Genomic DNA, 72,089 nt, shown 5'->3' with positions numbered 1-72,089 from the left:
TCAATTGGATTAGTGGTTTCTATTTTATATCTGTGCTATTATTTCTGTTTCCTTACTTTGGGTTAAAAGTTTGATAGAGGTTCTAGGGTTAGGAGGCCAATTTCTTAGGTGTAATGAAGCATGTACTCCTATTGACTCTGTATATATTTATGTATATATGTGTGTGTGTGTGTGTGTGTGTGTGTGTGTACCATTTGCTCTTTCCTGTCAAGTAGTAGGGGAGCAGTGATCTCTGACTAATAGATTCTAACCTATGATCTGGTATTTGGGGAATTCCATGGTGATTTGGGGATGAATCCTGCCACTTCTCTCTTTGTTCTCTAGATTTCCCTTCCTTTTGTCTACTTCCCAAATTGTTTCTCTGAGGACAATGAGTTTATCTACAGAAAACTAGCCTTGGGACTGTCAACCAAGTCAAATGTTGACAGATTTCCAATTTGTCTCTGAGATCCCACTCCATAGAATTTCATCTAATTAGAGCAAGAACATGAATTCAAGACCATCTGATCCTACCTTTCTCTACTACTCCCATCTTCAAGGTAAGATAAATTAGCCCATAAGGGTTAAAACACTTACCCAAGGTCAAAATACATAATAAGGCAGAAGTAGGATTAGAGCCTAGAATCTCTGACTAAACATTTCCTTTCCACTCTCTGATTTCACCCCACTTCTCAACTCCCAAATGAAATAGATTCCTCCAATTTGTTTACTCACATTCGTTTGGTTTTTTTGGACATTGTGGTCCCTGACAGCAATAGGAAGAAAATGGCAGTGACCAGGTGTCACATCATTCCAGCATAGAAATTAGGTTAGATTTGGCTCACTGAGGATGGGTGGCTTTGATAGCACTCTTTCTCCTGTCTTCTATGGTGTTGAATTACAGGAGAGTACAATCCAATGGCCAATGAGAATTTCAGGGTGGAATCCACCTTCTGAATATTGGAAACAAAACAAATAGAACCTGAAATTCTAGAAAGAACACTAACAGTATGTGTCCAAAATGCAATTGAGAGGAAAAATACCTGCAGGTTTTAGTGGACAGCAAACTCAAAGTGAGCCAATGCAAATGGTTACAACAAACAAACTAGAGCAAACAAGCCTAATATAACATTGTGTTATGTGAACATAAGTATGGGGTGTAGATAAAGGGGCTGAGGGTGGGATCCTGCTCTGCTCACATCCCACATGGGATATTTTGCTCAATTATAAACACACTTATTAAAAGTGAAGCCATCCACCCACTTCACAAAAGTTCCTGGTGAGTAGAAAACTCAGAAAGGGGGACCAGGGACTACAAGAAGAATGGGTAAAAGGTTAAAGTCTAAGGGAAGGAGAGCATAAGGATAGAAGAAAGACAAATTAAAGAAAGTTCTTACATGAAGTAGTCAGACAACAAGTTAGCTCTGAATAGCGCTTTCATGGGATAGAGCTCATGTTGAAGGCTGCTTTCCACATCAAGGTCGTGAAGAGCTTCACTGGAACTATGGTAGAGAAGAGCTTCCATGTTTAAGAGCTTAACTCTTAGTCAGACATACTAGTGTTTTTATTGGGGTTACTACAGATTAACATACACAGGAATAAAAGAAACCCTCCACCAGGCTGAAAGGCCTGGCCTCAGCTGAAAAGCTGAAAGAGACTCAAACCCAATCTGGAAAAAAGTATAGGAAACCCCTCTTCCCTCTACCATGATATCTTCCCAATCCAAATTTGTTATTAAATTCATCTTTATTTAAATAACCTGCAGTCAAATAAAAGGACTATCATTTCAGGATGACATAGAGGGAGCTGAACCTAAGGATGGCCATTCAACCAGAAATGGTCCTTATTGGGTCCCTGCTGGGTGACCTTGGTCTGGGCGGGAGTCTTTTCCCTCAGAAGGGTCCGTGCTCACCTGTCCTGGGGTATCTTCAACATCAATCAATAGAGAAGACATCCCCTCAGCCTATCAGAGTTGGCCCATTTCTCAGGATCCCTATTTTTCATAGACAGCCTCTGAGCAGAGGGTATCCCTCTCCTTTTACTTCACCAGCTCCCATATTCCCTCTGGCCCTTCAACTCCTCTAATCCCTTTTACAAAACCTTCCTTATCTGCTGTACCTCTTCAATCCTCTACAATTCCTTTAACTATTACAGTTTTGGCAGAGCCAGCTAGGTGTTCCAGCCTATTTTGCCAAGAATTTGGGCAGAAGAAAGCAGTTGGAGGTGTCAAGGAAGTTTCAGGGAAATCAGGCCTAGGTACGTACATTTGAAAAGCCTTTGTGACTGAGAAAAGTAGCCATTTTGAGAGCAATGGTGAGTGCAGATAATCTGCCTAGAAACACCACATCCAATAAGAAACCACTCATTCTGAAGGGTGGAGGCAACACTTAAAGAGCCAGACTTAAAAACTTTTTTTTTTCCTTTGCAAAAGGCTTTCAAGATAGAAGAAGGCAAAGAAATTATTACCTGCTGTGGGTTATCTATCCTTGATAGGACACTTCTTTTATATGGTTTACAATTTATTTTTTGTCTTGATTCCAGATTATATTTATTTTCTGCTTAAGATCTAAGAAACCTTTCAATGGCTAAAGATTAGTGTAAATCACTTGATTTCATTTGTTCCCACATATGCTAGAGCACTATTCTCATTAATCCAATTATACTATGCCCTGGAAAAAAAAAGGTGTGCATCTAATCTATGGGGGGAAAGCAAAAGACAATGAAATGGCAATGATGATTTTAGTCATGAGGGAGTAGATTATACTACTAAAGCAAATAACTGAGGAGAAACAAAATTGCAAAGATACTAACACACAACAAGACACACCTAAAAATATCAATGTAATTAAGCAAGAAAAGACAGATAGGGCTGAAGGTGGAATACAATATTGCCACTAAGAGATCAAACAAGTTTACAACCACACAGTGGCATAATTCACATTAGTACACATAAGCCATTTAAAGCATCAGAACTTGAATGTTTGAAAAAACAGGATGCCTTCCTGGTTTTCAGAGCCTGTGCACTGTTTGAAAGAATTTAAAAGAGCAATTAGGCTTTATGATCCAAATTTCTAGGACACTGAAATTCTTCTCTCAGTATTATTTTTAAATAATTCAGAGGTAGGAACAGGCTTAGAGTTATCTAATAATGCAAATCTGCATTATCTAAAAAAGGCCAGAGAATATCTGATAGAGACAATTAAAACTTTTTTTTTTTCAAAAAGACCAGATACTTATGAAGCCAGGTGGATGGGGTAACCTGAAAAAGGAAAAATGGGAAATGAAATGGGGAAAGTGAAAAGGAAGGAGACTGCATGCAAATAGAATTTGAGGGTCCAAAAGCACAAAATAAACCTAAAGAGCAGATAGAAGAAGAAATCCAATTAGATAATGATGTAACAGAGATTAGAGAGAAAAATTTTGGAACAGTGGAACAAGATACAAAGAAAGGAGGAAGAGCAGATCTGGCAAGAGTCTGTAACACCCAGTCCTTAAACTTATTAGGACATTATAACTTAAAAAGCAAAGAACACGAAAGATTAGATCCAAGCAACAGTGAATTGCAATATTTCTCAGCACAAGACAAAAGTAACTTGGCAGAAAGGAAAGAATATATTTTAGAAATAGAAAGTCCAGGACAAATACTAATAGCAAAAGCAAGAACAGAACTATATGAGACACAAATAATAGAGGCTTTTAAAGATTCTAAACAAACTGCAACTGAAATAATTGAAACATATAAGCAAACAACAGAATGGTCCAAGGGGGAGGAAAATTAAAAAGAGAGAACATTTAAATTAGCAGACTTCCTGGAGGATATGACACTGAAAGCAGGGATGATATTACAAAAGAACATACCAATGACATAATGGAAAAGTCAATCTTAAATCCGTATGTCAAAGAATTCCAACCAATAGCAACTGCACAAGTAAAAGCAAACATAGACATTATTACACAATCCTTAAGTCTCTATGCTAATGTAATTCCATTGCAAATTGATGGTGGATTGCAAAATGAATGTTCAAAGCAAGGAGAGAAGTCTGTAGCTGAAGAACAAAATGGGGATATGAATTAAATAAAAATATAAGCACCTATGATCCAAGTATGCCAACAAAATGAGAACACAGAAACAAGGGTCATGATCAAAGAGGGTAATGAAATCTACCCAGCTCTTATCGATACAGGTGCAACTATATCTGTTTTAAAAACATCTCCTGCAGATGAGATTGTCAATGAGAAAAATCCACAAACTTTACAAACAAGAATAGCAGAGTTGCATGAAATGGGCTTGATACAACAAACAGTACCCCTGAAATACAATTTGCACTACATCAAACCAGGAGACAAAGTATACTTTTAAATTTTCAATAGAAAATTGGCTACAGACATAAAATGGACTTGACCACACAAAGTATTGCTTACTATCCTGACAGCTATAAAAATTGCAGGGAAATACTCAGGGTTCCACTGTTCGCATATAAAAAGAAAAATCCAATATCACTGTAACAGAAATAGAAGAAGATAATTAGATAAAATATAGTGCTGAGAAATGAAAACAAAAAAAAATTGGAAAAAATTATTAACATCAAAGAACACCTCAAAGAATAGTGCCACATAATGTTCCAAACAACAAGATCCCAGCATTCTAGCATGCCACAGCAACAAGAAGAAAAGTTTCCAGCCCAGATAAAAATATTTTAAAGCATCCCAGAGGAAAAGCATCAAGAAAAGCAGCTAGAAAGAAGAAAGAAAGAGGAAAAAAAGCTGAAATGGACAGCTAAGATTTTGAACTTTGTAAATTTGTTTAGACAAGAAGAGGACTTATATGAAAGACTGAGTGTGGTGAAAGCATAAAACAATTAATTTCACATATAAGGGAATTAGCATAAAACACTACATAACTTAGAAGAAAGAAGAGAGCCATCAGTCAACATGAGAAGTGGAAACCTGAAGAAACTTGATAGGTATCCATTCAAAACAACACCATTATACACAAAACAAAAAATCATAAACTGGCATATATTGGGAGAACTTGTGAAAATAAATGAGTGTCTGAAATTCATTTATGCAAAATGTAAATATGTACATATTTAGTTCATAAGATCTTAGGCAAATAGAAAAGTCAATAGTTATTTCTACTTGACTGACGTCAGGATGCAGGAACAATGAATGTTATTATATTATATGTAAATAATTTCTCTAAATAATGTATAAACTATAATTAGGTTAGCAACACTGATAGAGTCTATAAATATGTAACATAGCATGTATATATATTGTATATAAGATTAGTTTATAGATTAGACTAGGGATTTAGAGAATACTTATAATAAGTAGGAAATAGATTAGGAGTAAATTAAGTTAAGCATAGAATAGTGTTAGTTAAACTTAGGAATTGACTTAAGCTGCATTTTCAGATAGTAAACTTTTAAATGTTTATTGTAAAGCTGATGCTGAAGTTTTGTTTAATGAAAATATACATATATAAAAGAGTTTGCAAATAATTATATAAATGAAATGGGGAAAGTGTATGTATAAGTTTAACTTAGCAAGAGAAGGTAGTATTAGCATTAAGATTCAAATTTCTTTATAATGGTTTTGTTCAAACAGTTAGTGTACTGAATTTATTTTAAAACCCCCAAACTACCCTTGCCCAAAACTTTCCTACAAAGAATTTCTTAGAGTAGATAAGGTTAGCATAGAATAGTGATAGAGTAATTGAGGGAAGTTTATTATTTGGGGGGAAGTAGTTAGAAAGTAGATTTAGTAGCTTGGTAAGTATAATAAATATAAGTGACCTTGGGAAGGTCGCAACAAAAAAAGGGCATGATTGTGGAAAGAAAAACTGAATCAGACTTTGAGCCTTTCTGCCACTTAGGTGGAGCAAAAAGCAGTTGGAATGTTAGAGTGAAGATTGATGGGCAGCTATGACAGTTGGTGGGAGGGGCAACTTGGTGAGTGACAGTGTCTCTCAAATACTCTTTCCTGGCCCTCAGCCTGGAAGGAACACTCTTCCTGTCTCTGGTTAGAACTACCTCTAATCCTGGATTTTCCCAACAGTGTGCTCTACCTGGATTCCTGTGATTGTGTTATTGAACAAAAAGATTTGGGGGGAGTAATTTGCACTATAAGGCCAGGCTTTAGGGGTTCTAGCCCAAAGAGACAGGCTCAACCAGCTCTAAAGGACAGATCCTTTTCTTCCTCTTACTGTCTATTGCTAAGACTTTGAACTAAGAAAGCTAGCATAGATTAGCATAGACAAGAATAAAAGAAACCCTCCACCAGTCTGCAAGGCCTGGCCTCGGCTCAAGAGCTGAGAGATACTTAAACCCAATTTGGGAAAAAGTATAGGGAACCCCTCTTCCCTCTAACCTAATATCTTCCCAATCAAAACCTATTATTAAATTCATCTTTATTTAAATAACCCATAGTCAGATGAGAGAAGAACTATCATTTCAGGGTGAAGTAGGGGGAGCAGAACCTAAGGACAGCCATTCAACCAGAAACAAGAAACAGTCATTGGACCCCTGCTGAGCGGCCTTGGTCTGGGGGGAGGCTTTTCCCTCAGGAGGGTCCATGCTCACCAGTCCTGGGGTATCTTCAACATCAATCAATAGGAAAGACATCCCCTCAGGCTATCAGAGTTGTCCCATTTCTTGGAAACCCCATTTTTCAAAGACAGCCTCTGAGCAGGGGATATCTCTCTCCTTTTACCTCACCAGCTGCCATATTCCCTCTATCCCTTCAACTCCTCCATTCTTTGTTACAAAACCTTTCTTATCACCTGTACCTCTTCAGTCCTCTACAATCCCTTTAACTACACCTTTAATGTACTAACTAACTAATAAAATGTTCCCAAAATAGAAATATGCTAAACCAGATGACTTTGTGTTTGGAGAATTGGGGAAGTAATTCCTAGTACCTTCCTTAAATAACACAACATGATAAAACTTAAATTCAGATAGTCTCATTATAAGTAACTCAATCCCTTCACATGCCTCTCTTATAATAATGGTAAAGGTACTAGAGTTTCTATTCTTAATTGAGGAATATTAGCTTTACCTAGAAGAGGCAAACAATGACTTCAGAAAATTGGAATGTTGTTTTATGTATTAGAAGCTTCCTTCTTCTGAAAGCCTATGCTTGACCCCAGGCTATAAATGATGCTAAAGAGTTGATTCAGCTGCATCTTCTCTGGTTTCCTTTATTCTGATTTTATTTTGCCTCTAAGTTTTTCTATAGAAATTATTAATTGTTCCTAGTCTTTGCTCTTTCAAATCCAAATCAACAAGCATTAGTTAAGGACTGACTATGTCCAGGAATGTTTCTAAAAGTTGAGAATATAAATGCCAAGGGGTGATAAAAGCAGTCTTTGCCCTCAAGGAATTTACATTCTAATAGGAGGAGACCACAGATAGCTGGTAGTTGAAGGAGGATGGGGCTGATGTGATCCTACTTAAGTTGGAGCATAATGGGGAAAGTCCAAAGAGTACATAGTAGATCCTGGAAAGAAATGAAGACAGAAGCAACTTGAGTGTTGTCTTTGAAATGGAAGTTCTGGGAAGAGCCAACCAATAATAAGAAGTGTCCCCAGGTCAGAATGTTTATGCAATATAAGAAGACCATAAACTAGGTGAAGTTCCAGGCTGGGGAGGCCAGAGGTATAAATATACTTGTAGGATGAGAAGACTTTTGTAGGATGTAGAAAAAAGTCTACAGTTCAAACTTACTCTATATGCTCATGCTTTTTGGAGTTGAGAAGTCCAGTTCAAATTATGTTCTAAGTCTCTCTTCTTATTTGCTCCTTAATTAATTCTATTTGTGAAAAAATTATTTCATCCTTAACCTCTCCTTCTCTCTCTCTCTCCCCCTCTCTCCCTCATTTTCTCTGTATGTATGTCTTTCTGTCTCTGTCTCTATAGGCACTTCCTTTTCTCTCTCATGAGGCATTGAGGTGTAATTTATAGACTCACAGTCAAGAGACTTAATTCTTCTGAACGTTAATATCTATCACTTAACAGCTGGCTTCTAATCCTGGAAATGCTTCTTAATCTATCACATCTTTAGTTTCTTCTACTGCAAAATGGGGATTATGAAAATTGTACTACCCACCTGAGTAGGTGAAAAGAGAGTACTTTGCAAACTTTAAGAGAGTATGCTATGTAAATGTAAAACAATGAGAATTTCTATCACCAGAGATAATTCAATAGATAGAGAATTGGACTCATATTCAGGACTCAAATTCAAATCAGGTCTCAGATACTTACTAATTATGTAATATTTTGTGTCTATTTGCCTTGGTTTTCTCATCTGTAAAATGAGAATCAAAATAGCAGAGGGTTATTGTAAAGATCAAATGAGATCATCTTTGCCAAATGCTTACTGTAACTAGCAGGTATGTGTGGGAGCTATGATGAAAGACTAATGGACTCTCCTCTCACCTAAACCTCCACATACCCCAAAAAAAGAATATAAATTGCCTCAAAATAAAGGAAATCAAAAGGGACATATCTCACTCGGGTAAGAAGTGAGAGTAGTGCAGGGAGTGTAGCAGCAGGTAAATGGGGAGAGGCGATAAAGTGACAGAGCAGGAACCCTAGTCACACATCCCAGAATCAGGGCAAAGAGGCAGAGAAAGGGTAAGCCCAATTGACTCCCATGTGGCTTGGGTCTTTGCAAACCACAGAATGAGGAAGGGTCTTACCTAAATGTAGGGGTGTGGAGTGTGAATCCCCAAAATTCTCAAACCCTACTTCAGAACACTTGGTTAAGACCATTCCCCATTTTAAACAATGAAGGGACTTAGTCAGGAATGTGAGAACTCAACTCCACCCATACTTAAGCATACTTTAGGGGAAGATAAAATTGTAAACTCTTTACTGAACAATGAAAAGTACTTAACCCATACTTAAAGTAAAGCTAAAAAGCCTTAAGCTAAGTCTATTTTTAGGAAGGTGCTAAGTTCCTATGAAGGTCAGGCAACTTGCAAACTTGTAAGGGGAAAAGAGGTGTGAACTTACTCAAAAGTTTAGTCTACTCAGGTCTGATTAAAGAATGGTCAGTCCTGTGAAAACATCTATTGTGATTGGTAGATGTGAGAACTTAGGGGAGGTGACATAGGAAAAAATTCTCTTTAAAAGGAGGTCAGAAAAGGCCTCTGAATGTTCAGCTTGCCAAAGCTGAATTGGAGGTCTTGGTGGCTGAACTTAGTGGAGCTGAGGAGCTTAACTGGAGGGTCTCTCTGAACACTAGAATCTTGCTTGGGACAAATCTTGTGGTGAGTGATTAAAGATTGACTGGTCTCTCTTAAGGCTTAAAGCCTAGGCTGGCCTAGGCTGGTCTAGGCTTTTCCCTACTATTCCTTCTTACTCTGTTTCTCTCCCTTTTCTTAATTCCTTGTTTGTATTAATTAAAATCTCCATAAAAACCCAGCTGACTTGGGTATTTCATATTTGGGAATTTTCCCATGGCGACAACTTCATTTTTAATATAAAATCAAGACACTAAAAATTATCTTTACAGTTTAGGCAATTCAAAGTCTTGAAACCATATTTTCATGGTCACAGTTTAAGGCAACCACTCTTTTGTCTGTAACAGGAGGCATGTCAGCCATACCTATTCCACCCAAACTGCAAAGAAAGAAGAAAAGAAGGAATAGAGCCCAAGCACTTCTATCTAGAATTGAAGCAACAGAGTGGGGACCAACACAGCCCAAGAGAAAATAGGGGAGCTGACAGAACAAAGAGCTGAATCTAATTGGACAAAACAGCTGCAAGCCTCCCAATAACAAGTAAGTGAGGCCAATCCCTTGAAATCCACAGTGTAAGACCCAAAGGCAGTCAAGTCAACCCAACTGCCAAAGAAGAATCCTCTGCAAACTTGGAATGGTGCTCCCTCTACCCCAGGAGAAGATTAGAATCTCAATTCTAATTTGATAGAATCTCAATTCTAATTCTAATTGATTCTCTAATCAATAAGGTAATGGAAAGAAAAGAAAATGAGAAAAAGACCAAGAAAATAACCTGACCTTAGAAAATTACTTTAATGAAAGGGGAGATCAACTCAGAAAAGGACAACTTTTCCAAAAAGGAAACATGTGACACCTCAGAAGAAACTGGGAGAAAGGGTCAGGCCCTGAAAAAACCCCTGGAAGAACCAGAAACGAAGTTTTAAAAAATCAAATAATAAGAGAATTGACATAAATTATCAAAAGCTTAGGGAAATTTTTTACTGAAGAAAGCAGTTTCCTAAAAAATTAGAATGGGGCAAATAGAAATGAATTCCAAGAAAACCACTGGGGGAAAAAACTCCATAAAGAGTAAAATTGGTCAACTAGAAAAGCAAAAACAAATTATTAAGGATGAAAACAACATCACAAAATTAGGATTGAGAAAATGAAATTATTACTCCATAAGACATGTGGTCTTCATCAATAAGACAATAAGACAAAATGGAAAAAAATGAAAAAAGAAAAGAAAATTTGGAATACCTCACTGGAAAAACAACTGACCTAGAAAATAGATCCAAGATAGATAATCTAAGAACTGGCAGAAAACTAACAGCTATGATCATATAAAAGAGCCTGGAAACCATATTATAAGAAATCGTGAGGGAAAATTGCCCTACTATTCTCAAACAGGGGGGAATAGAAATGGAAAGAATACACTAATCACCATGTGAAAAAGACCACAAATAAAACATTCCAGGTCTATTATAACCAAATTTCTGAACTCCTAAGCCAAGGGAAAAGTATTGTAAATGGCCAGAAGGAAACAATTCAGATATCGCAAAATCACAATCAGGATTAGGACCTAAAAGTTTCTCCATTTAAGAACAAGAAGGCATGGAATATGGTATTCTAAAAAGCAAAGGATTTAGTATTACAAGCAAGAATTATATAGCCAGGAAAAGTGAGTGTAATCCTCAAGGGGAAGAAAGTATTTAGTGAAATAGAAGACTTCCAGGGGTTCCCAACCAAAAATAAAATAAAACACCAGAGCTGAAAAAAAAAATTCAATAATCAAATTCTATATTCAAGAGAAGCATAAAGAAGCCAACACTACTCTGTCCTGGATAGTCTTTTTTTTTAACCTTTTTTTTTAACCTTTACCTTGCATCTTAGAATCAACAGAGGCTAAGTCATTTGTCCCAGGTGACACAGGTAGGAAGTGTCAAATTTGAATCCAGGACTGCCATCTCTAGACCTGGCGCTTAATACACTGAGCCATCTAATTGTCCCCAATAGTATATTTAATCATCAGTCCTCGGGAATCATAATGATGGTTGTATTAATCATGGTTCTTACAGCTTTCAACATTGTTTGTTTCTATAGTATGTCATCATTGTCTATATTATTTTCCTGGTTCTGTTTATTTGATTCTTCAAGTCTTTATAAAAGTCCTCCAGGGGGCAGCTGTGTAGCTCAGTGGATTGAGAGTCAGGCCTAGAGATAGGATGTCCTAGGTTCAAATCTGGCCTCAGACATTTCCCAGCTGTGTGACCCTGGGCAAGTCACTTGACCCTCATTGACTAGCCCTTACCACCCTTCTACAGAAGGTAAGGATTTAAAAAAAAAATGAAAGTCCTCAAAATTATTTATTTTAATTATAAGAATGTCTTGATTATTCTTTTGATTGTGTTTCTTTCACTCTGTATCAGTTCCTATAGAACTTTTTGAAATTTCTATTTCCTTATTTCATATAGGACAATAGTACTTCCTCACATTTATAAATCACAACTTAATTAGGTTTTCCGCATTTCTATTTTTCTTGTGTTACTTTATAGCACCTATTAATGTTGACTGGTAAATGAATTCAGTGGAGTTTATTAACAATGTATATTTTAGAAGAAAGATTTATTGTGGTGCTTAAGCACCACATTTAGCAGGTGTTGGGTATGGGGCCTTGGATGTACCTCTGCTTGAGAGAGAAAGGAGGGGAAATGGGTAGTGATCTTTAGGTTTTAATTCTATGAATATAATCTTTTTGGGGTACTAGTTTGTGGAGATTAAGGTGGGATAAACGTGTGTTAACCCTATAAGTATTTGCTCTCATATTATTTCTCCTGTATTGGGGAGAGAACAATAATCATAACAATTCCATTAGAGAGAGGAGTCACACAGAGGGGGGTCCCGTGGGTGCTTGATTTATCCAGAAAGTCGCTTTGCAACTCTGGAACTCACGTGTGACCATGTCAGACAAAGTGGGATTGATGGCTTCCAACAAGGTCCAGCCTATCTGTATCCTCCTACTCTGTTCCATGTCCTTGACTATAATGTTGGCCCCTAAGCCAAGACCTGTATCTCTTCCCTGGAGGAGGAGACTGTGTCTATTCTATGATAGGATTGCTGTTTGTTTCACCCTCTGTGACCCTGCTCAGAGCAGTATTGGGTCTCTTCCAGATTCATAAAGGGAAAATAATCAGAGGAGGTGACTTATTTAAAGTATCTGTCAGACTTAATGGCTTCCTCCTAACTCAGGTGATTTGTAAATAGTCAGAGGGAAAGTTTCCCAAATCTAACTTCATTATTGTTTAAATGACAAAACTTAGTCAGGGAGGTTCAGTGATTTGCTCCTAATAATTACACAGCTAACGCCAACATTCCTGAATCTAAGTTTTGTGTATAGCTTCTATATATACTTGATGTTTGCCTAGAGAGGATAAATACATTAGCAAAATAATCCAAACGGATATTGAACACCCACTATATGAAAGCAAAGAAATAATAGTGGCATATTACTGTCCTCAAGGAGGTTAGGTTCTATAGAGGAAGATGATACATACATACCTATATACCTCTATACAGTCATATATACATACATACATACAAAATAGATGCAAGATAATATTGAATGGTAAAGCACTATACAGAGCATTATGTAGAATGTGATATTTTTAATAAGTCTTTTTTTCAGACCATTACCTTCCATAAAAGAGAAGGGCGAACAGGTTGAAATGACTTGTCCAGGCTCACACAACTAGTTGTTATCTGAGACCACATTTGAATTCAGAACCTCCCATCTCCAGATCTGGGACTCCATCCACTGTGCTACCTAGTAGCTCTACTTAATAAGACTTGAAGGAAATCAGAAATTCCAAAAATCAACTGTGAGGAGGAAGAACATTCTAATTATGAGAGTAGCCTGTACAAAGTCATTGACCTGAGAAATAGAATGTCTCTAGTTGCCCAGAATCCAGGCAGGAGATCCTGTAGCACATTATTTTGGAATACAATGAGGGCAGGTGGTTAAGTTCATAAGGCCCAGTGAGAATACAGGCAGATACATCACTTACTGATTGGTGCATTAATGGACTGTTTGCTCCCTAAGAAGCATCCCTGGAGCTATGTCACCCTGATCACAGTGCCTAAACCCAGTGTCTCTAGGGTAAATGACTAACAACTCATCTTTGACCTTTCCTTTCTTCCCCTCATGCACTGTCTCCCATGTTCCTCTGGAGAAACAGCTCTCCTTTTCTAATTCTGTTGCAATGACTTTTGGAAGCTTTAACGCATACCTGTAGCCCCTTCCTTATTTTTGCCCATTGAAGTTACTCATTTATTCTTAGTTTTAGGGAGCCATTTCATCCACGAAACCATATCTTGGTAAAGGGATAATGTGGCATGGTGGAAGCAGACATTAGCCCGAGGAAGAGCAGAGTCTGAAATTTCATGAGCCTTTCATGTCACTTTTAAATGGCAACCCTACCACAGAAGGTTTCAAAAACTCTTCTTAGTTCTAAGAGCAGTAAGGGCTAGGTGATAAGGGTTAAATGAATTGCCCAGGGTCACAGGGCTAAGACAAGGTTTCTGAGGCCCGATTTGAACTAGGTCCTCCCGATGCCACCCACTGTTCTACCTACCTGCCACTCTATCATAGGATTTTTGTGAGAGTGAAATGGATCTAAAGTGCTTTGTGAATCCCAAAGCACTATATGAAACGCAGTTATTTATTTCTCCTGTAAAAATGATCTCCCCCTCATTATCTAGTTTTAGATTTGTTTTACCTTCAACACATTCTATTTCTTTTTATACTTGTTTGCAAATTACTCTGTGGGATGTATCTTTTTTGTATCCCCAAGGACCTAGTACAGTGCCTCATTCATGCCAGGTACTCAATAAACAGTTTAATTGAAAAAAATGGCTGTTCTTCCTTCTCTGAACCAATTTCAATGAGAGTAAGGTTTAAGTATTGCCCATCACCACCCTCATACTCTCTTCCTTATAATAGTATTCCATTCGCCCGTGACCCTCTTTATATGATATAATTTACCTCATTTTCCTTCTTCCATCCCTTTTCTCTTAGTACAATCCTCTTTTTTTTATCCTATTTTTTAAATGTATCATCCTAAACAGGTTAATACCATACCCTCTGTCTATGTGTATTTCTCCTAACTATTATGATAATGATAACAAATTCTTAAAGTTATAGATATCATCTTTCCATATAGGAATATAAATAATTTGTACTTTTTGAAGCCCTTAAATTTCTTGTTCTCTTTCTTATTTGCCTTTTCATAGTTCTCTAGAATTTTGTATCTGGACATCAAATTTTCTATTTATGTCTGGTCTTTTCTTCAGGAGTGCTTGAGAACATTCTATTTTGTTAAATGACCTTACTTTCCCCTGAAAGTGTATGTCAATTTTGATGCGTAGATCATTCTAGGTTGTAAACACAGTTCTGTTGTCTTTCAGAATATCGTATTACTAACCTTGCAGCCCTTCAATGTGGAAGCTGCCAAATCTTGTGTAATCCTAATTGTGACTCTATGATATCTGATTTGTTTCTTTCTAGTTTGTGGTATTTTCTCCTTTTCCCTGGAGTTCTTGAATTTGGCTAGAACATTCCCAGGAGTTGTCATTTAGGGATTCATTGCAGGAAGTCACCTATGGATTCTTTCAATTTTTTTTGTTTTGCCCTATTATTCAAGAATATCAAGGTAGTTTTCTTGGATAATTTCTTGTAATATGATATCTAGACTCTTTTGTCATGATTTTAAAATAATCTGATAATTCCTAAATTGTCTCTACTGGATCTATTTTCTAGGTTAATTGATTTTACAATGAAATATTTCATTTTTTCTAATTTTTTCATTCTTTTTATTTTGTTTTGATGTTTCATCTGTTTTCTTGGAACCTAACCATCTCCTGTTGCTTCTGTTCTTTGCCCTTTTTTCCTATGACTTCTGTGCTGAGATCATTGAAGGGGGTTGGTTTACCTACATGGTGGCATCAGGACTCAAAGCCTTCCTTTTTCCCTCTTCAATGAAACTGAACCCATCTGTGTACCACTCATGGTCTGGGTTACCTAGTGGGGCATCACTCCAATCAGGTCAGTTGGAGCAATTAGAATCTCTGACCACTGAGCAGTCATGAATGGTTATAAGTCCTAAAGATCAGAGCAAGGTGGCAGGATTCAAGGTGTCGCACACTGTCACATTTCAGTCAAATGTGTCCAGAAGCAAGTCTGGGTCATTCGTCAGTTTGCTACTGGTAAGCCACCTGTGATCTTTTGGGCTAAGGACACTCTGGGCCCAATGGGGAGGGTCCAAACCTTAAGGAGCTGCCCAGGAGTCAGTCTGTCAGCCTCCTCTGCCATCATGGCAGTGGCTGGAGCTGCTCACAGACAGGCAGGACACCCCTGAGATACTATGTCCAGATGCTTGGAAAAGTAGGCAAAAGAGTAGAGATTGTGTCCCATTCTTTACATAGAAGCTATGGATTTAGAACAGAGGAGGAGGAGGGGAAAAAATTGATGGGGGGGTATGAGTATTGTAGGAACAAACAGAGGTACAGATACTACCAGTGAAGTGGAAGGTGGGGCAGTGGCTATAAGGAAAATTTTTGTTGATGGAGGGGATTCATTAGGTGGTCATCTGAGAGAAATTTTTCCTGGCAACCCAAGTCCTACACTGTTCTCTGAGTTTTTGAGTCCTATGCTAGTGCCATGAAGCTTAGAATATAAGTGATTTCTGTCCATTTCACATCTCTTGGAAAAAACATATATAATTGCAGTATAATACTATAATGACAGGACCCATTTACTAGTCATAATTCTTCAAAATACAGAAGATATGGAGGCCATGCATTATTACAGTATAATATAAAGAATTTCTTAGATCTTACAGATACAAATTTTTTTCCAATTGGAAAATAGACAGTCCATTTAGGCATCTCATAAGACTGAAGAAGCCTATCCCATGGTGAAAGACAGGGAGATGAGCACAGTGGATCTTTGCCAAGGCCCCAAGAAAATAAAAACCAGGAATAGTAGCAGAATGAATTCAGCATTATTTTTAAAAAGGCATGGAACAGTCTGCCCTGGCCCCAGGCACAGCAAGGACAGAGTGTCCTTGTGGCCCCAAACAAAAAATTCTGGTGAAAGGACCCCAGCTCTTGGAACTCAGCAGTCTTGGATCCCCCAATCAGTGTCTTAGCTAACCTGGAGTACACAGACATGAAAATACAAAGCCCCAATGCAAGGATTCAGCGAGGGGGGTGGGAGCAAGCTTCACCTGGGATGGAGTGAATTGAACTACTGATGGCTCAAGAGGATTTGCTACCTGATGGGTGCCAGAAATAATGTGCTTCATTCTTATTGAGTCTCATCGAAAGAATTGATGGATGCCTCCACTGACTTTTCCAAGGAAACAATCTTTATTGGACACATTAACAGAGTAGCTAGCAGTGGCAGTAATTAAGGTATTGTAAGGAGGTCAGGTAAGGTAAGTAAAGTTAGCCAATGATTACAGAATGTAAAATCTAAGAGTGTATAAGGGAAGAGTGTAAAGAGCTCACTAGCTCTTTCAGAAATGTTGTCAGACTTGCTTAGTTACTAAAAAGGGTATGAATCTTAAAATTTCTCAGACTTGTGAATCTTAAAAATTGCTCAGACTCTACCTTAGAACAATTGGTTAGGACCATTCCCCATTTTAAAACAATGAAGGGACTTTGGTTAGGAATGTGGGGACTTTTAAAATTACTCCACCCATACTTAGACATACTTTAGGGGAAGATAAAGTTGTAAACTCCTTACTAAACAATGAAAAGTTCTCAACCCATACTTAAAGTGAAGCAAGAACCCTTAAGCTAGGTCTATTTTTTTATCTAATACAAAAAGGTGCTAAGTACCTATGAAGATCAAATTAATCAGGCAACTTACAAAGGACAAGATTAGTCTACTCAGTTGCGAATTACTCAAAAGGTTTCATCTGCTCAGGTGTGAATTAAGAATGGTCAGTCCTTTAGAAAATGTCTACTGTGACTGGTAGATGGAAAAACTTAGGGGAGGTGACATAGGAGAAAATTCTCTTTAAAAGGAGGTCAGAAGGCCTCTGAAAGGAAATTCAGCCTTGGGGCTCTGAACTGGAGGCTGTCTCTGAATACTAGAACTTGCTTGGGACAAATCTTGTGGTGAGTGGAAAAAGACTGACTGGTCTCTCTTAAAGCTCAGGCCTATTGCCTAGGCCCCTTTCCCACTATTTCCTCTTACTCTCTCTCTCTCTCTCTCTCTCTCTCTCTCTCTCTCTCTCTCTCTCTCTCTCTCTCTCTCTCTCTCTCTCTCTCCCTTTCCTTAATTCCTTATTTGTATTAATTAAAATCTCCATAAAAACCCAGCTGACTTGGGTATTTCACATTTAGGAATTTTTCCCATGGCAACCATTTTATTTTTAATATTAAATCAAGACACTAAAAATTATCTTTACCAGTGTGGCCAAAACCTTACAGTTTGGCCATTTACACATTTTCACAGTAACAGTTTATGGCACCCACTCTTTTATCTGTAACAAGGGGTCATTTGATTGGGCAGTTATTGCTTTGGGCCTCCAAGGAACTTTATGTTGGTATTTACTTTTTCAACTTAATGTTGTTTTACTCTATTGTTAGTTCTGATGGTACAGAATAATTGTTTACACATTTCTCTTTGATGGACATGCAATGATAATTAACTTTTAGTTAGCAGTAGTTTTTTGTTTGTGATATCAATGGGAATCAGAGAGATAAAGTCCTTCAGACCCTCAAGTTCTCCATTCACCTTAGATAGTGATTTAAGTACAAGAACAAGTCCACTTCAGTCCCTGGCATCTGTTGAAAAATAGCTATTTACCTATGAAATTAATGTAACTTTAATATTCTTTTCCTTTTTCTCCTATCTCCCCTTATCTGAGAAGGACACAGAGATTCTTCCCTGCTCTCCTACTAAGTTCCACATTCTCAGCTTCATGTATAATGCCCCATCCTCCACTAACTTCCCCCAGACTCCTTCTTTCTCAGAAAAATCCCATTTCTCAAATCTTCCTTCTCATTTCGTCCAGTAAGGATTGAAATAGTACCTTGAAAAACAGATTTTTTTCTCCAATTTTTGGTCAAGGGTGCCAATAGGGATTGTTAGTCACAAGTTTTTCTTTCTCTTCTGCATTATATTTCCTGCCTGCCTTCCTTCCAAACTTTTGCATCAATTCATGCTTAAATATTTTGAGTCCCAACCTTTTATGAGTGAGATCAACCAATTCCCATTCCCAACTGTGATTACATGGCTAGATGGTTACAAGTATTCCCATTTTTACACTTCCCCTTCAACATCTGTCATTTTGCCTTTTTACTATTTTAAGCAATTTCATAGGTCTGAGTTGGTATCTTAGGAGTTTTTATTTTATTTCTCTAATAAATAATGATTTAGAGCATTTTTCATATACTTATATGTAGTTTTGATTTCTTCATCCAAAAACTCTGTTCATATCTGATTACCGTAATAGGATATTTGTTAATTAAGAGTTAATTAGGAAATAGAGTTGTTTGCAATAGATAAATACAGAAATTTGAGAAAGCTGCATTTCTATAGGCCAAATTACAATTTTCAAAGTGTATCGTGGGAAATAAAATGAGACTCTCAGGGATTCTTGTAGAGGACAATTAGACCAACAAACTCACTCTTGGTTTGTCCTGACTAAAGGAAGGTGGTCCAAGGGTGTGCTTGGAGATTTGGAAAGTTAGAGAAGATCTGGTGAATTTTCTACTTGAGAAATATCCAAGTAAGAGGGATGGAGATTGTGGTGCAACACCACTGCTTTGCTAGTGGTGGCAGAAGAAAGCAAAGTTGTGAAGATTCTGACTAGTTGTTTTTTCATTTAAACATCAGGAAAGAAATCCAATCTTTCCCATTGTGATAAATTATAATTTTTTTAGTTTTAGGGTAGAAAGATAGAATTGGGTTAATAGACAAATAGGAAGATGTTAACCTTGATTTTTATCATGGAGAAGCAGGTTCTTGAGAACCAGGAATTTGGAGGTTTGGTTACAGTTAGAAATTTTTGATTTAAGGTAAATATTATTCTTACTTGTTTCCTTTTTCTTTCGCTTTTTCCTAAATTTTAATACTTTTAATAAATAGATTTTTAATATAACCTATCCTGAGTAGGAATTTTTAGACTGCTTAGGAAGCCATCTTTCCCAGTGGTCAAACCAATAGCCTGTCTACACAGTACACAATTATTGGTAATACGGTACCAATACAAATAATTAGTTAGGGTTAGAAAAACCTTATAACATTTGGTGAGACAAAATTTGGAAAATAAAACAACATACAGAACAACAATATAATTACTAGGTTTTTTTTTTTTAAAAAACAAGTCAGATACCAATAGGCAGTTCTCAGTTGGCAGAATATTCATGTGCAGTTCAACTTCACCAAGGAGAGTTCAAAAGTGCAAAGTGTCTCTCTGTTAACACCAACTTAAACAGAGCAGAGTCTGCAGTGATTAATAGTAATGAACAAGATGTGGTTTGGATTGAATTAAAATGTTCACATGGTACAACACGGGAATACTTCTGCCAAACCCTCTGTATCAGCTGCTACACCTATCATTTTTTGACCTCATCTACTGGCTTCCTTTAATAACTACATTAATACTTCTTTCAATTATAATGGGTTTCTATTGTGTCCTTAATGTATTAACATTTTTGAAGAGAAAATAGATCAAGGATTATGAGAGAAATGTTCAGATGAAGTACTGAGTAGCAATGATAAAAAGGACTAGGGCAAGAACTGGCACTATTGAAACAACAAATTAATAAGGGCAATAATATTGGAAACCAAACAGGAGTCCCAAAACATGAGCAGGAAACAACTAAGCTAGAGAATGCTGTGGGGGGATTTTTCCCACTGTATGAGGTACCCAAGGTGACTAATAGCAAGAAACTGGTCACTGTTAAACAATAGAAAAGGTTAACACAAATGGATATCGATAGTTTTATGAAAAATACTTTATCCTTTGTCAAAGAGCCTGTAGCAGTCATCAGAAAATTTGAAAAAGTAATAAAGCTATATGATCCAACTTACACTGACATGGACATATTAATGGGTGAATTATTAACGAAAAGAAAAAAATCAAAGATAGTTTCAGAAACAGCAGAATGGTCAGAATTTTCCCCATGTTGGGATGAAAATAATCCTGGAGATTATGAGGAACTTGTGAAAACAAGGGAGGCACTAATTAACACTATGAGGCAATAGTCCAAGAGACCCGGGGCCTGGACAAAATTTGAATGACTATACAGGAAGTGGGAGAAATACCTTCCAAATATATGGAGAAATTAATTGATATTGGTGAATGGTATCTGTCTTTAGTCATCACAACCAATAAAGGCATCAAACTTATAAAGGCAATTTGTAAAGAACTTGTGTAATGTGGTCTGAAATTATTTTCAATAAAATTGTTCTGGCTGACTGAAAATGTTCCTGGAAAATATCTGGAGCATTGCTAAGTATATATTTCAGGCAGACCAAGACAAGATATATAATGAATCACTCCATTTAGTAGAAGACCTAAAGAAAGAGATAAGACATTTGAAATGGAAATAATAGATCAGACAAAAAAAAGAAAAGGCTGTGATAATAACAATGAAAGAATTCAAACAATTCTTTACTCAGCAGAGAAATTATGGCAAAAGAGGTCCACAATTCTACTTCTGTGCAAATTTTGTGGAAATTACATCCTGGACAAGACAGAACAGAGGGTTTTTACAGGGGGCAATAGGAATTACAATCATTGAAATCTCTTTTCTGATAAGGGGTACAACTGCTATCAAGGCTTTAGAGGAAATGAAACCCTGACAGGTTTCAGTTTCCATATCAAGATAGGAAACTCAGTTATCTCGGTGATTATGAAAGTAGATTTTATCAGAGGTCTGCCCAAGCAGAAAATATGACAACTATGTAGAATTTCATCAAGAGTGGTGCTAGACACAAATATTCCCAGGTGGTCAGGGGCAACATTCCAAAGGCCAACTGACTGAAGGGAGCACATGGGGGAAGTGTCTTATGAACTTTTTACTAGGGAAATGGCCTGGTTAATAAAAATAATACTAAGGAGATAGCAATACAACACATAGATATAGAAGAAGTAATGTATGTAGAAGAAGAAATACAAATTGAACTGAATGGATTATAGAATGTAGGACAAGTAGATGATTTTAGATTTCCTAATCCAGCTATTATGACTCCCATTATCCCAGTCCATACTCTGCCTTGAAGCACAGAACCCTATCTCACCCTAAAAGTGGGAAAGACAATTTATAATTGTATTCTAGACATGGGAACCTCTAAGTCTGTGTAACGGTGTGAGATATATGCTGGTTTGGGGCATCTCAGGGGAACCATCAGGAGTAAAAAAGTTACCACACAATTGGTGTCCCTTGGTCCCTTGAGTAGAAGGCATTCCTTCATGCTCATGCCACATTCACCAGCAAATCTTCTGGGTAGAGATCTATTGTGCAAACTTAGGGCTACCATCATAGGCACACCAGAAGGGGACATTTTATTAGAATTGCCAGAAAAATCTTTGGAGCTTTTCCCAATATTGTTTTTAGACAATCAATAAACTGAGGTAGAGAAGTCACAGATTTTTGAGATTCCCAAAGATATTCCAGAAGTGCTTCAGGCTACATCATCTACTGACTTAGGCCTACTGTACCAGTCCAGATTCAAACAAAAGAAGATCTAGCTCCATGAATACCACAGTACCCACTGTCAAGAGAAGCTATAGAAGGGATTACACCTGTCATACACACTTTAATAAAACAAAAGATCATAATGCCCTACATGGCTGAATATAACATCCTGATCTTACCAGTCAAGAAGGCAAAACTGGATGAATAAGGCAGGACAGTTTATTGATTTGTCCAGTATTTAAGGGCCATAAATAATCACGTGGTCAAAAGGCATTAAGTAGTACTGAGTCCAGCCATGATAATATCATCAATTCCCAGCAATTGCTAAGTTTTTTACCATTGTAGATCTCTGTTCTGCATTTTTTCCATCCCTATTCACAAGGATTCCAAAAAACATTAGCTTTCACCTGGAATGGCATTCATATACTCCTGGTGGAATTGCCCCAAGAGTTTGGAAAAAGTCCATCCTTCTTCTCCCAAATTTTAACTGAGGACCTAACGAATATACACTTTAAAGCAGGTTAATTCATTTTGTTGATGATCTCCTGGTAGCTTCACCATCAGCCAAAGTGTGCCAAAAAGGCAGTTAGCACCTTTAAATTGAATTATTTTAAAGGAGGCATAAAATTTCTAAGTCCAAGGTGCAGGGGTGCTTACCCAGGATGGAATACCTGGGCTTCACTCTAACAAAAGAGCCCACGCATATCTCAGTGAAGAGAATCATGTAATACAAAAGCTTTTGGCACCAAAGACCAACAAGCAGTTGAGAGTAATTCTGGGAGCAACAGGATTTTGCAGACAATGGATACCATTGGATACCAGGTTTGGGGGAACTGGTGAAACCATTAACAGAACTTACAAAAGACTGTGTAACAGAGTCACTAAAATTAAAATATGAACACCGGGATGCTATTTCACAATTAATTTTTTTCTATTTTATTTCTATTTCTATTTGTTTCTATTTTTTTCTATTTTATCTGTTTCAGCTCTGGGCATACCAGACTACAAGAAGCCATTCATTCTGTATGTCCATGAGAAAAAAGGTATATCCTCTGGGGTACTAACACAGGTTTTTGGTTCAGTGCAAAAACCTATGGCATATCATTCTGGACAACTGGATCCAAAAGCTGTGGGGGTTCCTCAGTGCTTACAGGGAGTTGCTGCCACAGCTCTATTAGTGATGAAGGTAGTAGTATTAGTTCTGGTGAATCCTCTGACAATCATGTGTCCACATGAAATTGAAACTCTTTGTTAAGGTATGAGACTCAAGCTTTTTCAGGTCAGTGGCTGGCTAGATATGATCTAATGCTTTTGGGGAGTGAGAAAATTACCCTAAAAAGATGTGGGAACTTGAACCCTGCTACAATGTTACTAGACTTACCAACTTCTGGGGAACAGCTGAATGGATGTGCTAAAGTAGTCCATATGACTGAGAAACCAAGGGATAATCTCTCTGAAACACCCCTGGAAAATCCAGATTTTATACTTTTCACAGACTAATTTTCCTTTATGAGAGATGGGGCATGGTACACAGGAGCAGCAGTGGTAACAGTTTGAGACAGTGTGGGTAGCAGCTTTGCCATCACATCTGAGCACACAGGCTGCAGAACTTATAGCAGTAAAGCAAGGTTGTATCAGAGCCAAGGACAAGAGTGTGACGATTTATACTGATTCCAAATATACATTTGGGATCTATAACAGTTAGGAGCCTTTGATTATAAAGAGGCTTCTTAACATCTTCTGGAAAAATCATTGCCAATGCACAACTAATAACTGAACTGCTACCAGCTTTACAACTTCCAAAGCAGATAGTGATTGTGCACTGCAGAGCACACATGAAAAACACAGATTCTGTTGCCAAGTGAAACAACAGAGTGAATGCAATAGGTAAATTTGTAGCAACTAAGGGACATGAACTATGCTTAAATCTCTCACTGATAACTCCACAAGATCTGGCTACAGCATACAACAACAACAAAAATTTCTGAAATGGAAACAAAATTATATAGCAGAGAACAGAAATAGTATGTGTATGACTTCATATGGAAAACCAATACTGCCAAGAGATTTTTATAGCCAGATCTGTCAAAGTATCCATAAACAGGATCATTTTGGTACACAGGGAATCTTTGGCACTGTAAAGAAATCATGGATAACCCCAGGTATAACAACAATAGTTTCTAAGATTTGCTCTTCTTGCCAGATTTGTCAAAATTTTAACCAAAACATATTCCAATGAAAAGCTTTTGTAAGTAGACCTATAAAGTACTGTCCCTTTGAGCATATACAGATTGATTATATCACCATTCCAAACTATAGGAATTGGAAACTATAGGAAACTATAGGAATTGTTTAGTAATTGTAGATCAACTAATGAGATGGCCTGAAGAATTTCCTAGTAATAAGAAGTAATAAGAACAAAATAGCTAATTTTGTTGCCAATATGTTACTGAAAGAGATAGTGCCAAGGTTTGGAGATCCATCTAAAATTAATCCAGACCATGGATCTCACTTTACCAATTCAGTTTTGCAACAGAACTATGCAAATTTGGGTATAACACCAAAATTCCATGACCTGTAACCATCACCAAAGTTCTGGTCAGGTGGAAAACATGAACCAAGTAGGTAAAACTATGGTTGGGAAACTGCAGAAATTCATTTAAAATGGCCAGAGATTTTACCACTTGTGTTGTTTTAAATCAGACTCCAGGCCAGAAGTGATTTACATGTTTCTGCACAGGAGATGCTTTTTGGATATGCCCCACAACAAAGGATTTTAAAGCTGTCTATACCTTTTTGCTGTCTGGAGACTTAAGTATTGCAGAATATCTTAAACAACTGCAGAACAGAATTAAGGCATTGCAAGAGCTGGGAATACTCGTTCAGGGTGGACTGATAGATTTTACATTCCATGACTTACATTGAGGTGACATCATGTATATTAAAATTTTTACTAGGACTAATGACACTGAACCACGACAAGGACCTTTTGATATTCTACTCACAACACTTACGGCTATCAAGGTTGTAGGTGAAGATTCATGATGTCATTGCACTAATGTGAAGAAAATTTCATCAGGAGAAGAGTTTGACAACAGTAAAAGAAGGCTGCAGATGAAATTGGTAAGAAGTCAAAAAGATGACAATGATACAATATGATCCCCTCAGCACACATGGGGACACTGTACAGAGAATTCATGCTTCAGACTGAGGTTAGACTGGAAGATTTCTGACATTTCCTCCATCTCTAAGACACTGTGATTGTCTGGGGGACGACAGTTAAAATTACTTGTTGGCTTGTTGAAGGGGAGGTATGGTCAGTGTGCTCCTTTTCATTAGGTAAGTGTTGCCTGGGCATGGCTTGCTCTAGAGTTAGGATTGTATATTGTTTGTATGAATAGGCATATAATTTTACACACAGTGCCTAAGGCTAGAATATTCAGAGTTCTAGAAACTGTTCAACTGTTTCAATAAATATCAGTGCTGGGACTTTACTATACCTATGGAACCAGAAATCTGTATGCACACACATACAAACACAAAGCACAGTGTTATATGACTTTTATTTCATTTTATAATGATATTTAGTTGATTCATCTTCATGTTTTTTATCTCATATTATAAGCCCTTCCTGGGAAGGATCAGAGTCTTTGTAATGCTCATGGCAAGAAATCCAATAACATGTAACAGTAAATATTGGTATAGTGGTAGGAGGTAGTCATGGAGGCAAAAACCTTCACCACTGCTCATTTTCCTCAAAATTGACATTAAGGGAGCATTATTGCTAAGTTCTCCTCACTCATGGCCACCTGTTGAAATATACAATTTACCCAAGTAGTTCATTTCTTTTTTTTTAGTTTATTTAGTCAATTTAGAACATTATTTCTTGGTTACAAGAATCACATTATTTCCCTCCCTCCCTTCCACCCACATTTCCTGCTGACAAAGGCTCAATTTCATTGGTCATTACATGTGTCCTTGATCAGAACCTATTTCCATGTTGTAGATGTTTGCATTAGCATTTTGTTCTAGAGTCTACATCACTCCCAAAGTTTTTCCTCTAAATGTGGATATGTTTTTCTCATAGTCTCTCCGGGTTGTTCAGGATCACGGCATTACCACAAATGAAGCAGGCCATTACATTCAATTGTACCACAGTGTATCAGTCTCTGTGTATAATGTTCTCCTGGTTCTACTTTGCATCAATTCCTGGAGGTCATTCCAGGTCCCATGGAATTCCTACACTTTATAATTACTTTGAGCACAATAGTATTCATTCATCAAAATATACCACAATTTCTTCAGCCATTCCCCAATCCTCTCATTTTCCAATTTTTTACCACCACAAAGAGCACAGCTATGAATATTTGGGTACGTCTTTTTCCTTATTATCTCTTTAGTGTACAAACACAGTAGTGGTTGGATCAAAGGGCAGACAGTCTTTTAGCGTCTTTTGGGCATTGTTCCAAATTGCCCTCCAAAAGGGTTGGATCAATTCACAAATCTACCAGCAATTACTTAATATCCCAACTTTGCCACATCCCCTCAAGTATTCATAACTGTCCCTTGCTCTCATGTTAGCCAATCTGCTAGGCGTGAGGGGATACCTCAGAATTGTTTTGATTTCCATCTCTCTGAATAAGAGATTTAGAACACTTTCTCATGAGCTTATTAATAGTTTTGATTTCTTTATCTGACAACTGCCTATTCATGTCCCTTGCCAATTTATCAATTGGAGAATGGCTTGATATTTTGTACAATTGGTTTAGTTCCTTATAAATTTGAATAATTAGACCTTTGTCAGAGGTTTTTGTTGTGAAGATTCTTTCCCAATTTGTTGATTCCCTTTTAATTTTGGTTGCATTGGTTTTGTTTGTACAAACACTTTTTAATTTGATGTAATCAAAATTATTGATTTTACATTTTGTGATTTTTTTCTAGCTCTTGCTTGGTTTTAAAGTCTTTCCTTACACAAAGATCTGACATGTATACTATTCTGTGTTCACCTAATTTTCTTATAGTTTCTTCCTTTATATTCCAGTCATTCGCCCATTCTGAGTTTATCCTGGTGTAGGGTGTGAGATGTTGACCCAAACCTAATCTCCTCCATACTGTCTTACAATTTTCCCAGCAGTTTTTAACAAATAGTGGGTTTTGTTCCCAAAAGCTGGGATTTTGAGGCTTATCATAGACTGTTTTGCTGAGGTCACTTGCCCCAAGTCTGTTCCACTGATCCTCCTTTCTGTCTCTTAGCCAGTACCAAATTATGTTGATGACCACTGCTTTATAGTATTGTTTGAGATCTGGGACTACAAGGCCTCCTTCCTTCACATTTTTTTTCATGATTTCCCTGGATATCCTTGGTATTTTGTTCTTCCAAATGAACTTTGTTATGTTTTTTTTCTAATTCAGTAAAAAGATTTTTTGATAGTTCAATGGGTATGGCATAAAAGAAGTAAATTAATGTAGGTAGGATTGTCATTTTTATTATGTTAGCTCATCTTACGCATGAGCAATCAATGCTTTTCCAATAATTTAGATATAGTTAGTTGTGTGGTCAGTGTTTTGTAGTTGTATTCATATAGTTCCTGTATTTGTCTAAGCAGATAGATCCCCAAGGATTTTATATTGTCCACAGTAATTTTAAATGGAATTCTCTTTCAAATTCTTGCTGCTGAGATGTGATGGATATATATAGAAATTCTGATGACTTATGTGGGTTTATTTTTTATCCTACAACTTTGCTAAAGTTGTTGATTATTTTGATTAGCTTTTTGGTTGATTCTCTGGGGTTCTTTAAGTAGGCCATTATATCATCTGCAAAGAATGATAGCTTGGTCTCCTCTTTGCCTATTTTAATACATTCAATTTCTATTTCTTCTCTAATTGCTACTGCTAGTGTTTCTAGTACAATGTTAAACAACAGAGGTGATAATGGGCATCCTTGTTTCACTTCTGATCTTATTGGGAAGGCATTTAGTTTTTCCCCAATGCAGATGATGTTTGCTGATGGTTTTAGATATATACTATTTATTATTTTTAAGAATGGTCCTTCTATTCCTATGCTTTCTAGTGTGTTCAATAGGAATGAATGTTGTATTTTGTCAAAGAGTTTTTTCTGCATCTATTGAGATAATCATGTGATTTCTGTCAGTTTGCTTGTTAATATGGTCAATTATGTGGTTGGTTTTCCTAATATTGAACCATCCTTGCATTCCTGGTATGAATCCTACCTACCCATACTGAATAACCCTCATGATCACTTGCTAGAATTTTCTGCTAAAATTCTATTTAAGATTTTTGCATCTATATTCATTATGGTGATTGCTCTATAGTTTTCTTTCTGTTATTGACCTGCCTGGATTTGGAATCAGTGCCATATTGGTGTCTAAAAATGAATTTGGTAGAACTCCTTCTTTGCTTATTCTGTCAAATAGTTTGTATAATATTGGGATTAGTTGTCCTTTGAATGTTTGATAGAATTCATTTGTGAATTCATCTGGACCTGGGGGGTTTTTCTTAGGGAGTTCTTTGATGGCTTCTTCAATTTCTTTTTCTCATAGGGGGTTCTTTAGGTAATATATTTCTTCCTCTGTTATTATAGGCAATTTATATTTTTGTAAATATTCATCCATATCATCTAGATCACCATATTTATTGCCATATAATTGAGCATAATAAATTTTAATAATTGCCCTAATTTCCTCTTCTTTAAAGGTGAGGTCTCCCTTTTCATCTTGGATACTGTCAATTTGGTTTTCAAATTTCCTTTTTTGAATTAGATTGACCAGTACTTTGTCTATTTTATTTGTGTTTTTCAAAGTACTAGCTTCTAGTCTTATTTTTAAATCAATAGTTCTTTGACTTTCAATTTTATTAATTTCTCTTTTGATTTTTTGGATCACTAATTTAGTCTTCATCTGAGGATTCTTAATTTGTTCACTTTCTAATTTTTTTAATTTGCATACCCAATTCATTGATCTCTGGCCTCTCTAATTTGTTAATATATGAACTCAAGGATATGAATTTCCCTGTAAGAACTGCTTTGGCTGCATCCCATAAATTTTGAAAGGATGTCTAATCATTGTCATTTCCTTCAATGAAGTTATTGATTATTTCTATGATTTATTCTTTAACTGATTTTGGAGAATCATATTGTTTAATTTCCAATTAATTTTTGATTTGGCTCTCCATGTACCTTTATTAATTATTATTTTTATTGCATTTTGATCTGAGAAGTTTGGATTAATCATTTCTGCTCTTTTGCACTTGTTCACAATGTATGTATTAACATGGTCAGTCTTTGTGAATGTGTCATGTGCTGCAGAAAAGAAAGTGTATTTCTTTTTGTCCCAATTTATTTTTCTTTTAGTATTAACCTCTTTTTTTAGCTCTAGTTATATATATATAAATGTGTGTGTGTGTGTGTGTGTGTGTGTGTGTGTGTGTGTGTGTGTGTGTGTGTGTAATGTAAAGGTTAAAATTATGGTTGAGACTGAATGTAATAATTATATTTGGTTGCCAAAGATTTCATTTATAAAATCCTAATGAAACACCCAAACTCAGCTGGAAATTTTATGGTGATTTAATTGATATAGTGGGGGATATTAAGAAGAAGGAAGGGGCTAGAGGATTAGGAGATCTAAAATTAAGGTTTTGAGTGTGAAAGAGGAAAGAATCAGCATGACCTCCAAAGGGGCTCTGCTAAGATGCCTGAACCTGAATCCACTCAAGGGAAAAACTCACCACCAACACTCCAAGATGTCAAAACACCTAGCACACTCTCAGCCAGAGTCGCACTTCAGGGAAAGAGGAAGAGAGAGGAAGTGATGTGCCTTATATGGATGATTTTACATCATTTTATTGCATCTCATCTGTACCAATGATTGCTTAGCTTGACTTAGGACAGACCAGGAGTCTATGTGTTTTTTTGCACATGTCTGTTGTAGGGCATTTCCTCAGATAATTAAATCTTGAGTTTGATGCAGACCTTCCTAATCTTGTTAAACTAAGAAGGGTGGGAAAATGTAGAATTTCCAAGACCTGATTCTGTTATTCCAAGTATCTCCATTGTTACTGATTAGGAAATAGCTAAATCAGATCTTCAAAAGTACATTCTGATTGGGGTGGAATAGTATTAAAATTCAGAATATATAGATGCAGCCAGATCCTGTGTTATCCTCACTGGGGTTCCATGGTATCTGAATGACCTCTTCATAGTAGCTTATAATATTTTTTCCTTGGCTTGATAGTTCTTGAATTTGCCTTCTATTTATCAGTTGATGCACATTAGATTTGACTCCATCCTCTTACTTTTACCCAATGCGTGTCTATCTACCATATGTGTTTTTCTTATAGACAGCATATAGTAAGGTTTTGTATTGTAATCCACTCTGCTATTCACTTGTGTTTTATGGGTTTCATTCCCTTCACATTCAGAGTTATGATTATCAGCTGTGTATTTCTCAGCATTTTGATTTCTACTCCAAGTCCTGCCTTTTCTTCTTTCATTATTTCCTTCTACACCAATGTTTTGTTTTTAATCAGTCCCCCTAATTCCCACTCTTATTTTACTTCCTTTTCTACACCCCTCCTTTCTTATTACACACTTATTTTCTTTACAGTCTTTTTAAACTACCCCCAGCCTCTCCCTCCTTGTACTGCTTCCCTCCCCACCAGTCTGTTTGTTACCCTTCTACTTCCCTATAGGGTATAAATCAATTTTCCACCCCAATGGATTGAATTGTTCTTCCCTCTGAGTCAATTTCAATGAATGTAAGAGTTGAATATTTCCTATCTCCAACTTCTTTACCCTTCAGATGTATTGATATTCTCACCCCTCCCGCCGTGAGCTTCTTTGTGATATATAAATTTAACCCTTTTTGTTTCTTTTCCCATTTCTTTTAGTAGTAACAACTTTTTTTAGCGCTAATTGTGTGTATATATATATATATATACATACATATATGTGTATTTATGGATACATATATCTATATACATATTTCTGTCTTGACATTTCATCCTATACAGTTTGTCACTATACCCTCTAAGTGTAATTCATCTAGCTGCCCAGGTGATAATAACAATTTTTAAAAGTTACCAATGACCTCTTTTCTTATAGGGATACATTTTTTAAGTTATTGAGTCTCTTAAAAAAAGGTTTTGTTTCTTTTTTTTGGTTTGGTTTGGTTTGGTTTTTTCCCTCTTTTGAATTACCTCTTGATGATTCTCTTTAGTTCTGTGCTTGGGAATCAAATTTTCTGTTCAAGTCTGGTCTTTTCCTTATAAATGCTAGGAATCCTTTTATTTTGTTAAATGACCATACTTTCCCCTGTAAGAATATAGTCAGTTTTGCTGGGTGGTTGATTCTTGACTGTAGACTTAGTTCCCTTGCTTTCTGGAATATCATATTCCATGCCTTTCAGTCCTTCAATGTAGATGCAGCCAGATCCTGTGTTATCCTCCCTGTGGTTCCATGATATCTGAATGACTTCTTCTTAGCAGCTTGTAATATTTTTTCCTTGGCCTGATAGTTCTTGAATTTGGCTTTAACATTCCTGGGTCTTGTCATTTGGGGATTAAGTACGGGAGGTGATCTGTGAATTCTTTCAATCTCCACTTTTCCCTCTTTTCTAGAATATCAGGGCAGTGTTCTTTGATAATTTCCTGTAGCATAATGTCCAGACTTTGTCTTTTGTCATGGTCTGGTTGACCAATGATCCTTAAGTTGTCTCTCCTGTAATGATTTTCTAAATCTTCTGTTTTGTGAATGAGGTGCTTCATATTTTCCTCAATTTTTTTCATTCTTTTGATTTTGTTTTATAGTGCCCTGCTGCCTTGTCAAGTCCCTTGATCCTAGTTGTTTTATTCTGGTTCTTAAAGACAGGATTTCATCCCTGGTATTTTGGTCAACCTTCTTTTGGTCTGATTTTCTTTGGAGGTCATCTTTCATTCTCTGCCTCATCTTTCATCTTTTTTACCTCATCTTTCATCTCCTTTGCCTCATTTTCAAGCTGGTTGATATTGGCTTTCAAGACACTATTTTCTTGTTTTAGTTCAAGTGCCTCTGTTTCCAGATGACTTTTCTTAGTTTTCAAGTTCTTTTCCCCAATTGTCTTCAGTCTCTCTTAATTGTGTTTTGAATTGTATTTTGAGTTCTTCCAGAGCCTGTATCTCTGTTCCATTTGCTCTTTGTTCATTGCCTGTATAGAAGCTGTGGGCTGTAATTTCTTTTTTCTTTTTCAGTTGTTTACTCATATTCACCCCTTCTTTACTCCCTGAATTTGCCTGAACTCTTGCTTCTCTCATTTTTTGTGGTTTTGGGCTGTTTTTTCCACCTTCTCCCTTGGAATTTTGTCATTAAATCTCTCAGTGAAGTCTGTGGTGGAGGGGTATTGAAGCTTGAGCTTCCCTACACTTGGGAGGCTTTGAAGGGATTAAGTTCATCTGCCTTTGGGGTGGGGGGGTGTTGGAGCTTGACCTTCCTTTCCCTCTGAAGGCTTTGATGAGATTAAGGTAAGGCTGGGTTGCTTGATGTGCCTTGAGGCCAAAACCTCGTGAAGGGCTGGGGGTTGCAATATGAAGTGTCTCTGCTACTGCAACTGCTGCCCACTCTGAGTCCTGAGTTTCTTCTCTATCTGCTTCCCCACTGCCTGTGTTGGATGTTCTGAGCCTGGCACAACTTTGTTCGCAAGGTACTCCCTCAAGACCAGCTCCTTTGCTTGCCCAGAAATTTTAGCTGCAGCTGGAGCCTTAGCTCACTAGGTGGGGGAGGGGTACCAGGACCTTTTTCTTCCTTCCCCTTAACCTGGAGTGTGGTCTCTCGGCCTGCGAGAGGCTGCACAAGGGGGAAAGATAGGATAGAGATAGAGAAGAAGTTTTTAACCTGCGAAGGGCGTGAACGAGCCGACTTTAGAGATGTGAGTAACCGAGTCAGTAGACGAATATTATTTGTATGAGCCACAGCTAAGCTCCGACCACTGGGTGTGATTATTCAGGCTGAAACCACCCAATGATCCCCTTTTAACACCGTACTGGTCAGAGGATAAAGCTAGTGCAGATGGAAAGGAGACTAGGAACTACAAGAGGTAGATAATGCTAGATAGCATTAGGGGAAAGAGAGGAAGTAAGGCAGGCCTGGACTAAGGACCAGGCCTTAGTAAGGCAGGCCTGGACTAAGGACCAGGCCTCAGTAAGAAAGATAGAGAAGAGAGACAGGGGAGAAGTTGCTACTTGCCAGACCCGGGAATCCTGAACCAGTGGGCGGAGCTTAGTGGAGCAGGTTTATTTATAGTCTTGCCAGCTCAATACATATTGAACAGTTACATGATACCTCAATACATATGGATGAGTTATCTGGGGTACCCCTATTGGATAATACAACCTATGACAAGGTGAAGGTGGGGTTTTACTCCTCAGGTGAGTGGGACACAGGAAAGCAAGGTTTCGCGCCTAAACTTCAGCCATGCTGGCAATAAAGTTCATTGCCATGCACATAATGGCCATGTGCTCACTCACATTCCTGGTTTCCCCATAATGTCTATGGGCTGGGCTGCTACATCTCCCCCTTTTTGTTTGACACACAAATGAATAGAGTAATATCAAAATGTAACTCAACACACGCTAAATATAAACACACTGGTGCACAATCATAACAATTCCACGGAGAAAATCAAACCAGATTATAAAACTCAAATATAAAAATCAAGTGTGGACCTTCTTTCTATCTATGTGCTTAACAAAATAATTATATAAGATATAAAATGTCAAAAAGAAAAATAATTTCCATAACACTGATCCTGGTTTCATGAGGTAGAAGTTCTCTGTCTGACAAGATAGGTGCTTCAGTTAACTACGTCACTCTTCACCAGTCAGAACCATGAGAAGCTGTCAGATCTCATCATGATTAGCAAAACTGACCTCCTCTGGACCCGAAGGATAAATGCTTTCCTTCTCTCGAACTGATTCTGCATCTTTGGGATCTATTCGCTCTCACTGCCAGATGCCTGCCACCTAAGAAACTGGTTGGAAGGACGATGCCAGGACCTCCAGTGACTGAGGGCGTCAGTGCACTATGTCTCTGCATTCCCCAACCTCAAGCATCCATTTCACATGGAAAATGCATCACCGTGGCTTAGGCTGTCTGGTATTCATCATGATTCCCGTTGCATGCAATCAGACATCACTCTCCAGAATGGTCAACTGAAAATTAACAATTTCTGTCATGTTCTCATGTTTACTGACCGTAAGGTGACTGTAATTCTAGAAATCTTGGCACCTTCATAATTCTGGATCAGAGCATTAACAGTACCTTCTTTACACTTAAAGTTCTGGCCTCAATAGTGTAAAAGAAAAAATCAAGGTTGATCAATCAAGAGTGACCTTAAAAAGTGTCCTCTAAAATATAAATACTGATCTTAGAGCAAAATACTGATCTCTGTAAGATTTCTTAGAAATACTGATCTCTATAAGATTCCTCTCCCTTTTCTTTTTGATTGTGTGGTGGGAGAGTTTCCTTTAAAGAAAAAACATCCTCTCTGAACAATTCAGGAGGGACAGACGTGTGACATAGCAAACATGCCTTCACATTCTCAGTATATAGCAAAGATTGGAATGTAAAATATCATGATACTCTGGTCTTTCATAAAACGGTTGTGTCCAAATCAACATTTTCAGGCACCAATTGCCTAGTGTGATAAGACCGTGCCAATTCTGGCAGTATGCCTCGAATGTAGGCTCTGTTTTTACAGCTTCTGCTGCAAAGTATAATCAAACCAATAGCCAATAATATGAATAAAATGATAGTACCAATGCTGGTTAAGTTAGCTCTACCAAACCAATTTTGGGGATCTAGGGAAGATAAAGTTGCTTCCCAATTTGCAGCTATATTTGCAGCTTCATTCTCATATACAATTTGGTCTAATTTGTTGATCTGCTGTTGCAACTTAATAATGTCCAAGGTGCTGTTATGACTTCCCCAAGCACCCTTGATGTGCTGAACGACCAGTTGCCATTCATATGACACATTATCATATGGCAACGGAGTAATACAATAACCCGTTTGATTGTAATGACAGGGATAAGTAATCCTTGTGTGTAAAGCTTCAACCTCTTTACCTAACCAAAATACAGCATCTTTTAAACTGTCCAGCTCATCTCTATAAGCTAAGTCAATACTCTGCTGAGTGTGCCATAATTTGGAAGAGTTAGACACCACTTCCTGTATGAACTCATGGTTCTAGATAGAGGAAGTTAATGCCAATGTTGCCGTGGTTAGTGATGTGATCATGGCAATTACTGAGACTACGGCTCCTATAATCTCCAAGACCATTCTCTTGGACCTACGTATAACCATGTTAAATGCCTTTTGAACAATGTGCACAGTAGGCGTAGACGCCCATGTCTCTGTCAAGTTGACAGGTACCCACATTAAAGATGGATGATACATGATAGCAACATATGAATCTTGGTTTTTAGGACTAAGGCATTGATGTAGTCGACATTTCGTGCAGTTGATCTCATATAGACCAAGGTCATTTTTAAAAATTCGAAGGCTGTTACCTACTAGCATTACATATGGAGCAAAAACACATGCAGTGACATTGATGTGACTGTCATACTCAAGATCAAGTCCTGAGTTCTTCACCTTGACCTTAAACTTGTATATCGGCTGCGTGGCAGCCACTATCTTCCACTGTGTGTTCTGTATAGGACCTGCTTCAATAGCAAGTCTAGACCCAGCCATGTCCACTTCTAGTAAGTCCTCAATTTTCTGAAAATTCTGACATGGCATGTGCCATTTCTCATAGTCAGTGTATTTGCCTAATCGCGTCAGTTGTTCAGAGCGACCACAACATAACCTGGGTGCCCAATTGTAGATGTTAAAGTCTGTGGTTGCCGGCATCTTAACCTTTCTGGGAACTCGGACAGAGCAATCTGTCCATGGCAACTCCTTTTGTACCGTACCTATCTGATTTGGACATAAGTACTTGTTAGCCGGGTGTTTAGGTTGGAACGTCTTACGTGCCAACTCATCTCCCATTCCTATCACACCCATGCCAACCCCTACATAACTGTTGTCAGTGGCATTTTTGACAATCCACGCTTGATGTCTGCGTGGTACACAGAAAGAATTACCAATAAACGAATTTCTAAAAGACATACAAAATGGAGGATACACAGTAGATCCTGAATAATTGTACAGAGCCCCTTCAGACTCTAGAGGAACACGTTTGGCTAGAATAGGGTGTGGTAGCCAGTCCGTGTTGTTAACATGTACCAGAGGGGGCTTGTCCATCCAAGTTAACATTCTCAAAATAGGAGGTTTGGGCACGATGGACCAGTAGACTTCAGCATGACAGATGTTCAGCAAAGTCAAAAGAGTGAATGTCATCAGAGTAAATGTAATGTCAGTGTTCGGAGTGTGTGCATTCACCAGTGTTGCCTTCGATCCCGGTGCCCTGCGCTTGACCATCAGGTAGCTGACTGGAGACAGCAGCGATGCTCATCTGCTTCTCGTCCTGGTCTCGGGCAGCCGGTGCGGTGCTGGACTGGTGAGCCTGTTGCTCTGCTCCCCTTGCATCTAGAAGCGGTCCCTTCCACGGTTTGAGGTGCTTACTGGGAGTCCAGATCTCTCCATTATCTGTGGAAACACAAGCATAGCCTCGACCCATTGTTATTAGCCTGTTCGGACCTCTGTAATCTTTGTCTCCTGGCAATCTCCAAAAAACCCAGGGCTGCTGCACCGTGTCCATTGTATCATGACACTCAAAATGCGTCTGCATAGGTGTAGCATTCAGCCCTTCTGGGATGGAGAAATGATTGAGAGTTAAAAGTACCATCCTTAACAGTTTGTTAGGGATAATAGGTTTGGGTTTAGAGATATCACCCTCATAAATTGTCAGGTACTCTCCTTTTTGTTTTTGTATCTGGTTCTTGAGAGTCCTGTTAGCTCTCTCCACTATTGCTTGACCAGTGGAGTTACCTGGAATTCCAGTTTTGTGGTTTATATTCCACAGTTTGCAAAATTCTGCAAACCTTTTGCTGGTGTATGCAGTACCATTGTCAGTTTTTATCTGACTTGGAATGCCCAAATGCGCAAATGCTTCCAGCAAGTGTGCAATGACATGAGAAACTTTTTCTCCCGTTTGTGCCGTGGCCCATATGACCCTTGAGTATGTGTCAATTGTCACATGCACATACTTCCACCTCCCAAAAGGAGCATATTGAGTCACATCCATCTGCCAAAGCTGGTTAGCTTTGAGTCCTCGGGGATTAGCTCCTGGGGGAAGAGGTGTAGAGGAGAACTGGGCACACGAGCTGCATTGCTGGATTATCTCCTGTGCCTGTCTTTTAGTAATGTCAAATTGGCATTTGAGAGATTTTGCATTTTGGTGCAATAAAGAATGTGATCTAACTGCATCTTGAAAAGCAGATGCCACTAAGGTATCCACCTTAGCGTTTCCCTCCGAGAGAGGACCAGGGAGGTTAGTGTGTGAACGAATATGTGTTATAAAAAATTTGTTCTGCCTCTGCCATATCACCATCTGGGTGGTACGGAACAAGAGATATAACTCCTCATCAGGTACAGGTTTAATCTTTGCTGTTTCCAGCGAATTAACCAAATTAACCACATATAATGAATCACAGATTATATTACAAGGTTGTTCTACATCCCTTAGCACACTGCGAACTGCAGCTAATTCAGCTTTTTGTGGAGAGCCATAAGTAGTGTCTAATAACATTGTACTATCCTGGACTACAGCTCCTGCTCTCCCCTGTTTTGATGCATCTGTAAAAACGTTCACAGCATCTACAAGGGGATGCATGGATGTCATTCTTGGAAAAATAATAGGAGTCAATTTTACAAACTGCAGTATCTTATTAGCAGGAATGTGATTATCTATCTGTCCTGTATAATCTGCAAAAGCAATTTGCCATGGCAAAGACTATGCAAATAAATTCTGAACTTGCTCTCTTGTTATAGGCACATGAATTGTACTAGGATCTACGCCAGTTAACTGTCTTGCCCTTTTTCTGATCTGAGTTATCAGCAAAATGATAAGTTCTAGATAGCTAGTGAGGGATTTAGTTTGTTGATTGGCTAAGTGAATCCATTCTATGATGTGTTGATCCTGATGTAAAGCACCTGTGGGAGTATACCTGGTCTGTAGAACAGACGCTATTAAAGGTAATGATGGATCAATTCTATACACTCTGGCTTTTGATACCGCTTCTTCCACTACCTTTAACTCCTCCTCCGCTTTGGGAGACAGTGTTCTAGGGGATGATAAAGCAGCATCTCCCTTTAAAGTGGCATACAGGTTTTCCAACTGTCCTGTAGAGATTTTTAGAAAAGGTCTGAGCCAATTAATATCACCTAGCAACTTCTGGAAATCATTCAACGTATTCAGGGAATCTCTACGAATCTCCATTTTCTGTGGACGGATCTCTTGATCATACACTAGTGTTCCTAGGTACTTGTAAGGGGGCGTGGTTTGAATCTTTTCCGTAGAGATCACCAGATTTGCCGCCGTTAAAGCTTTGGTGGCGTCTGCGAGCAATATCTCCACTTCGCCACTAGATGGCGCTGCTAACAGAATGTCATCTACATACTGAATTATATGGTATTTTGCGTGTTCATGTCTAACCTTGTCTAGTGCATTAGCTACATATTTCTGACATAAACAGCTGCTTACACGAAGCCCTTATGGAAGGCACAGCCATTCGAATCTTTTGAAAGGAGTACCATAATTTATTGAGGGTACAGAAAATGCAAATCTGTGACAATCTTGTGGGGACAGGCGGATATTGAAAAAACAATCCTTCAAATCTATAACTATCAGCTTCCAGTTTATGGGAATCGGACCCGGGGAAGGTAATCCCGGTTGCCTTGTCCCCATGTCCATTAGCTGTTCATTGATCTTCCTAAGATCATGGACTAGCCTCCACTTCCCTGCCTTCTTTGGCACCAGAAAAATCGGGGTGTTCCAGGGACTGTTTGATTCTCGTATGTGACCTAAGCTCAATTGTTCTTGTATTATGGCCTCTAAATGTACTAATTTCTCCTTAGATATAGGCCATTGGTTAATCCAAATGGGTTTGGAACTTAACCATGTGATAGGGTCAGCAAATAGTGGGGCAACGCTAGCCGCACCCACAAATTCCGTGTGCAGTGTGTCCGATGTGGTCAATGTTATGTTCATTGCGGACATCACCTCTCTGCCCCACAGAGATTGGGCAATATCTAGTACATAAGGTTTAAATATACCTCTATGTCCTTCACTATCAGACCACGATAAAGAATTCGCTGATTGGAGAATGTGCTCAGGAGTGCCTATGCCTATTAACTTCTGGTGAGGTTCAATGACTTCCCATGATTCTGGCCAATCCGTAGCAGAGACCACCGAGATGTCTGCTCCAGAATCCAGGATACCTGATATAAGCCTGTCTTCTACAAACAAAGACATTACCATCCTATCCTGAGTCACTTTTTGAGACCAAAACAATCCATGGGCTGTGGAGTCAAGGCTGCTTTTTTGAAGCTTGCTCTTTAGAGAGAAATCAGCCTCAGGGAATATGGTCAAATAGGCTAGATTATTGTCCTTTGAAATGCAAAATGCTGTCTTTGCAGCAGCCAGGATGTGGAGCCCACTTGTCTCCTTATCCTGAAACAATGTGGGAAAGATTTCTAAACCCTTTGCAATGAGGTCAGGGTCGCCTAGTATCAACCCTGTTACACTGCGAGGTACTGGAAAACGAAAGCTAGCTGGAATGCGAGTAGGTTCTGAGTTCTGTTTTAATACTATGCTTTCGGTTGCTATAATAGGGAATCGAAAAGAATACCTCATGGTCCTGCCCTGATTTGCTCCTGGGCTCAAGGCTGGCCCGAAGTCTAGTTTAACTGGGTGTTAGACCCTGTGTTGGGAAGACTTCGCTTATTGCTAGCTCTGCACGCGGAAGCCCAGTGCCTGCCCTTTCTGCATTTGGGGCAGATACCTGGAGTCTTTCCTGGTCTTCTATTTGGACATGCTTTACGATAGTGACCTCTCCTGCCGCATGCATGGCATTGCCCTGTGAGCATTCCCTGCTGCTCACTCACTGTTAAAACAGTTCGTGTCTCACCCATGCCTATGTCTTGGCAAGCTCTTAAAAAAATCTGTCAGGGTCCCTGTAGCTTTAATGGGAGCTAAAGCTCTCCTGGCCTGTTCATTAGCATTTAGAAAAGCAAGGTCCCTAATGAGAACCTTAGCTGCATCTTCGTGAGGGATATGTCTGCGGACTTCTGTACTGAGCCTATCCACAAAGTCAGAAAAAGATTCGTTCTGCTTTTGGATAATCTCTGTATACAAGCTCTCTGAATCCTTACCAGGTAGGGCTCTCCATGCCCTAGTGGCAGCGCTGGCTATCTGGCTAAAAATCTGCTCTGTCGCTGTAATTTGCCTAGCAACAGGTTCAAATTCTCCTTGCCCTACCAATTGTTCAAAGGGCACATTGATTCCTGCCTGCCTGTTCTCGGAGGCCTGCAGGGAACATAGATCATGGAATTTCAGTTTCCAGGTCAGATAGTCACCTCCGCTGAGGGCGGACTCGGCTGCGAGGTACCAGTCAGCCGGTGTGAGTGTCTGTTGAGCCAGGTTACTGAGGAGCGCTAGTGTGAATGGCGCGATTGCCCCGTTTTTCACTACGCTGCTTCTGAGCATTTTCAAGACCTTACAGTCTATGGGCTTGTGCTGGGCAATGCGTCTGTTGGCATCCTCAGGGTCCTCTATATACCTGACTGGGAAAGCAGAAATGCCCTCCTTGCCTTTTTGAGTAGGCGAGATCGGCTCATTCCTGGGTGAATAAGGCTTAGAAACTGCAGGTGAGCAAGGTGGGGGTGGGGTGGCCACGAGGGAGGCTTGTGAAGCCAACCCGTAGTCTGGTGGAGGAGTGGGAGGGGGAGGGGTCAGAGTGTCTAAGGAAGGATACCGCTTTGGAGTTGCAAATGACTCTTTTGTTATCCTCCCCTTCGAACTATAGCCTGGGGCCTCTGGAGGATCCCTAGACCATCCTGAACACTCTCCTTCCCTTCCCCCATCAGTCTCCTCAGGAGCAGTGCCTTTGAAATCCTGCTTTTCTAATTCCCAAGTCTGTGGAAATTCCTTCTCCCCTGCATTAGAGGTTTGAATAGCTAAATCCTCTAGAATAGTTCTGATAATTGACCAGGTGTTAAATACCGTTTTCCTGACTCTGTTACCTTCCTTTTGATAGTCCTTTAAGGACTGTCCGATTCGGTCCCATAGAGCAACTTCTAGCGTCCCCGCGGCTGGGAAGGCTGGGAAAGCCTTTTGAATTACTTGTAGCAAGGCTTTGATCTGCGCTTTGGAGACCTTCCTACCTCCCTGTTCAATCAACGACATGAGGAGTCGTATATAACCTGCGTGGGAGGAAATAGTCAAACCCATCTCTGAGACCAACTCACCTTCCTTTTGCCAGACCTGAAGGGAATCGTCTTTTGGCTTCGTTCAGGCGAGCCTGAAGAATTCCTTCGCGTCCTGGGGCGCGCCCTCCCAATTGCTGTGAGAAATAAAGGTAGAATGCCACAAGAAAGTGCTAGGAGTGGGTCCTAGGCACGTTTGGGCGTCAGGTGTGGTCTCCCGGCCTGCGAGAGGCTGCACAAGGGGGAAAGATAGGGTAGAGATAGAGAAGAAGTTTTTACCCGCGAAGGGCGTGAACGAGCCGACTTTAGAGATGTGAGTAACCGAGTCAGTAGACGAATATTATTTGTATGAGCCACAGCTAAGCTCCGACCACTGGGTGTGATTATTCAGGCTGAAACCACCCAATGATCCCCTTTTAACACCGTACTGGTCAGAGGATAAAGCTAGTGCAGATGGAAAGGAGACTAGGAACTACAAGAGGTAGATAATGCTAGATAGCATTAGGGGAAAGAGAGGAAGTAAGGCAGGCCTGGACTAAGGACCAGGCCTTAGTAAGGCAGGCCCGGACTAAGGACCAGGCCTTAGTAAGGCAGGCCTGGACTAAGGACCAGGCCTCGAAGAGAGACAGGGGAGAAGTTGCTACTTGCCAGACCCGGGAATCCTGAACCAGTGGGCGGAGCTTAGTGGAGCAGGTTTATTTATAGTCTTGCCAGCTACCTCAATACATATGGATGAGTTATCTGGGGTACCCCTATTGGATAATACAACCTATGACAAGGTGAAGGTGGGGTTTTACTCCTCAGGTGAGTGGGACACAGGAAAGCAAGGTTTCGCGCCTAAACTTCAGCCATGCTGGCAATAAAGTTCATTGCCATGCACATAATGGCCATGTGCTCACTCACATTCCTGGTTTCCCCATAATGTCTATGGGCTGGGCTGCTACATGGAGTGTTCTCAAATTCTGGCTTTGGGAGGTGTAGCTTTTAAGTTGAATCGAGCAGGAGGGTTCCTTGGCTCTGTCTTGTTGTTAGGTTTGGTTTTTATTCCCCTAGGAGCATTTAGTTTGTAATCGGTAAGGATGGGTTTTCAGAGGTCTGAAAGTTTTGCTCCCTCTATGCCACCATCTTGACTTCTTCTCTCCCGATTTTAGATTTTCTTTTTTTTTTAGAGACCATCACTTTTATTTTTTTTTCATTTTAGATTTTCTTGATGGAGATATTGGAGTGAATGTCCATCTCCTTGTCTAGGTCTTTTTCTAGATGAGGAAACTGAGGCACCCAGAGTTAAGTGGCCTGCTAATGGTCACATAGCTAGTAAATATCTGAGGCAAGATTTGACTTCATGAAGATGAATCATCCTGACAGCAGGGTGTACTACTTAGCTACTTTAGAGATCAGAAGATCTGAGTTGGATTTCACTCTGAGATTGGGAGCTCCTAACATGTTCAAGTGGAGACAGGATGTTTGTTTTATCACATTTGGGAGATTTAAAGAATTTCTAGGTTGCCTGGAAGGCTGTACTGGACTCCCTGTGAAGTCCTTATTTCTTCTCATGAAGAATCTGGATCTCTATTAAGCTCATGGGGGCCCAGTTCATTCTCCCTAACCAATAGCTCCAGATGTTTCTTACCTTTTGCTCATCTGAGGAGCTGAGCAGTCTCAGCTCTCCTGGAGGAATAATCTGATCTCCATTTAGAAAGAAGAAGGCTTGAAGAATGGAGAGAGAAATAGGAGCCATTGTGGGGAAAGAGTGATTTAACCTCTCAAAGTGTTGGTTTCTCACCACCAAAATACAGATGGTAATATTTTGAGGACTTATTGCCCAGGGTCTGGACTAGAGTGAGGTATGTCCTAAAAAGTCCTGGGTTTAGAGCAACTGGGCTTCAATCTTGGCATTACTATTCAATATGGTGGCCAAATAATTTGAACTTTCCAGACCCCAGCTTCATTCTCTGTGAAACAGGGAATATATGATTTGCAGTGCTTTTAGAGGGTTCTTGTAAAGAAACTTCTTTGCAAACTATAATAGATTTTGCAGTACAGATATAGGTTATTATTATTAAACAAAGGTAAGAAAAAACATGGGAATTACTCTTCTGGATGAATCTAAGCATACCTTCAATCTGTCTATGTCTCTGACAGGTTACAAAGAGATCAAGAGCTGAGGATTTTCCCTCCCCTGCTGATTACCACCTCCAAATGATTCATTATTTACCTCAATTGTCCCAATAGCACCTGACAAATATGGGAATAGGAGCCCTAGATACCAATCCCTGAAAAACTTCCCCTCTTTTATCCTAATTTGTAGATACTGAGAGGTGGCACCTTGAATACTCAAACTTCCAGGTGACTCCTGGCCTTATATGTTAGGGTCCACACTCCTTTCCTTTTTCCCAAGTTTACTCCCTGCCTACTAATATCACTTCAAATATCAGAGCCACACTTCTCAGACTGTGACTTCCTCAGAGCCCTTAAGGGCATTTAGTACCTCCTTGAAGATATGCCGGCTCTCACCATGTTACTCTTTTTTTCTGCCACACTAGCAAGTTCTCCTTATCAATGACATTAATATATTTTATATTTTTATTATCATTTCAATCTTGATCCTAAGGGTTAAAAAGTTGATAGAGAGTCAAGAGATAAGAGGGAAACTCCTCCAGAATAAAGAAACATATAATCCCATTTATTCCATGTATGTGTGAGTGTGTCTATGTATATGTGTACACTTTACCTTTTCCTAAGAGGAGATTGAAAAGTAGTGATCTCATACCCTAACAGACTCTCACCTATGATCTAGTCCTTTGGTAAATCCATGGGAATTTGGGGAGGATCCTGCCAATTCTTTTCTCCTTTCAAATCCATTTCTCCTTGCTTTCTAGATATCCCTACATTTTATCTTCTTCCCAAATTGTTTCTCTGGGCACAATGAGTTTAGCTATACAAAACTAGTCTAGGGATTGGCAATTAAAGCAAATGTTGAGGAGAAAAAACACATTCTGCCTCTGATATTCCTCTCAATATAGGTTCATTTATTTAGAGCTAGAAGATCTCTTAGAGATCATATGATTCAACCTCTCTCTCCCACTCCCATATTCAAGGTTAGCAATTAAATCCCTTACTCCAGGTTACACAGGTAATAAGGAGGCAGAAGTAGAATTAGAAACTGAATTCCCTGACTCTAAATCTTGACATTTTCTCCTGACTCTCTGATTTCACTCAGCTTCTCAACTCCCAAACCAGATAGGTCTCTTCCATTTGATTTACTCACGGTTTCTTGGATTCTCAGACATTATAGTCCTTTAGAGCAGGAGCAGGATAATGGCAGTGACCAGGGGTCTCATCATTCCAAATTCAGTGATAGATAACAGCACAGAAATCTGGTCAGATTCAGCTCACTGGTGATGGGTGGTTTGATAGCACTCTTCTGCTGTCTGATATGCTGTTGAATCTCAAGAGATGACAATCCAATGTTCAATAAGAATTTCAGGATAGAATCTAACCTCTGGAAATTGGGAAATAAACAGAATCTGAAAGATCCTGATATTCCTGAAAGAATACCAAGAGGATGTGCCTCAAGAGGATTTCATAAAAAAAGTCCTTCGGGTTTTAGTGAACATCAAGTTCAGGGTGAGTCAATTCAACCCATTGCAATAAACAAACCAAAGCACAGCAAACCTAATGTAACATTGGGCTGTGTGAACAAAGAATAGGTTCTAGATGAAGGGGCCGAAGGTGGGATCATAATTCTGGATTCTCTCCTGTTCACACCCCATGTGGGATATTGTGTCCAATTCTATAGACACATATTAAAAGGAACACAGTCAATCCAGCATGCTTCTAGAATGGGGGGAAAGGATGATGAGTAGATTAGAAACAAGCAAGATCAAATAAAGTCACAGGAGATATTTTCTCTGGAATACAGATTCAGGAAGAAGACGTTCCTCAAATATCGAAAGGGTTTGATGCAGAAAACAGAATAGATTTGTTCTCTATAGATAGAGAGGATAGGAATACCACCAAGGACTCATACTTAACAGAAAACAGATTTCAAATGGCACTTTTTACCAAGAAGAGCTCTTCGGAATCTGACTATTCTGCCTCAATAACATTTAGTTAGTACTCCCTCTATTAAAAGGCTTCCAACAGAGGTTGTAAATGGAATTAATCCTTTCGATGTGGCCTAGACTAGACAAGCTCTGAGGTTTCCTCCAACTCTGAGAACCTGTGACTCTAAGGACAAAGTAACCAATTATAATTGCTATACTCTTTTAGGGAAGATGGCCTGATGTGGTCATAGGCAGAGGAAGGTGCTAGCTGAAGGATGAGAAATATGAGAATTATTTACCCGAATAATCTCAGATTTTATCAGTAGTCAGTCACTGTGTCCCAACCTAAGAGGACAAAAAAAGCCTGTGCAGAATCATGTTGAGCTTTGTTTAAGTGCAGAATAGAAACATATATTTTGAGTTTCTTGTGGAGTATAGATACAAGGAAGGGGGTAAAACTGTGGCCTGAACATTTAATTCCCCTTGGTCTTCATTTACAGATTTTCCCAAGAGAGTTAAACTTATTGGCTCCTCCCTTTTGGAAGATTTAGTCATTGATGTTGTAACTTTGTGGATGGATGACAATCCAGGGTTTTGATTATAACTGACTAATCTTCTCCCCAAGAGCATTCACATTCCTTTACAGGAGCCCAAAGCCCTAAACCTTTTCCTTTGGATGGACTGCCTGACTAACTAAAGGTTCCCAAAACAGAAATAGGCTAGACCAAATTGCTCTCTATGTGGACACCTGGGGAATCACTTCTTGCTGCCTTGCTTAGATTCCACAAGGTGTTAAAACTCAAATTCAGAAGATCCAGTTATAAGTAACTAACTGAATTCCTTCACATACCTCTCTCCTAATACTGGAAAAATACTAGAAATTCTTCTTAACTGAGGAGTATTGGCTTTATCTTGTGGGAGCAATTAGTGACTTCTGGATATTGGAATATTATTTTCAATTGAAGAAGTTCCTTGTTCTTAAAGCCTAGACTTAAACCCAGGCTGTAAATGTTTGAGGAGAGTTCACTCAGCTGATTCTTCTTTGATTTCTTTTCCTTTGATTATATTATTGTACCTGAGTTTTAGTACAAAATTAATTGTGTTAATATTTTCTAATCTTTTAAATCTAAAACATGCATTAGTAAAGGACTGATTATGGATACTTTCTTTAAAATGGAGATTCAGGGAAGAGCCATCCTCTCCGGGGCAGAATATTCTTGTAGTGTGAGAAGTTCATAGACTGGGTGAAGTTCCAGGATGATGGGGCTATAGGGATTAAATGAGCTTCCATGATGAGAAGGCTTTTGTAGAATATTGGAAAAAGCCTACATTTTAAAGATATTGAAATTTCTCCTGATACTTTCTCTTGGCAAGTAAGTGCATTCTGAGTAGTGCATTCTAAATTCTAGTCCTGATCTCTTTCCTTCCTTGTTCCTTAATTAATTAACTTAATAATGAAAATTATTTTTCCTTAAACACACACACACACACACACACACACACACACACACACACACACACACACATGTTTTCCAAATAATGAATTCTTATCCCCAAACCTTGGATCTTTACTCCTGTCAAATACAAGGTTTCTATCCCCTTTAACTTCCATTTATTCCATGACTGTTCAGTTCCTCTGCTCAACTTTTTTAAGAACAATGGTTAGAGATTAGAATTTAGGTAAAAGTTCTATGGGAGAAGATTTCAAATGGAATTTCCTTCAATGAGATCCATCCAAAAATGTAATGTTAGTAGACTATGAATTCTGTTTCTAATCAATGTCTTCCAAGGGTCCATTGTACAGAGAATTGGTGCTTCAGATTGAGGTTAGACTGGAATATTTCTGAGATTTCCTCCAGCTCTGAGACTCTGTGATTCACTGGGGGAAGACATTTAAAATTATTTTTTGGCTTGTTGAAGGGGTGGTATGGTCAGTGTGGTCCTTTCCATGAGGTGAGTATTGCCTGGGCATGGCTTGGTCTACAGTTAAAATTGTATATTGATTGTATGACTCTAGGTAAGTCATTTTACACACAGTGCTTAGGGCTAAAATGTTCAAAGTTCCATAAACTGTTGAATTATTTCAATAAATATCACTGTTGGGACTTCACTAGACCTATGGAATCAAAAATCTATACATGCACACACACACACACACAGACACACACACATACACACACATACACAAATGCACATTTTACATGACTTTTATTTCATTTTATAATGATATATACTTGATTCATCTTAGTGTTGTTTCTCGCATATCATAAGTCCTCCCTTGGAAGGATCAGGATCTGTATAGTCCTCTTGACTGGAAATCCAATGACAGGGAACAGTATAAAGATTAAATTTGGGGGGAAAACTGTAAACCTTAAAATTTCTTAGACTTGTGAATGTTGGAAATTTCACCATTGGAATGTGAACCCCATTGGCATTGATTACTTTAGGACAGAAACCTTTTGCTGAATAATGGAAAGGGCTACAGCATAAATCAAAATTTAATTATTCCAATTTCCACCCTACTCAGGGTAACAGGATTTAGAAAGGGCTGCAGCATAGAACAAAATTTAATTATTCCAATCTCCACCCTACTCAGGGTAACAGGATTTAGGAAGGGCTGTAGCAAAGGATCAAGATTTAATTACTTGAGAATATGGCCTTCAACAGACATGTGCAAAGCCACAGACCTCTGGGTGGTCCTGGGTTAAGGTAGAACCACCATTGGCACAGGGAAGACATGGACAGTGATTGGTAGATGTGAGAACTGAGGGGAGGGAACTTGGATGGTTTCCTTAAAGATAGCAGGGTCTGAGGACTAGGGTTGTTGGTTGGAGAGGTTGTGCTCGGAGAAGCTTGCTCTGAAGGAAGCTGGAGGTGGAGGACCCTGAGACTGTTTCTCCATTTTGGTCACGTGAGTGATAGGGACTGATCTCTTTTCTTTGCCTCAGCTATCTAAGGGCTTGGGCCTTTTGGCCCAGCCTAAACAGAAGGGGTATTTAAGCCCTATTCCCTTCTCTCCCCTTTCTCTCTCCCTCTCTCTCTCTATCTCTAATACCTTTATTCCTCCTGTTTGTAATTAAAAACTCCATAAAAGGTTGACTGCTGACTTGAGTTTTCATTTAGGAATTACATAGCTGAATTCCTTGGCGACCTTAAATTAATATATATCAGTATTTTAATGTGATTTCCTTGTCACAAAACTGAGGCAGGTAGAAATTATTTTCTCTCTGCAAGGAGTATTATATTTTTAGAGTTTTATTTAAGATAAGGAATTTAAGAAAATACTAGTAAAAAAAGCACATGTCTAGGCCCAGAGAGCCTATTCATGATTGCTAACATATTTCCTGCTAGGTGGAGAGCCTTGTGTTCCCTAAAGCAGAAGCAGAAGTAGAAAAAAGAGCCCTGGAGTAGGTGGAGAACTTCTTTAAATAATAATTTGTGATCTCGCCCAGGTAAAGATTCAGTGGAATTACAAAGCATTCTGGGAAGTGAGCAAGGACTTCTGGGGACTGGAGTCCTGGGTTCAAGTCTCCATTTTTAAATTTTCCCGTGTGATCATTTTTGAAAAAAAATATTTTCCCCAAAAGGATCATGAAAATATAATCAACTTAAAGATTACAATAATTTGAGGATAAGAGAAAAAAAGGACAGAACCAATAATTGCTGGATGCATTGACAAAAAGCCAGTTAGGGGGAAGTCCCCTTTGGCATGAAAGTATACTACAAATCAATCAATTCAATCAAGTTCAATCAATTATTTTCAAAAAATTCAATCAATTACACCCAAAGTTCATTCTTGTGCAGCTTGTGGTCTGGAGGCTTCTTCATGGTTTCTTCTCCAACATTTTAGTTTCTGGATTCAGAGAGGTAGTATCTTTCTTTTCCTGAAATTCTTCTCAAAAGGAGTTTAAACTTTGCAATTTAAATAACATTTTTTACATTTCCCTTGTGTTGTGGGTGATTGGAAAAAAAAAAAACACAGGATCACTTATGGATGCATGGCTGAGGTATGAGGTATATGAGCCAATTGGTAAGAGAAATTAAAAAGACATCAGAACAATCCAAAGAAAAAAGAAAAATTTCTGGATGCAAATATAGACTATCAAAGTCTTATGTGTAAAAATTCCAAATAAAAGAAAAATATATCTATAACAGGTCCTTGAATCAGGGCCCAATTAAAATGATCGAAGCAATGATGCATTTACCCAGCTGGGACTACAGAAAATTACCACACTGTGAAAGACAGAAAAAAGGAACCAGATTATAGAAGCCAAGTAGGAGCCAAGATTGGGGATACTCATCTGTAAATATTTTCAGAGTGAGTGTGGACACAAGGAAAGCCTATGTCTTAACAATGTTAAACACAGTAACCTCGAGTCTTCACACTAGGTTCAAGACCTTTGTATTGGCTTAGTAGTGCATCAATCCATCCTGGGTTGGCTTTTCTTTGGCCCTATGCAATGGCTCTTTTGTGTATATCTTTTCCTGGAATCAGACAGAATTATTAAGCAAAGACCCATAATTTTTTTTAAATAATTAGTGGAATCATTTTATAGTCTCAAGCTTTAGGGGCATGCATTAGCAAATGTATTTTAAACTTATATTACTGAAAAATCAGAAAGTTAAAGAAAAACTTAATACTGGTGTCAAATATAAAAAGGAGAGAAAAATTAAAAAACTGAAATAGTATATTGCACATGAAAGAAAAATATAATAAAAGAGTTTTAAAAATAAAAGTATAGCTTATATCATTGACACACTATGTCAGCTAAGAAAATATAGAATGCAAGGCTTTCTCACCAAAATGAGATCCATTTCCTCTTCATATCTGGCCATGATCCACTGTGAGTATGAGCAAATGAATTGAACAAAGTAACATTTTTCATTTTTAAAAAAACAGTAGTACAAATATGTAGTTATCAATATCCCCAAAATTCTCAATAGCCTAATTAATTACAATAGCAAACAAACACACTATCATATTTCACATAAGTTGCTGTATGGCATTTTTTTAAATGGATACTTGTCACAAGTTATTACAGACATAGCAAATCTTTCAACCTTGGTAATAAATAAACATATTTTTAAACAAAGTAAAATTTATGTTGGATTTAGAACATCATCAAGAAATCTAGAGATCATTCTCGGGGAAGTAAAGTAGTGGGCTGAATAGTATAAATGAGGGGTGCTCCTTTTTGGAGGCTTTTTTAGGGATACAAATGACCTGAAATTAAATGCCCCAACATCCATTCACATATTTAGAAATGCAGGAAGGTTGGGGGTTATAATTGTATTTCACTTCAGCTACTAGAATGGGCTGTACACCTCATTGTAAGGGCAGGCAAAAATGACCAGAGATTGTTAAGAAAAAATTCTAAAAACCATGTCGAGAAAATCCTTAAAATTCGTTGAGATATTTAGCACATTAAATTTTCCAAAGGTTGTTATACAATTGTAACCAGTTCTGATGAAGTCCATCCATCCTCTATGTGACAATTTACAAAGGCAAAAATAGAACGGCTATTTTCATATATGAGCTTAATTACAATGATATTTGTTCAATGTGGTTATGGGGGAAAAGCAATAGAATTTAACAGTAGTTAAAACTCAGTACATTAAAATTGCAAGGCTCATCGTGACCTTGCCTGGGGTAATGAACATACAGAGTGATGAATGGAAGCTATATGAAAAAGCATAACAACCCTTTATTGAGTTCAAACAAAGCAATATATAGGTTAAGACCACAGGAAGATATGATGTTACTGCCCAGCAACAGCAGGAACCAATAATTGGACAGATTCATAGAAATTCATGACGTTACCTGCCAGGCACAGGGAAGAACTGAGAGGATTCCAAACAGACAGAGAAGCAACTTTCCCACAGTCTCTCACAATTTCTCACAACCCTTATCAGTCCTCTGCTGGCTACTCCAACCTTACAGTTTCTTTCTCACAAACCTTATCACTCCTCCCTCTGATGCTACTCCAACCTTGAGCACATAGCTGGGCAGGTCGTACACAGTTCAACCCACGACCCTGACTATGCAGCCCAAACAGAGAGAAGAGGAGACTTAACCCTTATGGTTCTGCCTTTACGGCAATGCCTTGACTACATAAAATAATTCAGTGTAATGGAATAATCTTGAGTGCAGAATATATGAACTTAAAATCACAAAGTTAAATCCATAAACAAAGCAAACAGTAAAATACAATAGAAATACAGAGATCTTTATAAAACATTGGAGTCTGAAATGCCTTAAAAATATAACCTCTGGTCTCTTTAGCGTTCTTTGGGTTTTTATCCATTTAGATGCCTATTGTCAGAAGGCAGGAAAGCGGTTCAGCAATGGGGGTTAAATGACCTGCTCAGGGCCATGCCGCCAGCAAGTGTCTGAGGCCAGATTCCAACCCAGGACCTGCCCTCTCTAGGCCTGGCTCTCAGTTCGCTAAGATACCCAGCTGCCTGCCCAAAGTTAGCTAAAGGGATGTAGGGAGCTGAATTTTTTTCTGACACACAGGTGAAGTCAATAAAAGGATCAATGCAATTAAAAGATATCCTTATAAAATAGCCATGCTTTTATGTTCCTGTTCGGAAAGTCTTTCTTCTTCTCTCCCTTTTCTCTCTCCCCTCCTACGATCCTCCGCCAATACCCCCGTTTTTTTACCAGCTATTAGAAATCAGTCCTGGATAATGAGTGATCTGCTCCAAGGCTAGAGTTTGTTGGGCAGTCAGGTCATGAGGTGATCTTGATCTGGGTTAAACAGGGACAGGGTGATCAAGAGAAAGACCAGGAGCAGCAGCTGGAGCAGGAGTGGGCAGCCAGGGTGGGCAGGTGAGCTGCAATCTGGGTCAAACAGCAAACTAGTCTGGGGCAGAGGCAGGAACGCAGCCAGGCCAAGTCCAGCTGGGCTAAGGAAAGGGCTCAAGGAAGTCCAAAGCGGGGTTTTCTTAAAAAGCATCTTAGAGAAACGTGGCTTTAAAAAAAATTTCTAGGCTAAAAAATTTGAGAAGTTCTCATCCAATCTAGTGGTCACAATAACTGTAAAGATTAAAATTTGGGGGGAAACTGAGGCAGGTAGAAATTAGTTTCTCTCTGCAAGGAGTATTATATTTTTAACAGTTTTATTTAAGATAAGGAATTTAAGAAAATACAAGTAAGAAAAGCACAACCACTCACATCTTTCCTGCTAGGTGGAGAGCAGCGTGTGCCCCAAAGCAGATGGTAGGAAAAATAGCCCTTCAGGAGGTGGAGAACTCCTTTAAATAATAATTTGTGATCTCTCCCAGGTGAGAATTCAGTGTAATTACAAAGCATTCTGGGAACTGAGCAAGGACTTCTGGGGACTGGAGTCCTGGCTTCAAGTCTCCATTTTTACAACAGTGAGTGACAGTATAGTTGAGGGAAGTCATCATGGAGGCGAAAACCTGCACAGCTGCTCTTTTTCCCTAAAGCTGACTTTAAGAGATCATCATTGCTAAGGTCTCCTCACTCTTGGCCATCTGTTGAAACATATACTTTAGCCAAGTGGTTCATTTATTATTTATGACTTCTTTCTCTTCTTGCCTCTCCTCCTCTGAGCAGTTATCTGTAGCTCTCACAGTTCTCCCAGCATGTCCTAGTTTCTCACCTTCAACTCCAACATTGCTTCCACCACCAACTTCCTCTGGACTCTGTCCTTCTCACTATTCTTCCTTTACTTTCACATATTATCCCAAATCAGTTTCTGCATAGTATCTACTCAAATTCATTTTTTCCAATAAGTTGTAGCTTCCCCACAGAAATTATTCCACATTTTCTTCTCCTCTGCACCAAATCGCCTGCCTTTCCCCCTTACATATGAAATTTTCAGTTAAAAAAGCAAACACTTATTCAGCCTCTTCTAGTATCAATACCCCTGCTTACTGAGAGGGTGCAAGGAAAGGGAGGGTGTGATCCCTGCTCTTATATTCAGGAAAACATTCAGAAGGATGTTTCTAAATGAAGTAAAAATGACCATAACATGGGAGGAAACTTTAGAAAAGGGAGAGTTCTGGAGGGATTTGAAACAAGTCTTAAAGAGTAGGAAAGCATTAGCTAAGTAGGAGGATGGAAGCTCATTGCAGATGAGAAACAACATAAATGAAAAATGGAAAGGAACAAGTGTTTGTTAATCACCAGTATTTTCTCAGCAATTGTAAATGTTATCTGATTTATTCCTCACACCAATTTAGGGAGGTAGGTGCTATCCTTATCCTCATTACACTGAAGGAAACAGTAGCTTCCCAAAGGTCACATCAGCTCTAAACGAATGAGACCTGATTCAGTCTCAAATCTTCCTGACTCCAGGCCGAGGACTCTATCCAGGGCACCACTTAGCTGCCTCTAAGCTCTCAGAGAGGAATGACTTTGGGGAATGGGTCAATGACATGGTTTGATTTCCTGTGTAGCCTGGGGATTCCCATCAGAAGCTACATAAGAGGTGCTTAAGAAGGGGGACAGGGTTCCTATTGAAAAGCTGATATATGATGAATGAAGAGAAACAAGAAGGGCTGAGGCTTGTAATGGGAGGTTTCTTTTTCTTATTTCATTATTCTTCCCATCTAAGCCTCTATGTTTTCCTGTGACTCTCACAATGCCCAGGAGCCCTCAGTTGATAAGGATTGTTATCTCAATTCCAAGAGACCTATAGAGTTGTCTGAATTCATATTTTCAAGCCCCATTTTTCCATGATTAATAGAATTTTGAGAGGGAGGAAATCTTCAGGCTTTAAAATATGAGTCAATTTTAGGCCATCTAGTGTTCAGGGTGTTGTTCCCAGCCTCGAAAGTTACCCAATCATAGTAAGTGTAACAACAGGAGGTAGACAGATTACCTGGTTTGTCCTAGTAAGCATTCCTATAATTCCGGTATTTTTGGAGTGTTGCAAAACACTGTTTCTCCAGATATTCTTCGGGTAGAATTACAGCACCTGGGTCTTGGTTCATTTCAGCTTCAGAATCTTTTGTTAACTGGTACTCTGTATGCGTAAAGGTACCCAGGGTACCACTTGTATCCCAATCCCAATACCCAGTTACCTTGAAAGTGCGATTTGGACAAAGTGAACAGCCAAAACCTCTTTTAAAGAAATATAAACCTGAAACACACAAGCCCAAGGTATGATGAGCTCTCTAAAGTACAGTAAAATGTGTTTTCAAATACTGATTACTCTAAAAATGATATTAGTTCATTTTTAGACCATTGATTTCAAACAGCCTACTAAATGCAAAGTATGTTCCCTTTAAACAAACACCCAATTCTTTTCCTTTAGTTTAGGAAGCTAAGACAAGATGAACCAAATATAAGACAATTTTAAAATCCAGAGCACAATTCTTTCCAGGCTAATTCCTTTCAACTGTTTAAATCTCATTTCATCCCTGTCCCTGGTGAAGGAGTAGGGAGCAAAGAGTAGTTGAACTGAAGAATTTTGGAATCAAAACTGGAAATGACCTTACCATTATCTCTTCCACCCTGCTCATTTACAAATGAGGGAGCTGAGGCTCAGGGGAGGGCAGTGGATTTTATGAACTTTTTAGGATGCTAAGTAATAATCAAGATTCAACCCAAGGTTCTCCAACTCAAATCCAATATTTGATTGTTTAGTTTTTTTTTTTCCAGAACAACAAGTTGCTACGACTTGTGATTAACTGGGATGAGAGCTACACTGGCCTAGACAGTGGTTGCCTGATACTGAAATTGAGTGTTATTGAGTGGAAGGAACAGTAGCCTGGGGGATTGGACATCCTGGGTCTAGACTGCAATAATGGAGACTGGAGACAACCTTAATATTGCTGTCATAGATAGGCTTGATAGTGTATGAACCTAGCTGGTTTGTCTTTCTCCCTGACCAGAGGGTTTCAAGGGGGTGTCACTGTGATAGAATTTCAGTACAGGAAGGGACAAGATCTAGTATTCAGATAAAGACATCTAAAGGTATGAATTTGATGCTTTGCTTGGACTTAGTGAAAGGCCAGGCACCCTTTGATATCTCTCTGATCCTAGCCTGTCAGGATGTCATCAATGGCAGACAACTTTGAGACCTTTACTTTGACCAGAGTCTCTGAGAGATGATACCCTCGGACACCTATTCCCTCTATCTCCATAAGATAGCCAGTGACTTCTCTGCCTGCATATTAGATGGAACTAATAGTGGTTTATGTCTAAGACAATTTGGGGAAAGGTATAAGAAAGGGGTTATCAGGATACCCTGTGATATTCCCTTCAGACTGATCTTGACTCCTTGGTTGTGGCCAGCAGCCAGGATCAGTCCTACCAGAAAATATTCTCTTCCTAATCTAAATATAACATGCCTAAACACCTAAAAAAAACAGTTCAGTCTAAAGCAGTGGTAGAGATAGTAAAACTTCTGGTCAGACACATAGACTGCCCTCCTGGGATTAAATCCTATTTAGGTCAATCTCCAAAGTCTTGTCTGACTTCCAATGTTCACAGAATAATCTCTGAGATGATTGACTTTATATCAGTCACAGCAATCATTTTGGGACACTGCAGGCTATTAGATGATACTGATTTCACATCAGAGCTCAGGATACTACTCTCTTCCAGGGTTCCAGAGAATCTCCCTCAAGTCAGTTGAAAACTCTCCCAGCAGCCCCTCCATGCATTCCATCTCTCCTTCTGTCAATCATCTTTCTTCCTATGTGTTCTATCTCTGCTCTTGCATTTCAATCCACTCCTACAAGCCCTGAGTTTGGCACTTACTGAATTGTATGAGATCACTGGCTCCAAGCCATAGAGAGAGATAAACTATCAGAAGCCCTCTGGGTTCCTGAGTCAATGTTCTTCCCAATGTTCTAAGATCTGTCATTCCCCCTCTGTTTAGTGGGTGGATTAGATCTAGATCTCCATTGTACTTTTCAGTTCAAGCATTCTATTAGTCACAGAATCAAAGGCATGTCAGAGCACACTGTAGTGTCTACATTAGAGGCCCAGATGCCCAGAGAAGTAAGAAGAGAGGAGAATTAATTCAAGCTGATGAATGAGGAGGAAGAATTGTTCTCTCTGTACTTTCTGTTTCACTGACAGATTGTATTGGGTAGAATAGCAGAAAAAGGGAAACCAGAAGAAGGTAGGGAAGGGACAGAGATGTGATTTGAGGTTGGCTCTACCCCAGCCTCACTCTGGATTTGTTCTCCACAATTTGGGGGTTCTGGCCAGTCCCTTCTCCTGCCTCTCTCCCTCCACTTTTGTTCCTTTATGAATCCTCTTCAGCCCCTCCTAGTTCGGGACAACCCCTTTTAGGCAGAGGTCACTAGGGATCACTAAACCCTTTCAAAGTCATTGGACCTCAGTTCCAGACCTATAACTGTGTACTCACCTTTCTTATCTTTTTTGGAGTTTAGGAATTCTTGAAAGTCCTTCATGATGAAATCTTGTCTCTCTTTCTGAAGTTTGCTCACCTCATCCCAGTTCTCCACATTTTCCCATCCGAAATGAGGTTTTGCCCTCTGCTGGTAGTTCTCATATATGTAGACTACTCCATGGTTGAAGTAGGCTTTGCTCCATGATTCAGACTCCCCAGTTCTGGTATTTGAAAGAGCAAAGTCCTCGTATTCCAGAGAATCACACCCTGAGGCAAAGAGAACTGAGTGAGATATTTTTAATACTAATCTCCCAAATTTGTTCAGTCATTTTTTATCATATTGGACTCTTTGTGACCCTATTTTGGGTCTTCTTGAAAGAGATACTGGAGAGGATTTTCATCTCCTTGTCTAACTCATTTTATAGATGAGAAAACTGAAGGAAGCAGAGTTAAGTGACCTGCTTAAGGTCACAAAGCTAGTAAGTGCCTGAGGTCAGATTTGAGCTCAGGAAGATGAATTTTCCTGACTCCAGACTATACCACAAAGCTGACTTAGAGTACAGAAGATCCTAGTTCATCTCTCTCCTCAGACAATTTGAGGTACCTACAGAGAATTAAAGCAGAGAAGTGGGTAAGAAGTGAGGTAATGACATCTGAACCTGGGCTACCAGAGCCAGTAGTTACCCATGTTGCCCTTCTTCTCACCCTCACTCAACAGCTTTGCCACTTACCCAAGGTTACCTAGCTAAGACAAAAGTTGGATTAATAACTAGATCCTCTGACACTAAATCTAGACATTTCCTCTCTATTCTCTGATTTCATTCTATTTTTCAACTCCCAAATGGGATAGTTCTTTCCCATTTGCTTTACTCACATTTTCTTGGTTTTGGGGACATTTTGGTCCCTGAAAGCAGTAGCAAGAAGATGGCAAAGACCAGGGGTCCCATCATTCCAAATTCAGTGATATTGGTCAGCACAGAAATCTGGTCAGATTCAGCTCACAAAGGATGTTGGCAGTGTTAGCACTCCTCTGCTGTCATATATGCTGTTGAATCTCAAGAGATGACACTCCATTGGCCAATGAGAATTTCAAGGTAGAATCTACCCTCTGGACATTGGAAACAAATCAAAGAGAACCTGAAATTCCAGAAAAAACACCAACAGTATGTGTTCCAAGGAAAGTTCATAGGAAATAGCCCTGGAGGTTTTAGTCAACAGAAAGTTCATGGTGTAACATTGTGATACATTAACATATATAGATGAAGGGGCTGAGAGTGGAATCATTATTCTGGATACTGCCCTGTTAACACCCAATGTGAGATATTTTGACCAATTCTAAAGACATGTTAAACAAAACACTGACCATCTAGAAAGCTCCTAGAATAGGGGATCAAGGATGGTAAGCAGATTAGAAACAAGCAAGATCAACCTAAGGAACAGGAGATATTTGTTCTGGTAAGTAGATGCAGGAAGGACACACTGCATTTCCGCAAATATCTTATAGAGTTTTATATAGAATAGAGAATAGACTTGTTCTCTGTCGCTACAGAGGACAGGATTAGCTTCCAGAACTCAAAATTAACAGAGAAGCAGATTTCAAATGGAACTTCTTATCAAGGAGAACTCTTCCAAAATTGAAGGTGCTGCCTCAGTGACAATGAGTTCTCTCTCTATCAAAGGGCTTCCAAGAAGAGGTTGTGAAGGGCATTTACATTTTGTATCCGGAATCGAGTAGAAGAGAGCTGAAATTTCTTCCAACTCTGAGAATAGGTTACTCTGAGGACAAAGCATCCAAACATACTTGCTATGGTGTTTTGGGGAAGGTGGCCTGGGTTTTGCCACAGCCCAGGTAAGCTATGGAAGATGAGTGTTCTTAGAATTAGAATTTTGTAACCTAGCGTATAATCTGTGGTCAGTGTGTCCCAACCTAAGAGGAGGAGAAAGCATGTGCTGAGTTGAACTTACTTTGGGTAAGTTCAAGATAGAAACTTATGTTTTGGGTGCTTTGGGGGAGTTTAGCCACAAGGAATAGAGCATCAGTGCCCTAAATCCTTTAACTCTGTTCTTGGTCATTGACTTGTTCAAGGGAGATAAAGTAATTGGCTTCTTATTGGGTAATTTGGAAATCAATGCTGTGGGCTTTGTGGACAGGCAACTATTCAGGGTTCTGATTACAACTGATTAAACTTCTCCTCAAGAGCACTCACATTCTTTTACAGTGGCCCAAAGTCCTAAAACTTATCCTTTGGATGGACTGACTGACTAGCCAAAGGTTCCTGAAATAAAAATATGTTAAACCTAAATAATCCCTTTTGGACACCTGCAGAATCCCTTCTTTGTCTACCTTGCTCAGATGCCACAATCCTTTACAACTCAAATTCAGATGGTCTAATTAAAGTAACTAAGCCAATTCCTTCAAATTTCTCTCTTATCATACTGACAAAGTATTAGAAATTCTTATTCTTATTCTTAATTGAGTACCATTGACTTCACCTTGAGGACATAATGAGTGACTTTCAGAAACTGGAATGGTATTTTCAGGTAAAGAAACTTCTTTGTTCTTAAAACCTTGCTTGGCCCAAGGCTGTAAATGGTTGAGGAGAACAGATGCAGTGGATTTTTCTCTGATTTTTTTCCATTGATTGTATTTTATATCTGAGTTTTTCAGTACAGTTGTGTTAATAATTTCTGATCTTTCACTTCCAAGACACATGCTAATAAAGAACTGATTATGGGCCCTTTCTTTAAATGGAGATTCAGGGAAGAGCCAACCTATCAGAGGAAAGGTCTCCAGAGGCAAAATATCCTTGTAGTGTGAGAAGTCCAGAGGCTAGGTGGAGTTCCAGGGTAATGAGGCCAAAAGGCTAGTGTGGGCTTCCAGGATGAGAGGGATTTTGTAGCATATTGGAGCAAGGCTAGAGTTGAAGGTTATTCAAACATCTCCTGTTATTTGCTCTTGGAGGTTGAGATGTCCAGTCTAAATTCTAGTCCTGCTCTCTTTCCTTCCTTGTTCCTTAGTTAATTCACTTCATAAAGAAATTTTTTCCATTAACCACACACATTCTCTTTCCTTCCTTTCCTTCTCTTTCTTCTTGTGATTCTCTCTCTCCCTTTCTCTCTGTATCTTGTTTCTGTCTGTATGTCTGTCTGTCTGTCTGTTTCTCTTCTTTTCCACTCTCTCCCCCTCCTTACTGCCTTTGATTCTCCCAACCTGCCTTTCAGGAGAGAGTATAGTTTAGGTAGTACAGTTTATAGACTCAGAGTCAATAGACTTAATTCTTCTGAGTGTGTCCTCAGACACTTAGCAGCTGGCTAGTTATCGTGGTTCTGCTACTTACCCTGGCATATCCCTAGTTTCTTCTACTGTGAAATGGAGACTGACCTGAGTAACTGAGAATAGAGCACTCTGCAAGCTATTGGAGAGCATGCTGTGTAAATCTAAGTTTTTGTTTACTCCAGTCCTAAGAACATAAAGATTTTTGTTATCAGTGATAGTTGGTGGAGAATGGCTAATGAATCCCATCAGAAAGACCTGAGTTCAAATTAGCCCTCATATGTAAGTTTTAGGTGACTATGAGCAAATCACATTACCTCTGCCTGCCTCAGTTTCCTCAAGGGTAAAATGGGGATAAGTATAGCATCTACCTCAGAGAGTGCTTGTGAAGGTCAAATGAGATAACATTAGACAAAGGTCCTTAATATAGTGCCTGCCACATAGTATATTTTGTATAAATTCTTTTCCCCATTCCCTTCCCCCATCTTGGGTTATCTCAATGGTCTTCCTTACCCACTTAGGTTTCTGACAGGGTCACAGGACAAGGCTCTGACCTTATTGGTGTGCATGGATGTAATTTGCATTGTTTTCACTTCTGAGGGTTCCCCATTTACTTCATGAGCCCACTCTTCTTTACATTAATCTGTTCTAAATTTCCCTGAACTTTAAGATTTCTACATTTGTAGGATATAATCTGAACTTGGGTAAAAGGTTTCTCAGGACTCCCTATTTTCATGGATATTGGCCGTGTCTCAGAGACAAATTTGGGTCCATTAAGTCTGACACATAACAGCTAGTAGATGGAACAGTGGAAAGAATGCCAGCCCTGTAGTTAGGAAGACTCAACCCCCTGAGGTCCTATCTTTCCTCAGACATGTGTAAAAATTAAAATTTTGGGAAGCTGAGGCAGGTAAAAATGAGTTTCTCTCTGCAAGGAGTATTATATTTTTATGAGGTTTATTAAAGGTTAAGGATTAAACAAAATACAGAATAAGAAAAGCACATGTCTAGGCCCAGAGAGGCCTAGACAACCTCACCTACATGATGAAAGAGATGCAACTGCTTGGAAGCAGACGTAGAAAAGAGAGCCTCAGTAGGAGGAGAACTCCTTTAAATAATAAATGGTGATCTCTCCCAGGTGAGAATTCGGTGTGATTACAAAGCATCCTGGGAAGTAGAGCAAGGACTTCTGGGGATTGAAGTCCGTAGTTCAAGTCTCCATTTTTACACATGGAGGCATATGAGCCTGACAAATCACTTAATGCTGTTTATCAGGTTCCTCATTTGTAAAAATAAGTTAGAAATAGAAATGCAAAGCATTCTAGTATCTTTGCCAAGGAGATCCCAAATTGGGTCATAGAGAGTCAGACATGACTGAAAATCACGTGAATAACAACTGCAAATGATTGGTGCTAATATAGAGGGTAAGCTTGCAGAGGGTTAATCATTCAACATCAACCTGACTAATGAGGAATGAATGGACTAGAAACAGGAGAGGACAAAGCTTCCGTCCCAGTCACCAGGTATTTTGTTCTCTAAGTGGCTTCTATACTTCCCTCAAGATAGGGTTACCACTTCTCAAAAAACAAACAAATAGAAATCTATTTTGTTGAAAGGACACAACATCAGGCCCTATTAAAAGTGTAAAAACTGTCCTTCCTGAAAATTGGCTATATAACCTCCAGCATCTAGATGTGGAAAGAAGATATACAAATTGGTTTTCACTATTTGGAAAATTTGGAAATCCATTCTTTGTGGCTTGTATGGTTGGATGTTTGCAAGATAAAACTGGAATTGGAGTATTCTGGTCACAAAGGCCTAAATTACTCACCTCATGAAAACTCACAGGTGCTAATGAAGGTGTAAGGACCTAGAAATTATTTTTATAAATTAATTTGTGGGCTAAGTAAAGATTCCTAAATTGTAAAATGCCTACATACTTGGCCTTTTATTTGGAAAATTTTATGGCACTTGCTTGAGTGACACATTAGAATAAAACTTAAATGTTCCAAATATTTTAAAATCCTTACCTGTTGTGTTGGTAACATTTCTAAGACAGATGAATGACAAGGGCTGAGCCTTCAGGGTAAAGTGATTTGAGCAGGACCCCACAACTAAGGAGTTTCTGGGGCCCAATTAGGACCCTCTCAACTCCAGGCCTGGTACTGTGTGTTCTGAAATACTTAGCTGCCCATGCTCCAAGTATTTGGAACTAATTCCCATACATTCTCACCTAACAATAATGTTACACATACACATACACATGCGCATACACACACACACACACACACACACACACACACACACACACACACTCTCTCTCTCTCTCTCTCTCGGTGGTATTATGTAATGCATAGACTTATAGTCAGGAAATGTAGATCTGATTTATTTATATTTCATATGATTTTATGTATTATAATTTTATTAGCAATTTATTGGGCATCCTCTTTGATTATAAGTTCTTGTCATAGGATAAAGTATTGCTTTGAATATTTCTCTATGCGTGAGACCTTTCTTTCTCTCTTTGCCCTTCTTTTGGGAAAATTTCATTAGCTGAGATACCAAAAATAAAATAATGTCTTCAAGCCAAAAAGAAATAGCTTCATTGAGTTAGGGCTGGTCTCACAATAAAGTCAGACTCTGGTGAACAACTGAAGACCAGGAGCCTTGAAAGCAGCCTCCTATGATAACACAGTTTATGGAAGTAAAATCAGAGGTACAATGGGAGTTGACAGAAATAACTTGACCATTATCATTCCATTGGCTCATGCCTGCAATTTACCCCATAAGCACTGGTGACTTGAAGTGTCTTGGACACCTGCAGTGATTCTTGAACCAATTACATCATAAGGATAAGTTGTTTTTAACAGAAATACTGGAGCAGGTCCTTTACTAGCCAAGACCAAGAGTGCCACTGGGCCTTAGTCCTACAAATGCAGGGGTGTATTTTAACTCAGTGTTGGAAAAACACAGACACATAACAGAGGAGCATGTACAACTAAGTCAACCAACTCTGAATAAAGTCAAAAGTTCAAATAAGAACATAATAGATATAAAATATTTCAGAATTATTACAGAATACTGTGGGGGTAGGGAACTTTCCATTCACATTATCCCTCCTCTGATCCAAAGAAAAATGTGAGGATTTTTCTCATGGATCATTAGCAATCTAGAAATGATGCCACAAGGAAGGCACAGCAATATAAATGGGTACAACTTCTGAGATGACAAGGTCATTGATTAGGTTTAGGAAAACCATATCATCAAAACTACATGTAAATATCATGACAAAGAGTACAACATGGACTAGCCAATGTTCCAAGAAATGAAAGTTACTGATTTTGTAGTCCAGGAATAATAGTTCACTCTAATACTTGATGTTGAAGAATATTCTATTTACTAATTCAATGTGTACCTGCTCCACTGTCATCTCAAAGTGAAAGGAACGAGTTCATGTGCAGTAGAGGAAAGTGTGCTTGCAGACATCCATTTCAGGAACTGGAACCGAAAAGACTTGTTTGTGATGGTGCTAGTTGGCCACACAAGTAAGGATTCATCCCAATTTGGCCTTAGTTTCCAGAGAAGAACCAAGCATCTTAAAGACTGAGTAGATAAGAAGTCTACCAAGACCATAATATTTTGGAAGTGTCTAAAAAATGCATCTTGTGAATTTTTAAATCTCCATCTTGCTTGGTCTAGCACCCAGGATTGTGCACACCCACACTACACAGGCATGTGCTAGTCAATGAAAAATCAAAAATAACTAACTGCCCACCTGGGCTGTCCTAAGCCAATCTTGAGTTACCATTGGCACTTGTGAGGCACAGGAAGTGAGGTAGGGAACAGCCTCTGGAATTCGCTCACTTCCTGTGGACAGACCTAGGCGGCAGTTGGTGCTAGGAGCTCAAGCAGAGAGGAGGCTCACGGTCAGCTTTCCTTCAGATCAGTCACATGAGTCAAGGACTGATTCTCTTCTCTACCTTGGCCTTTTTGGGCCTAAAACTCCCTCTGGCTCTGCCAGAAGTTTGAGTTAACCTTTTCCCCTTTCTCCTTCTCTCCCTCTCCATTTTCTTACTCCCATTGTGATTAAACCACCATAACTCCATTCTGACTTGAGTGTTTCATTTTAGGAATTTCATAAGTAAATTCCTTGGCGACCATGAATTAATATTATAACAATCTTTTAAGGTGATTTTCACCATAACAGTTTGGCAGACCTCAAAGGGTTATTGAGTTCCCTCAAAAAATTTCCTGAATTTTCTTGCCTTTTCACCCACTTTCTCCTCACTCAGTCAGTCCTTTTTACCACCTAACTCGACTTAAAGACACAGCTGCTAGAACAGGTGAGTATAAAACACTTTTTCTCTCTTCTCTTTTCTCCTTAATTTAAATTGGGGTCAGCAGGTTTTTTTCTTTTCCTCCTCCCTGTAATCTTAAGGGGGCAGCTGGCTGGCTCACTGGATTGAGAACCAGGCCAGGCTTGGAGATGGAAGATCCTAGGTTCAGATCTGACCTCAGACACTTCCCAGCTCTGTGACTCTGATAGCTAGATAGGTAGCTAAATCTAATCAACTGCTTAGCATCAAGGAAACTCTGGAGAACTGAGCCCTTGCCTTGCAACAAAAACAGCTGAGTACAGCTAGGGAGCCAACTTAAAGCCCATTTTCCTGTTTCCTGGGCTTTCTAGTCTTAAAAATTTAAGTGGGATTTGCTCAAGGAAGATAGCACATGGTCCTAGCAGTTTTAGCCTGAGGGCTAAAGAAAGATTACTGGGGACCCTCCCATATACACACTTTTTAAAGGAGTTTTAGCTCTACCCTTTGTTTACAGCCTATTCAGTCTTAATCAGTCCCTTTTCCTATAGCCTCTGCCTCCAAGCATAAGGCTTTGTTTGGCTTCCTCTTTACTTGTGACTCCTCCCTGACCTTTAAAATAAGCCTAACCTAAGAGAAAAGATAGGAGAATTTACAACAGAATAGGCCCTTGGCAGCAGGCAGTAAAGAGAGCCACCTACTGACAAGAAGGAAAAGTTACAGGCAACTTAGTAATTAACTTTAAAAAAAAATGTGGCTGCAGCCCATACATGCTTTACTTAGGAATTGGCTTATAAATTCAATAACCAAGTGCATGGGATTCCTAATAGGTGTTCCTATAGGATGACTCTTTTCAGAGACTATTAGTCTCTACATGACCTTTGTACTCCTCTTCCTTGGGATTTTAATTGTTGTAGTTTTAATAATATACCTAATTTCCTCTAAGAGAGAACAATCACTTGTTCCTTCTATGACTCAACAAATTAAGGAACAAAGTACTTTTATTAATCAACAAATTACGGAACTGAATACTTTTTATTAATCAACAATTTGAGGAACAAGATGAGCTTATGGAAGACAGATGGGGAGAGATCAAAACTTTCCTGCAAAACATTAAAAGAGAGTTAAGGACATCCTGCAATAGGAGTGATTTATCTCTCCATTCCCCATCATTATCAGATTCCCTGACCCACCCTGCCCAAAACAATTTGGCTCCTAGTTCTCAAATAGCAGCCCCCTCGACCAACCAGCTCCTCCAGCTCCTCCCCCTCCTGACCACCCAGCCCCTCCCCCTGCCAATGCCTCCTCCCCTGTTCCTGCCTCTCCCACCCTGGCCCCTCCCCCTGTCCATGCCTCCTACCCTGCCCCTTCAGCCCTGCCCACCCCGCCCCGTTCCTGCCCCCTCCCACCCTGGTCCCTCCCCCTGTCCATGCCTCCCACCCTGTCCCTTCAATCCTGCCCACTGTTTCTTCTCATCCCGCCCCCACCCTTCTCCCCACCCATGCTCATGCTCCCATCCCCAACCCTCATGCCCTGACACCCAATAATCCTAACCTTTTTCCTTCTCTTACCTACCCCACTGAAAAGGGAGCAAGAAGCCTAGAAACAGTAACACCAGATAATTTGGACAGAAGTTTATTTCCATTGAAGGAAGTACCCACCATTAATAAAAAGGGGAACTTGGTGTCTGTAAGACACTATACATCTTTTAAACCTGACGATTTAGAAAAATTCAAGCACAATGTTCCATCATTTGAGGCAGAATCAATACTGGTAATAGAAAAATTAGGGAATATATTCAGAAACTTTGACCCTTCTTGTTGGATGTGGAAAATTTGTTAGATACATTTTTGACAAAGAGAGAGGAAAATAATGTCATCTCTCAAGCTAATCAGAAAAGCAGTAAAGGAGCTCACCATTGGCCAACTGTAGATCCACACTGGAACCCCAATGTTGTACAAGATCACACAAAACTAGTCCTGACCAGAAAAGCATTATTAAGAGCCATGAGACATTGCTCTGATAGACCCAAAATGTGGGAAAAATTTCAACTGTCATGACAGGAAAATAATGAGACCCCCTCCCACTTTATGGACACACTTATTGATGCAGAAAATACATATATGGGCCTTGATTTGACCAGAGAAAAGGACATTAAACATATACACAGATAATTTGTTAGGAATTGTTGTTCAGTAGTAAAAGACTACTTTGAAACTAGCTGTCCCAACTGGGAGTCTATGGATCTCGATGAACTGAGGAAAGTAGCAACCTATGTCTATAAGGGTCTTACCAAAAAAAAAAAAAAAAAACCTGAGACACACGATATGTCAGTGGCAGACTTAAAAAAAAAGAAATTGAAATATTAAAGGAACAATTGAAAAATAAGGGAGAGACCATGGCCCCTTTGCAGGAATCCACAGATAAATCATTAACATACCCCTTAAATGCATTTTCTGTGGGAAGAGAGGCCATGCAACAATGGTCTGTAGGAGCTGGCTACAGGAAAATGGAAATAATAACACCTTTAGGAATAATAACTATAGGAACCGCAATGCCAATCAAGATAATGACAGTGATCAAAATGCAGAAAATGATAATACCCAACAAAATGCCCAACAACAATATATAAGAAATGGAGCTTGACCACGCTACACTCAGGGTGAACACCCTCAACAGCGTGGAGGGTCCCAAAAAACTGCCCAAGCATCTTTATGAAGGTGTGAAGGGGTGGGGTGAAGGCTTTGCAATCAAAGAATGAAACCTTTGGGTTTCCAGACCCTGATATTTTAATGCCAATATTCCCTATACATTCCCCCCCCCCAAATAGTAAGGAACCTCATGTCACTTTAAAGGTAGGAAATTCTGACTTCCGGTCAAGATGGCGGTGTAGAAGCAGCGAAAGCTCAGACCTCGGAAACCCTTCCTTACCGATCGCAAACAGAGTGCTCCTAGGCCACCGAAATTCAAGCTGAACAACAGGATAGACCTGGGGAAACCTCCTCCTGGACCCAGATCAAAAGGTACCACACCCCAAAAGCCAGAACCCTAGATCACTCGGATCTAAGGGGTAGACAGAAAGAAGGTCCCAGGACCCATCCCCCCCCTCAACCCATAGTGCTGAGGCCACGGCAGCAGCGGGAACCTCAGGGCTCTGAGGACTCACCTTGAAAGCAACCTGAGCCAGTCTCCGGGGAGCCCAACACACACGGCAGGGAAACTTAGAGAGAAGGGGGAAGCCTGTAGCCCCCTGGCTGGGTCCTTCCATCTGAGTCTCAAGGGAGGTCCCAGCTTTAGGGCACCAGCTGAACCCAATCCCATCAGGAGCCCTCAGAGCTACTGAAAGGACAGAAAACTCAGGGCTGGAAAAGGGGTTGCTTCAAAGAGCTTACCTTGAAAGTAACCCAGGCCAGTTTCTGGGCACTCAACACAGACTGTGGAAGAGGAAGTTGCTGCTTTTCTTTTTCTTCCTTTTTTTTGGCTCCTAGATCATTTGGCCCACACCACCTAAACCTAATCCCATCAGGAGCCCTCAGAGTCCAGGCAAGCCACAACCCCTCCCCCCTTAGAGAGCTGGGTCTTCTGAAAAAAAAAACAGAAACCTAGAGGCGAAGTCAAGATGGCAGCCTAAAAGGAGCATAGACCTGGCAGCCTGGACAGAGCTTTAGAGATCCTCCATATCTGCTCCAGCCTTCCAGGAAGTTTAAAACTCAGAGTAAACCCAGCCCAACTAAGCTGAATTCAACCCCATCAAAAGTCTCCAGAACACAGGGAAGCCCAGGCTCCCCATCCATCCTCATTGACTGCTGGACTTTAAGCCAATCAAAAGCCTCCAGAGGGCAGGAAAGCTCAAACCCCCAACAACCTCCCTCAGAGATTACACCAAGAGATCCTCTGTTAAAGCTCCAAGAGGGGAGACTGGTAGAAGTCCCTAAAAAACAAAAAAATGAGAGGAACAAGAGCACAGACAAATACGGGGAGGAAAGAAGGGGTGAATTTGAACAAACAACAAAAACAGAAGAAAGAAACTACAATAGATAGCTACTACTCACCAAATGGAACAGAGGGGGAGAGATCAGCAAACGATAAACCAGAAATCCCAGCGAATTGGGTACAGGCTGTGGAAGAACTCAAAACACAACTAAGAGAGGCTGAAGACAATTGGGAAAAGAACTTAAGAATTAAGATAAGTCATCTGGAAACAGAGGCACTTGAACTAAAACAAGAAAATAGTGTCCTGAAAGCCAAAATCATCCAGCTGGAAAATGAGGCAAAGGAGATGAAAGACGAGATAAAGAGGATGAAAGACGATCTTCAAAGAAACTCAGACCAGAAGGAAAAAGACGACCAAAAAGCCAAAGATGAAATCCAATCTTTAAGAACCAGAGTAAAACAACTAGAATCAAGTGACCTCACAAGGCAGCAGGACACTATAAAACAAAACAAAAAGAATGAAAAAATTGAGGAAAATGTGAAGCATCTCATTCACAAAACAGACGATTTAGAAAATCGTTCAAGAAGAGACAATTTAAGAATAATTGGACTACCAGAAGACCACGACAAAAGAAAAAGCCTGGACATAATACTAGAGGAAATTATCCAGGAAAACTGTCCCAAAATCCTAGAACAAGAGGGGAAAGTGTAGATTGAAAGAATCCACAGATCACCCCCTGTATTTAATCCCCAACTGACAACACCAAGAAATGTTATAGCCAAATTCAAAAACAATCAGATGAAAGAACAGGTATTACAAGCTGCCAAGAAGAAACCATTCAGATACAATGGAAACATGATGAGGATAACACAGGATCTGTCTGCATCCACACTGAAGGACCAAAAGGCATGGAATATGATATTCCAGAAAGCAAGGGAACTAGGCCTACAGCCAAGAATAAAATACCCATCAAAACTGACTATATTCTTACAGGGGAAAGTATGGTCATTTAACACAACATAAGAGTTCCAAGCATTCATAAATAAAAGACCAGACCTGAACAGAAAATTTGAAGTCCAACCACAGAACTCAAGAGAATCATCAAAAGGTAATTAAAAAAGAGGGGAAAAACAACAACAACAAAAAAGGTTTGTTTTTTTTAAGAGACTCAATAAGTTAAAATGATATGTATTCCTATAAGAAAACAGGTCATTGGCAACTCTTAAAAACTGTTGCTATCACCTAAGCAGCTAGGAGAATTATACTTAGAGGGAACAGTGACAAACTGTATAGGATGAAAGGACAAGACATAAATAGGTATATAGATATATGCATGCATAAATACATATACATGTGTATGTATATATATATATACATGACTAAAGCTAAAAAAGAAAAGAGGTTATGACTAAAAGAAATGGGAAAAGAAACAAATGGGGGTAAATTTATATGTCACAAAGAAGCTCATGGCGGGAGGGGGAAGAACATCGATACACTGGAAGGGTAAAGAGGTTGGAGATAGGAAATACTCAACTCTTACGTACTTTGAAACTGACCCAAAGAGGGAAGAACAATCCAATCCATTGGGGAAAAGAATAGATTTGCGCCCTATAGGGGAGTAGAAGGGTAAAAAACAGACTGGTGGGGAGGGAAGCAGTACAAGAGAGGGAGAGGGTGGGGGGGGAAATTTTAAAAAGACTACAGGTGAAAATAAGGGAGGGAATAAGAAGGGAGGGGGGTAGAAAAGGAAATACAAGGGGGACTGATTTAAAGTACAGTGGCTTTAAAGTACAGAGGGGACATGACAGAGGAGAGACTCTAAACCAACACTCTAATGCAAATATTAACAACATGACAATGGGTTCGAATCAAGAACACATGTGACACCCAGTGGAATCACACGTCGGCTACGGGGGATGGGGGGAGGAAAAGAAAATGATCTTTGTCTTTAATGAATAATGCATGGAAAATGATCAAATAAAATACTATAAATTTTTTAAAAAGGTAGGAAATTCATACTATGACTGTCTTTTGGACACTGGAGCATCTAGGTCAGTATTAGTAAGCAAACCAGATGGAAAGTGTGATTCTATTGGCTCCCTAAATGTAGTAGGTGTATCAGGAAAACCGTTAAAGGTCCCAAAACTTTCTCCTCGCATGGTATGTGTGGGACCCCTAACTGTTGAACATTCTTTTCTTTTGATGCCTGGATCCCCCACAAATTTTCTGGGGAGAGATCTACTATGCAAATTATAAGCCACAATAATGTGCACCCCAGATGGCTCTCTCTCCTTAGAAGTGCTGGAGGAATCCTTAAATTTACTCCCTGTACTTCTCTCAGAGAGCCAGGAGGCAAAGGAGCCTCCCACCTTTGAAATACCTACAGATATACCTGAGTCTCTTTGGGCCACATCTTCTACTGATGTAGGCTTACTTAAATCAGCTGTTCTTGTTCAAATAAAAACTAAATCCAGCCCACTTCCTTGCATTCCTCAGTATCCTCTCTCCAAGGAGGCAACAGAGGGCATTACCCAAATAATAAAATCATTAATTGACCAAGGAATAATTTTCCCTTGTAAATCTGAATACAACACACCCATCCTGCCCGTTAAAAAACCGAAAAGGGGGCCCAAAGGCAAACACCTCTATAAATTCGAACAGGATTTGAGGGCTGTGAACAATCACGTTATAAAGAGACACTCCATAGTTTCCAATATCAATACTATTATTTCTTCTATTCCTAGCACAGCTACATACTTTATATTAGTGGACTTGTGCTCAGCCTTCTTTTCCATACCCATACATGAGAACTCGAGGCATATTTTTTCTTTCACCTGGAATGGAACCCAATATTTGTATAGTCATTTGCCTGAGGGTTATATAGAGAACCCGAGCTTATTTGCACAAATTTTGAGACAAGATACAAATAATATAAAATTTGAAAACAGCAAATTAATAAAATACATAGATGACCTACTCTTGGCTTCCACAGATGCAGAAGCATGTCAGGAAGATAGTAAACACCTTCTTTTAGAATTGCACAAAAGAGGTCATAAGATCTCAAAGGATAAAGTTCAGTGGTGTCTCCCCAAAGTAGAATATTTGGGGTTCATTCTGACAGCTGATGCCCGTTCTATTTCTCCCAAGTGAATTGAGAATCTTCAAAAATTGAGTACTCGTACCACTAAAAAACAGTTAAGAGCGACTTCCGGGTAATCATGGCTGCAATCTAGACGCCACAGGCTTCCTCTCCCCGGCACCGAACGAAATAGACTACATCAAAGGAGCATAAAATCACCTTTGGAGGAACAGAAGGACTCCCCAGTACCCCACAGAGGCAAAGGTACATGGGGCTTGAACATTTCCACACTAAAATAAGAATGAAAAGCTTGCACAGAAAAGTGAACTGAGCCGCCCTTCCCCCACCCCACCTCCCCCACTAAACCAGAGTGAGCTACCTGAGCGCTCACCGGGACAGCGAGTGAGTGGGGAGCGTCTCTGTCTGGGGGGGCACTCCAGGGTCCTTGGGATCTGGGGACTGCCAGGAAAAAACATCTCAGGGCGCTTTCACTGAAGAATCCAGCGGAACTGTACTTGGGGCGGGCTGCGCTGAACAACGCGGACCACGCGCTGATTATCTGGGCGGAGCTGAATACCTGGGCTCTAAGGCTGGGAAGAACTAGTCTGAAGCAACCTAAATTCACAGAAAAACCGCTCATATAACCCAGACCCCAGACCAAAAAGGAAAGGGGAATAAAACCACCAAAGGGATGGCTCACATGGCCCAAAATCAAGCCTCCAGGAAGAAAGGGAAAAAAGTGACTATTGAAAACTTTTA

The 72,089-nt window shown here is 39.3% G+C and overlaps 1 long non-coding RNA gene across 1 annotated transcript; it reads right to left on the bottom strand.

The window, feature by feature from the left end:
* Positions 1–47,599: 47,599 nt before the first annotated feature.
* Positions 47,600–57,877, bottom strand: LOC103097393 (uncharacterized). The gene is made up of 3 exons (XR_008914931.1): positions 57,605–57,877; positions 56,746–56,997; positions 47,600–54,504 (listed from the first exon to the last, which is right to left on the bottom strand). It is a non-coding gene; the product is annotated as an uncharacterized LOC103097393 (long non-coding RNA).
* Between the last annotated feature and the right edge of the window lie 14,212 nt (positions 57,878–72,089).

The sequence above is a fragment of the Monodelphis domestica genome, chromosome 1 (assembly GCF_027887165.1).
Source record: "Monodelphis domestica isolate mMonDom1 chromosome 1, mMonDom1.pri, whole genome shotgun sequence".
Taxonomy (NCBI): Eukaryota; Metazoa; Chordata; class Mammalia; order Didelphimorphia; family Didelphidae; genus Monodelphis; species Monodelphis domestica.
Note: the sequence above shows the minus strand (reverse complement) of the source record. Positions and strands in the feature narration are given on the sequence as shown.